At 51.5% G+C, this 71,196-nt stretch overlaps 4 protein-coding genes across 4 annotated transcripts; 1 reads left to right on the top strand and 3 right to left on the bottom strand.

The window, feature by feature from the left end:
- Positions 1 to 50,754: 50,754 nt before the first annotated feature.
- EI90DRAFT_3132808 (uncharacterized protein) lies at positions 50,755 to 51,132 on the bottom strand (the record flags this gene model as incomplete). Its single annotated transcript, XM_039064507.1, has 1 exon — positions 50,755 to 51,132. One exon carries the CDS (start codon positions 51,130 to 51,132, stop codon positions 50,755 to 50,757), a length of 378 nt encoding a protein of 125 aa, XP_038909946.1.
- Positions 51,133 to 53,133: 2,001 nt separating this feature from the next.
- On the bottom strand, positions 53,134 to 54,023 carry EI90DRAFT_3020856 (uncharacterized protein; the record flags this gene model as incomplete). The annotated part of the gene is made up of 4 exons (XM_039057557.1): positions 53,134 to 53,378; positions 53,435 to 53,535; positions 53,587 to 53,726; positions 53,787 to 54,023. 4 exons carry the CDS (start codon positions 54,021 to 54,023, stop codon positions 53,134 to 53,136), a joined length of 723 nt encoding a protein of 240 aa, XP_038909945.1.
- An 8,356-nt stretch (positions 54,024 to 62,379) lies between these two features.
- Positions 62,380 to 63,930, bottom strand: EI90DRAFT_2978661 (DnaJ domain-containing protein). The gene is made up of 5 exons (XM_039055947.1): positions 63,805 to 63,930; positions 63,520 to 63,743; positions 63,388 to 63,463; positions 62,931 to 63,333; positions 62,380 to 62,876 (listed from the first exon to the last, which is right to left on the bottom strand). The coding sequence occupies exons 1-5, from the start codon at positions 63,890 to 63,892 to the stop codon at positions 62,477 to 62,479; spliced, it is 1,191 nt and encodes a 396-aa protein (XP_038909944.1). The 5' UTR covers positions 63,893 to 63,930; the 3' UTR covers positions 62,380 to 62,476.
- Positions 63,931 to 63,959: 29 nt separating this feature from the next.
- Positions 63,960 to 65,268, top strand: EI90DRAFT_3282393 (uncharacterized protein; the record flags this gene model as incomplete). Its single annotated transcript, XM_039066901.1, has 6 exons — positions 63,960 to 64,098; positions 64,163 to 64,347; positions 64,399 to 64,490; positions 64,547 to 64,623; positions 64,674 to 64,853; positions 64,911 to 65,268. The coding sequence occupies 6 exons, from the start codon at positions 63,960 to 63,962 to the stop codon at positions 65,012 to 65,014; spliced, it is 777 nt and encodes a 258-aa protein (XP_038909943.1). The 3' UTR covers positions 65,015 to 65,268.
- Between the last annotated feature and the right edge of the window lie 5,928 nt (positions 65,269 to 71,196).

Genomic DNA, 71,196 nt, shown 5'->3' with positions numbered 1-71,196 from the left:
AAAGTCCAAACTCGGAAGTTAAACTCCGGAATATTGGCAAACGTAATTAAATGGAATGAGCTAACCAATACAATGGGTATAAGTGGAGGTGGGGTCAAAGTCCGAGGTCAGAGCTAAGACCGGAGGTTCCGGAGACAGAGATGCAAACGGGATTCCAGAGCGGAGGTCCGGAGTCGGGAGCATAGGTGTTGCATGCTCGTCTGGGAGGTGTCGAGGTTGAGGTCGGACCTGGAATGTTCCAGAGTCGGACCAAAGGTGGTGTCGGAGCCAGAGGTGGGATAACCTCTTGGGAGTTGGCAAGGAGAAGGTGACAGAAGGGAAGTAGGGCTCTGGAGTTCGTTTCAGGGTTCCGGGAGCCCGGAGTGGAGGTTGGGCTTGTATGGATATGACAGCCATCCAAGATTGGCTCAAGCCCTGTAAAGTCAAGGATGTCCATTCTATCAGTGTTTCGTCCACCAATACTTCAACATTGTGGCCCCCTTGATGTGCCTCATGCGTAAAGGGGCCCCCTGGCTCTTCTCTGACGACTGTCATTCTGCTTTCAACACTCTGAAAGAAGCCTTCACATCAGCCCCCATCCTGACACATTGGGTACCCAACGCTGCAAGTGGGAATCTGCTACTGTCTCCAGAAAACAGAAGGTAGCACTCCAACTCACTCCCCAAAGAGCCAGGGAAGAAAGAGAAAGGGGGCTTAAAGGGTGTTGCAGTAGAACAGGTCCATATATTCAATGGGGAGGGGGGGAATTTCGGGGAAAAAATATAACTCTGGAAACTCCTGCTTATCTTCTTTCCGTGGTGGATTTCCCTAAAGGTCACAATAGCCCTTTACCAATTGTGTGGCCACTCACAGCACCCAAGTACACAGACTTCAAAAGTAGTGGGAGGGGGGGAAATCACCTATTCCGTTTCAATCACTACATACATATACCCATACAGTAAACATACAATTTGTGAAAAGAGTCCAAAATATATGGGTTTCGCTGAGCTAAGCCTCCACCAACAATGGTGGTAAGGTTTGGCTGCCATTGGCTTAGAATAAAATTCCAAACAACAAAAGGAATTGGAAAGGAAAACACAAACTTCCTCATACCACTCCAAACACTGCATCAAACCTCTGTCCCTTTATCCCATCCGACTCGCCTTATCCATAGCTTTTAACGATACCGATTTTGTGAAATTTGGTGGAGATTTGACTGAGAATGGGAATTCTCAGATGCGGTATACCTATCTTGATTATCCGTGCACAGGGAAACTTGGTCCAAATAAAATGCCATAATTCCAAGACTCCTCCAATGACTTCTTCAGCATTTATATCATTTTGCTAGCCCATATTTTCATTGAGACTAGCTCGCATGTGAGCATCCAAACAGTTCATATTGTCCTGTGACTGTCATATCCATACATACCCAATCCCGAACTGACTCCCGGATCCTCATCCTCATCACCTCCGGAGTCCTACCCTACCTCTGTCTGTTCCGATATTCACTTTCGGACTGAACATCACTCCTCTTGCCACCCTCCTCCTCTTACTCCTCTTACTCCTCACAACACCTCCACCCTTCTGTCACTCTCCTACCCTACTTCCATCCACTCTGATACTCACCTTTGGACCTGACACCATTCCTTCTCACTCCTCTCATCACCCTCCTCCCTCCAACCCTCTTCTGCCAAACCTCTGCCAAGTTATGACCTTCTGCCGCTGTCCCATACCCTGTACTTGGACACCACTTGTACCTTCACTCCAAGATCCCATCATAGCTCCGACCTCAGACTTTGACTCCACCTCGGCTTAAGTCCATTGCTGTCAGGGACGGCTCCGAAAGTGGCGAGGTCCTGGCATGCAGGGCTCGGTGGGACGAATAGCAGCTGTGTGTAGTGGCGATCTCGTCATGGGGTGAGCATCCCCGACCACTTAGTCTGAAGTGGAAATGTGAGTTATCATTAAAAGGGAAGGCTACACTACTTGCCTGAAGTGGAAATGTGAGAAGAAGGCTACTTCTTCGGTTCCCACTCCAGCTGTTATTATATACATGCGGGATCGATCACGTGGGGTGTGCCACGTCACCCTCGCACACAGCCACAGCTCTCTGGGTGCCTCCGTGGGAGATCCCGAGAGGGCCTGCTGTGGGTGCAGGGCGAGTGCGGTGGTGGTGGCAGCGATATAGGGGTGGTAAGATACAGGAGGGGAAATGGGCATGTGCGCCGGTGATACATTGAGCAGCGGGAAAGGTGGTCCATGTAAGAGAAAGAAAGAAAGAAAGAAAGGAAGAGGGAGAGGAGGGGGAAGCGGTGTGGAGTGGGGAAGCGGAGTGGGGATTGGGCGGGGCATGTTGGGGCATGCCCTGACATCACCCCCTCCTTAAGCCGCTTCACCTCAAAGTGGCTGGGCGGTCTTCTCTTTCTCTCCCTGGGGCGTGGGGGTGCGTCTGATGGAAGTCTTCCACTAGGTTGGAGGCGTGGGTTAGGTGGTCGCATGCGAGCCACTGGTTCTCTGAGTATGGCCATCCGGTATACTTTACCAAGTACCAGAGTTTCCAGCGCCGCCATCTGGAGTCCAGATTTTTTCGACCTCATACTCTTCTTCCCCATCTATGAGGTCTGGGCCCGGGCGTGGGTCGGTGGGGCGTTCGGCAATGTCATCAGGGTGGTGTGGTCTGACGTTTGTCACGGACATGACTGGGTGGATCCCCTTCTGTCGTGCGGTGAGTCGGAGTTTGACAGCGGCAGGGGAGATGACTTTGGTGATCTCGAAGGGGCCAATCCACTTGTGGTCTAGCTTCTTGGTCGGACGGTCAGTCATGTAGTTCTGGGTGCTAAGCCAGACTTGGTGGCCTTCTTGGTATGTAGGGGCTGCCTCGTGATTGCGGTCATAGTAGCGGGCCATCTCGTCCACCGCGTGCTCCAGCGCTGCCTTCACCTCCTCTTGCATTTTCATCATTCTCGAGGAGATCACATCTGCGGCTTCCACCTTGGATGTGTGTGTGGGCTCTGTCCCCATCCTGGGGTGTTGCCCAGTGTCGAGCTCGAAGGGGGTTTGGCAGGTAGCGGAGTGGATGCGGTTGTTGTAGGCGAACTCCGCTAGTGGGAGCCAGTCCGCCCAGTTGTCTTGGCGGTGGTTGACAAACACTCAAAGGTAGGCTTCTATCTCTTGGTTTACCTGCTCGGTTTGTCCGTCTGTCTGTGGGTGGTAGGGTGTCGGGGGTGAGCTTGACTCCGAGGAGGTCTGCAAGTTCCTTCGAGAAGTGGGAGATGAAGGTGCTTCCTCTATCGCTGAGGATCTCTTCGGGTAGGCCATGGTGTTTCCAGATGTGTTCAAGGAAGAGCCGCACAATTCCTGCTGAATCCACCGTCGTCATCGTGGGGACTGCATGGATGCGCTTGGATAGGCAGTCTACTACGACGAGAATGGCGTTGTATCCCTTCAACTCAGGAAGCTCCCCTACCATGTCGATAGAGATCACTTGCCAGCGGCATGTGGGGACTTTGTTCGGGATGAGCTTTCCAACCTTGCGGGAGGGGAAGGACTTGATGCGGTTGCAGGTGTCGCACCCGTGCATGTACCGTCCTATGTACTCCACCATCCGGGGCCACCAGTAGTCACGGGAGACGAGTTCCAGGGTCTTCCATCGCCCTGGGTGCCCCATCACCTGTGTAGCTGCACCAGGTCATGGCGGAGCTGCGGGTCCTTGGGGACGTATATTCTTCCTCTGTATAGGACTAGCTCCCCCTGTTTCTCCCATTCATCTGACCTAACCGTCCCCTCTCTGAGTTCTCGCATCGCCTTCACCACGCTCTCATCCAGGTCCTTTGCCCTGCAGATCCTCTCGAGGATAGTCATCTCTTCTCCTTCTACAGAGATTGCCTCCATCGCGTGGGTTTCGAACCAAGTTGATTGGAGGAGTGTAAGCCCCTCGTTGTCATCCTTACCTCTCGGGTGGTCAGCACAGCGTGAGAGTGCATCCGGTTTCCCCATGAGCTTTCCTGGGTGGTGGATGAGGGTAAAGTGGAACTGAGAGAGGAAGAGCGACCACCGTGCTTGGCGCCGGTTCAGGCGCTGCGCAGTGCAGAAGTACCCTAGATTGCGGTGGTCGGTGTAGACATCAACCTTCTCCTCTGCTCCTTGCAGAAAATGCCGCCATTCCTCGAGGGCATGCACTATTGCGAGCATCTCCTTGTCATACACTTCATAGTTGCGTTCCATGTCTGTGAAGCTTTTTGACATGAAAGCTACCGGGTGGAACTCTCCATCTGCCTGGAGCTGAGAGAGGACAGTGCCGGTTGTGAAGGAAGCGTCGCACTCAAGCTTGAAGTGGCCCATGTCAGTGGGGAAGGTGAGGACGGGGGTGGAGGTGACAGCATCTTTGAGGGCGCGGAAGGCACAGTCCTCATCTGGTCCCCAGGCTGAAGTCTTTGTCTTGCAGGTTAATGCGTGGAGGGGGCGGGCTATCTCTGAGAAATCCTTGATGAACCGGCGGTAGAAGTTGACGAACCCCAGGAAGGACTGCACCTCTTTGACCTTAGTTGGGGTCGGCCAGTCGAGGACTCTGCAGATCTTCATGGGATCCATCGCGACGCTGCCCTCAGCGATGATGAGGCCGAGGTATTCGATTCAGGTCCGCTCGAACTTGCACTTCTCCGGCTTCAAGAAGAGCTTCCTTCTTCGCAGCGTTTCCAAAACCTCATGGACAACCTTCCGGTGTTCTTCCAGGGTAGCGGTGAAGATCAGGATGTCATCCGTGTAACAGATGATGACCTCCCGGTCGATGAAGTCTCGGAGTATGTCGTTCATCATGGTCTGGAACGTTGCTGGGGAGTTGCATAGGCCAAAGAACATGACGATAGGCTCAAACAGCCCTCAGTTGGTCGAGAATGCCGCTTTCCATCATCACCGTCCTTGATGCGGACGTTATTGAACCCCCAGCAGAGGTCTAGCACCGAGAAGTACTTGGCGTTTCGGGGGCATGTGAGGACATCCGAGATGAGGGGGAGGGGATATGAGTTCTTCACTGTGATCTCATTGAGCTTGCAATAGTCCTGGACCAGGCATAATGACCCGTCCTTCTTCTTGATGAACAAGACTGGCGCCCCCATCAGGGACTTGGATGGCCGTATGCATCTGTTCTGCAGGTTTTCGTGGAGGAACTCGTCTAGTTCCTTCTGTTCCGGCCTCGACAGGGGGAAGGTCCTCCCTCTTGGGAGTTTGGCCTCTGGTGCCAGGTCTATCGCATGGTCCCAGGGCTTCCGTGGGGGTAGCTGGTCGAAAGCCTCCTTCGAGAATACATCTCAGAAGTCCTGGTACTGCTCTGGCACCAGTGCCTCAAACTGTGCGGGTTCTGCCTCCGGCTCGCGGGCCTCCTGGGCCATCCGCTGCGATGGGGTCGTGGTCACCCTTAGCTCATGTCCCCACCCCGGGGGGATGATAGCGGCATAGATCCCATCCCCAGGCTCTATCACGGGGTCTGAGTCAGCTTGCGCTTGTATCAACCGACAGGATGTTGGGCAGCGGGACATGGTGACTTTCTGTCATGTCCAGTCCACTTCCGGGTTGTGGTGTAGCAGCCACGAGTGTCCTATAATGAGGGACTGCCTCCCAAGGTTTGCGACGGCAAAGCGGGCCCACTCGGTGTGTCGCCCGAATGTCAAGAGGGCCTCTAGCTCCTCAGTTATGGCTCCGTTCTCGTTTGGGGTTCCATCGACGTTGCAGACAGGGATGGGCTTGGGAAGTGGGGTCGTCTCGAGCCCGTGTTTTCTGACAAACTCGGGGCTCACAAAGTTCCCTGTAGCTCCGGAGTCTAGGAGCACCAACACGGAGATGCTGGCAAGGGATGTTAAGGTGGTCAGCTTCACGGTGAGGTTGAGGGATCTGGGGGGCTGTTTGGACAACACTTAGATGGTGGTGGCAGGACCGCTACCTCTGATGCCGTTTCTGGGGCTTCTCTGCCCTTGCTGGTTGAGGATGCGCTTTTCCTCTTCTTCTTGGCAATGACTTGTTGGAATTTAGATATCGGCGCTGGGTTAGGTGCCTCATGGTATCTACACAAGCTAGTACTATCGCCTGCAGGCGGCCGGGGCGTGTCCCTCACTGGTCGCCGTCCTGAAAATCCTCTTGGGTCTCCACCTCCTGCCTTTCTCCCTCTGTCTCTGGTTCGTCCACCAGCTGTCTCCTCAGCCCCTCCATGAGTGCCCTGAGGTCTTCAGGGTGCATCCGTCTGGCTCGGCAGGTTTTCAGTTGCGGGCAATCCCACGTGATGTGTCCTGGTGCATCGCAGTTGTAACACAGCCTGTTTTGCCTCTGGTCGATCCTCGAGCAGTCGAGATCCATGGGTTGTGGGCCTGCTCCTGCTGCTGGGTGGGGCGCGGGGGGCTGGGGTGGGGCAGCAGCAGGTAGGGGGCGTGGCTGCAGGAGAGTGGTAGGGAGTGGGGGTCTTGGGGGCAAGAGTGGGGGCCTGGCAGGGGCTAGGCAGGGTTGCGTCACCTGGAAACGCCGCCACTGGTTGTCAAGGAGGGTGGCCTCGTGTTTCCACTCAGCCCAGGTTGTTGGCATGGGGCAGAGGCGGTAAATGCTCTCGCAGAGCCAGGAGTTGATCGCCTGTTCGAAGGGATCCACTAGCCCCACATCCCCTAGCCATGAGGCGGGTCCAAGGATCTCAAACTCCTGGATGATCTTATCCACGGAGTCGCTGCCCTGCCACAGAGTGGCCAGCTTCTGTCTGGCCGTGGCTTCACGGTTCGGGTCCTGGAACATGGCGTCGAGTTCCATGTTGAACTCGTCCATGGTGAGCTGGGGGGAGCCCGTTGTCAGTAACGCGATGGTGCGCTGCATTGCCCATGCCCCCGCGATCCCTCCCTTCATATAGGACAGGACAAAGAGGATCTGGGAGAGGGCGTTGGGGAATTCCGCCGCTCGGACATGGAAATATATGCCGCATTTGGCCTTGAAGCGGTCAAGGTCTTTGGCTGCTCCAGAGAAGGCGGTGGGGGGAGCGACTTTAGGTGGTTTGGGTCTGGGGGTGGGTGCAGGTGTCGGTGCGGGGACCGGTGCCGGTGCAGGTGCAGCTGGGGGCTGGTTTTGAGCTTGGCTCTCTACGATGGTGTCAGGGCACGCCGCTGTTGCCGCTGCTGCCACCTCCTTTCCTTTTGTCTCACCCTCTCTTTCTCTCTTCTTCTCTTTTTTCTGTCTTTATACAGACGATCTCTCTCTTTCTCTCCTACACTTGTAGCATGGACGTGCCCGACGCTGAGCACCCCGTAGGGGCACCGCTGCGCCGGACGTGCAGCGCACTCCTACTTGTATTCCCCTCCAACACTCGGGATCGACCGTGGAGCCACCCGTGGTAACCCGGCTTCGTCCAAAGGTGATGTGGCACTCCCACGTGACCCATTCACACATGTATATAAACTAAGCCGAAGCAGGACCGAAGAAGTAACCTTCTTCTCATTTCCCGCTTCAGGCAAGTACCCTAGTTTAGTCTAGCTTCCCACCCTAATAACAATACATTTCCCGCTTCAGCCTAAGAAGCCACACAGGGATGTAAGCCCAAGTAAGGGCTATCCACTATACGGTCTCACCGCCCCACCGCTGTCCGGGCCGCTAGCGCCGAGCGTTACGCCGCTACCCCCGCCTTCCTCGAGCCGTCCCTGACAGATGGCCTGGAGCTCCTGGAATCGGGACAGCAGTTCATCATACTGCTCTTCGGTCACCATAGCGGGGGAGGCGGGGGAGATGAGGTTGAAGCCTTCTTCTGCTGTCAGGGATGGCTCCGAAAGCGGTGAGGTCCCAGCGTGCAGGGCTTGGTGGGACGAATAGCGGCTGTGCATAGCGGTGATCTCGTCATGGGGTGAGCGTCCCTGACCACTTAGTCTGAAGTGGAAATGTGAGTTATCATTAAAAGGGAAGGCTACTTCTTTGGTTCCCACTCCAGCTGTTATTATATACATGCAGGATTGATCATGTGGGGTGCGCCACATCACCCTCGCACACAGCCACAGCTCTCTGGGTGCCTCCGCGGGAGATTCCGAGAGGGCCCGCTGTGGGTGCAGGGCGAGTGTGGCGGCGGTGGCAGCGATATAGGGGTGGTAAGATACAGGAGGGGAAATGGGCATGTGCGCTGGTGATACATTGAGCAGTGGGAAAGGTGGTCCATGTAAGAGAAAGAAAGAAAGAAAGAAAGAAAGAGGGAGAGGAGGGGGAAGCGGAGTGGGGATCGGGTGGGGCGTGTTGGGGCATGCCCTGACACTCCTGAACACTACTTGGAGGTTCTTCATATTCCCCAAGCTTCCTCTTCACATGATTCCAGAGATGCTCAATTGGATTGAGGTCTGGAGACTGTGAGGGCCACTTCATGACCTCAATACAGTGGTTATTGAACCAGTTTTGGGCCTTTTTGCTGGTGTGTTTGGGGTCATTGTCCTGTTGGAAGAGGACATGGGCTGGGTTTTTGTGATAATATGATATGGTTTCCTGTAGTTCCTCATCCAGAATTTGGCAGTACAGGTCCCCATCCATCTTCCCATCAATCTTGCATGCCATTCCAACCCCATCCCAGGTCATACAACCCCATACCATGATGGAACCTCCACCAAACTTTTTTGTGCCTTGCACCAACCTGTCAGTGAGAGGCTCCCCCACCCGCTTCCACACCCATTTCCTCCCATCTGAGCCCAGACGATTCACCTTAGTCTCATCAGACCATACAACTCTCTTCCAGTCCTCTAGAGTCCACTCCTTGTGGCTGAGGGCAAAATCCATCCTGTCCCTCTTGTGACACCTGGTGAGCATAGGCCTTTTTTTCTTCACCACTGCTTTCCAACCAGCTTTTTTGAGCCCTTTACGTACAGTCTCAATGGAGAGGGATGTGTCATTGATGTTTCGGAGTATTCGGGTGAGTTGTCAGCCTTCCCAGAGTTGATGAGATGACAAGCATGGCAAATATCAGTGTCAGAAAGCTTGGATGGATGACCACCACTGGGCTTGGGAACATCAGAACGGTGTTTAGACCATAGGCGAGTGACAGTGGAGTAATGGTGGCCAGTAAGAACTGAGATTTGGCGAGCACTATGGCCAGAATCAATGAGGGAAAGGATTTGTTCAACTTTTGAAGTGGCTAAAGGGTGCATTTTGGATTTGGGGCCTTATCATGTGAAGTCCTTCAGTATTTATGCTTTATTAATGTCCTTTTGTTTACTAGTGTGTACAGTAAACAATATCACATGACATGTCACATGATATTCCTATTTTCTGTTCACCCTGGGGGTACTCCAATAAACCATTGCAATGACCTGGGTAGTTTGTAAATTACATAACATTACCAAAAATAACAATATTGCTTACGTAATTGGCAGATCTTTAGATGAGATACTTTCCCATGTTCTGAATATTTTTTTGAAAATTTCAAATACATTTTCATTGTGCTATAAGGTCATGAGTTGAAAAGTGAAAAACATTGCAACGGTTTATTGGAGAACTGTATATCCTGTATGATACAGTATAGTACTTTAGCTCTAATATTGATTTGTCCATGACTCCCCAAGTCCTGACCTCAGCAAGGCAACCCCAGTGAGTCTGAAATAAGGGTCAAGAGACAGCTAGGGGGCACAGTGCTCCTTTAGAGTCACTGAGGCCAAATGCCCTACCCTCAGGCCTTGTTCACAGCATCGTGGCCATTGTGACCTATATAGCGGCCCACAATGGCGACCCTTGGTGCCGACCCCGGACCTGTGTCTAACAGATAAACCAGAGATTGACTCTGGTGACTCTGAAGTGTCAAGCTTCAAAGTAGAGGACCCATACAAGGGTCCTCAATACTCACCCGATTCAGAGGGTGAGGAAGTTAATGTTGGGACCATCAGGATGGGCCCAATGTCAGTCGTTGACCATGACCACATAAATTATAAAATCAAACTGGCTGTAGCGTGCCAGTCAGAAAACATGGCAGACAAGAAAGTCACCGAAGCCTTGGTGGTGGAAGCACCAAGAAAAGATGCCTTGGGGAAATACACAAAAGTGCCCAAGGAAAACAAGGAGAAAGGGAAGAAGGACCAAAAGTCCATCGAAACCCAGACCCCCTTGTTTGATGCAAAATTTTGCATCTCAAAAGATGTGGAAAGTATCCTGCGAACAGACCACTCTCAACAAAGAGAATGTTGATGGCTCACATAAAAATAGCAGGCATAAAAGCCTACATGCTATTTGACAGTGGAGCCAAAACAGATGCAATATCACCGGACTTTGTCCATGCGGTCCACATCCCAATCCTCGAACCCAGTGTCAGGGCACACCCGCCTGACCCGGCCCCAGCTGACCCGGTTCCCTGCTACCCACTCTTTCCCTACTTCCTCTTCCCTTTTCTCTTCCTCTCTTTCTCCCTCCTTTCTCTTTTCTTTCTTTCCTTATTACATGGATGACTTCCCTCCTATCAGTGTACCATTGGCCTGGCTGTAGTACGACATGCCCGGACCCGCCGGGCAGCCTCCCACACACCGGGTGCTCCTGGGATCTCTTGCAGAGATACCCGGATGGACGTGGCTGTGTGCACAGATGATGTGGCCTTAACTACATGTATATAAACACAGCCTAAGTGGGAACTGAGAAGCAACCTTCTTCTCACACTTCCCACTTTAGCCTAAGTGGCCAGGGACCCTTGTCTGCTTTGGGCCCATCGTTACACATGCCTGCGCTACACCCTACTGGGCCCTCAGCCCCAGGTGATATACCTGGACGCTCGACCCCAGGTCGGTCCCTGACAGCAGAAGCAGGTTTCAACCCCATTTCCCCCCATCTCCCCTGCCATGGTGATGCAAGAACAGTATGATGACTTGCTGGCCCGATTCCAGGAACTACAGGCCATTGTGATAGCCCAAGCCCAAGGCCAGCCTGTGCACGCACCCAGACCACCCAAGGTTTCCCCCCCCCACCCCCTTCTCGGGAGTCAGTGAGGACCTCGACCACTTCAGGGCCAAATGCGGGATCTATCTCCACATCCGTGCGGCCGAATTCCCCAGCACCCTCTCCCAAGTCCTCTTCATGCTTTCCTACATGAAGGGAGGAACTGCAGGAGTGTGGGCAACGCAACGCACCATGGCGCTACTGACAATGGGCTCTCCCACACCCACCATGGATGAGTTCAATGTGGAACTTGATGCCATGTTCCAAGGCCCGAACTGGGTGGCCACAGCCCGGCAGAGGTTGGCTACCGTCCGACAGGGGAGTGATCCCGTGGACAAGCTCATCCAGGAGTTTGAGATATTGGGGCCCACTTCGCAGCTGGGCGACGTAGGGCTAGTCAACCGCTTCAAGTGGGCAATCAACTCCCGACTCCACGAGAGCATCTACCAGCTCCGCCCTATGCCCACCACCTGGTCCGAATGGAAACGCGAGGCCACCCTCCTTGACAGCCAGTGGCAGCGCTTCCAGAGGATGCAGCTGTGTATGCCCTCACCCAAACCCCCTCCCCCACTAGTCCCATCCATGACTCCCGTAACCCGCCCCAGACCAGAGACGAACCCGCACCCAGAGGCCACCCAGATCCGACGCTTGCACCCAGAAGACCTCCAAACGTTGATGAAGGGGCTGAGGGGCCAAGTGATGAAAGGATCAGAAGCAAGAGGGAAGGGGCTAGGCATGGACCAAAGAGGGTGCCCAGAGACCCAGCCGCCCATGAGGGATAGCTCACGCAGACGCCATGATGCACACGAGCCCCTACCAGCACCGAAACTCCACCAAGTCATTGCAAAGAAGAAGAGGAAAGGAGCACCCCCAGCCCGCAAGGACGAGAAAACTGCAGAGATGACCCCAGAGGTAGCAGTGTCTCCACCCGCTATCTATGTCCTCTCCAAACACTCTCCGAGATCCCTCAACCTTGCTGTGAAGCTGACCACCCTGACCTCCCTGGCCTCTGTATCCATGTCAGCACTCCTCGACTTGGGAGCCACCGGGAACTTCGTAAGCCCTGAGTTCGTCCGAAAGCACAGGCTTGAGACCACCCCGCTCCCCCAACCCATCCCCATCTGCAACGTCGATGGAACCCCAAACGAGAATGGGGCCATAACCGAGGAACTAGAGGCCCTCTTGACGTTCGGACGCCATACAGAGCGGGCCCGCTTTGCAGTTGCAAACCTCGGGTGGCAGTCCCTCATCATAGGGCACTCGTGGCTGCTACACCACAACCCGGAAGTGGACTGGGTACGGCAAAAGGTCGTCATGTCCCATTGCCCATCCTCCTGCCACCCACCACAAGCATGAAGTGACCACAACCCCACACTAGAGCCCGGAGATGGGATCTATGCCGCAATCATCCCCTCAGAATGGGGACATGAGCTGAGAGCAACCACCACACCCTCCCAGCAGATGGCCCAAGAAGCCCATGACCCGGAGGTGGAGCCTGTACCGTTCGAAGCATTGGTGCCAGAGCAGTACCAGGATTTCCGGGACATGTTCTCCAAAGAGGCCTTCGATCAACTGCCTCCCTGGAAACCCTGGGACCACGCCATCGACCTAGTGCCAGATGCCAAGCTCCCTAGAGGGAAGACCTTCCCACTCTCACAGCCGGAGCAGAAAGAGCTGGACGAGTTTCTGCGAGAGCACCTGCAGAACGGGTGCATCTGACCATCCAAGTCCCTGATGGGAGCCCCAGTCTTCTTTGTTAAGAAGAAGGATGGGTCACTATGCCTGGTTCAGGACTACCGGAAGCTGAACGAGATCACAGTAAAGAACTCGTACCCACTCCCACTCATTTCTGATGTCCTCGCCTGCCTCCGCAATGCCAAATACTTCTCAGCACTAGATCTGCGCTGGGGGTTCAACAATGTCCGAATCAAGGACAGTGACGAGTGGAAGGCCACGTTTGCAACCAACTGGGGGCTGTTTGAGCCCATGGTGATGTTCTTCGGGCTATGCAACTCGCCTGTGACCTTCCAAACCATGATGAACAATATCCTCCGGGATTTCATTGACCAGGAGGTTGTCATCTGTTACATGGATGACATCCTCATCTTCACAACTACCCTAGAGGAGCACCAGAGGGTCGTCCGAGAGGTCCTGGAGACGCTGCGAAGGAGGAAGCTCTTCCTGAAGCCAGAGAAGTGCAAGTTCGAGCGGATGCAGATCGAGTACCTCGGACTCGTCATCCCCAAAGGGAGTGTTGCGATGGACCCCGTGAAGGTCCGGGGAGTCCTTGACTGGCCCACTGTAACGGGTCTATCGCCTAGACTCGAGACAGAGAGAAGGGGTGTCATATCCATCCTCAGCCATCGACTTCCACTCCCTCCGATCCCTCCGGTCTACCTCCGCTCCTTCTTCACTAACCTCGGAGCTCCCATATTCTGCAATGCCCTTGGTACCCATCGATGGTCACCACCCCCTCCTTTCAATTTATTACCTACACCTCCCTAAGTATGGAGCCCCGAAGGCTTCCAGACAGCTCTGATGTCTGCTAGTGCACTCCTGCCTCCGCTGGGCAATGCACTCGCTTGCCCTGCAAAGCCCACCTTCGGGCCTATCCCTCCTTTCCGTTTCTGGGTTATTGCCTACCTTTCCATTAACCCCGTAACCTGACTCGTCAGTAATATTCAATCAGCCAATGTCTAACCCCATTAGCTCCGCTCCGCTCAGCTCCGCCATTTGCGGACCCGCCCTCATTGTAACTATATATATACTCAACTTGTACATAGGTTACACCTCAGTAATAAAATCGACTAGAGTTTACCCCCTTCAGTTCTGGTTTAGTAAGTTAGGGCATGGACATGTTACTTGGCACAGCGCTCCTGGCATAAGTTGCTGAGGCCGAAGCCCTCCACCATGGAGACACTCCCTCATCTCAACCTGGTCTCTGACAGTATTTTATTACTCCCTGACTAGTACACATCTTGTATGGCACCAAAAGCCCCTCGCACTCGTTCGCAACTATGCACATTAGTTCCCAACTCTGCCTCACCGTCCCCAGAACCCTCTCAGCCTGGTCCTAGTCGATTGGCGAGAAACCCAGTTGAGTTTCGTAGCTTTTCTAATCTAGAAACCCCTCTCCCATCGACTCCAATCATGCATCCCGTTAGGAATCGATCACCAGTTGCAGATTCCGATTTCGGAGACACCACGGAACAACCAGTAGACCCCATTCACTTCTTTGGACTCGGTTCCGAGGTCCCCAACTTCATCGACCCTCCTCCTGCTGATCCTCCCATCCCCACTGTCCCAACCACCGACAATGCCGAACCCATCCCCAACGTGGCTATTGCACAATTAGCCCAAGCCATTGCCAGCCTGGCTTGTCACACCAGATGTCCACCACCACCACCATCTTCCACTCTCCAGACCAAGGTCCGTGAGCCCGAACAATTTGATGGGAAAGATCCCCGAGAACTCCGAGTATTTCTGGTCCAATGTGAACTCAATTTCCAGGACCGTCCCCTCGCTTTTGCTAGCGACCACGCTAAGGTCATCTTCATGCAGTCCTACCTCAAGGGAATGGCCCTCAATTGGTTCGAGCTGGATCTATTATTCAACCAAAATTCTACGCTTCGTCCGTGATGGATGAATAACTATCAAGAGTTCGTCAATGAACTCCAAACCAACTTTGGTCCTCATGATCCTGTGGGCAATGCCGAAGTTCAACTAATGACCCTGCACATGAAGGACAGGCACCACATCAATAAGTACATTGTCGAGTTCAACCGACATGCCTCTCAACTTCATGGTTACAGAGAAGCCGCGCTTCGTTGTTTTTTCTATAATGGATTGCCGGAATGTATCAAGGACGATATTGCCAGAGTAGGTAAACCTTCTACTCTCTCGGAACTTCGCACCTTGTCGCAAACTTTAGATGCACGCTATTGGGAGCGTAAATCTGAAGTTACACATCACGCGAAACCCTCCTCTAACGTTTTTGACAAGTCCACCGCCACTTCTCGTTCCGACCCTGACCCTTCCTCCTCCTCTTTCAACTCCGCTTCCGGTAGCAAGCCTCCGAAGGACAATAAAAAGTCCGAGGCCAGCTCCGCTAAACCGGACCTTTTGTCTAAACTCGGAGACAATGGCAAGCTCATGCCACAAGAGCGTAAGCATCGTCTCGATGAGAAACTTGTATGTTCTGCAGTCAGTCTGGCCACATGGTCAAGGACTGTCCCAAGTCTTCTTCTCGCGCGTCTAAGGCCCGTTCGGCCCAGACCGAGGAGCAAGGATCTGCTTCCACAGAAGCAAAAAATTAGTCCGCACCCCCATGGACTCTGCACGGACCGGGGGTTGCGATTCTTCCCTCTGTGCGCTCAAAGAAGTGCATTTAAACACGTCTTCCATCTCCGACTTATCCTCCCTCCATATTCCCATTTCTTTTTCTCTTTCAAATGGTCTATTTTCTCCTCTCAATGTTGACCCTTCGGTTAATGTTCTACCTGTTGTAGATAGTGTTGCTGATGTGCCACTCTCTCCTCTGCCCCCTCTGGCTACTTCCGTAGATCAATCCACCTCTCTCTGTTTCTCTTCTTTCTCTTCTCCTGTTCCTTCTCCTCCATCCAATGATAGGACACACAATAAACTTTTCCACTCCTATGAGAACATACCTGCACTCATAGACTCTGGGTCTTCGGACTGCTTCATCGACGACACATTCGTAAAGAAGTTGGCCTTGAAGACATATCAGATTAAACCCCTACAACTACGCCTATTCAATGGTAGCACCAACTCAATCATAACCCGTGACGTTGATATTCCCCTCTGCTTCGCTTCTGGAAACATCACCCCCACGACTTTCTTTGTCACATCGCTGGATGGATCATGTTCCCTAGTCCTAGGACACAACTGGCTTACCTGCTACAATCTGTTGATTGACTGGGTCTCAAGCAGTATTACGTTCCGAACTTCCGAACCTACCAAGACAGTTACTCCAAGCTCTCCCCCATCGTCTCTGGCACCACTGCCATGGTCCGACATCCAACCATCTGATGTTCCGCCAGCACCTCAGTCACAGGCTCCCACTCCTCCGTTACCATCTATCGAGTTCGTCAGCCGTTCCGCATTCGCAAAGGCTTGTCGACTTGAAGGATCGGTATCCTTCAGCCTAACAATCCCTTCTGAGGAAAGCCGCTTGAGGGCTGCCTCATCCCACACCGATTCCGTTGACCTCTCGGGCATTCCGAAGGAGTATCACAAGTTCGTGGATGTGTTCAGTAAGAGCAAAGCCTCGATGCTGGCACCGCACTGTGAGCACAACCTGAAGATCGACCTCGAGGAAGGCACTTCACCACCCTTGGGTACTATGTACTCTCTCTCTACTTCGGAACTCGAGGCCCTCCGAGCGTTCTTAGATGAACACCTAGCCTCCGGGTTCATTCGTCCCACCACTTCCGCTCACACAGCACCAGTCCTCTTCGTCTGCAAGAAGGACGGATCCCTCCATCTCTGCGTTGACTTCCGATGGCTGAACAAGATCACCAAAAAGGATCGCTACCCACTCCCCCACATCTCCGACCTCCTTGACGCACCTGGACGTGCCACAGTCTACACCAGACTCGACCTCCGGCATGCTTACCACCTGGTTCGCATTGCAGCAGGCGATGAATGGAAGACTTCCTTCCGCACGTGCTATGGTTCCTATGAGTGGCTTGTCATGCCATTCGGTCTCACAAATGCACCCACGGCCTTCCAGCGATTCATCAACACAATCTTTGCTGACCTCTTGGACGTTTCTGTGGTAGTCTACCTAGACAACATCCTTACCTACTCGGAAGACATGGCTTCACATCAGGAGCATGTCCAAGAAGTTCTTAGGAGACTCCACAAACATGGCCTATATGCCAACCCGAAGAAATGCGAATTTCATATGGACACTACGGAATATCTCGGATACTGCCTCTCTCCCTCCGGACTCACCATGTCCATCGAGAAGGTCAAAGCCGTCCAAGATTGGCCTGAGCCCCATAAAGTCAAGGATGTCCAATCCTTCCTTGGCTTCGCTAACTTCTATTGGTGTTTCATCCACCAATACTCCGACATTGTGGTCCCCTTGACGTGCCTTATGCATAAAGGAGCCCCCTGGTTATTCTCTCACGACGCTCTGCTTTCAACACCTTGAAAGAAGCCTTCACTTCTGCTCCTATCCTGACACATTGGTTACCTGATGCCCCCCTCATTGTAGAAACCGACGCCTCTGATTACACGATCTCCGGAATCCTGTCCATCCGTTGTGATGACAGAGAGATTCGCCCTGTCGCTTTCCGCTCTAGAACACTCTTGGCACTGGAGCTCAACTACGACACCCACGATAAGGAACTGCTCGCCATCCATGATGCATTTGTCAGGGACTCGTCTGGGGTCGAGAGGGCCCGGGTGTAGTGTCCGGGGCTGAGAGCCTGGCAGGGGGTGGATCGGGCATGCATACTGACAGGCCTGATGCGGGACAGTGGTCCCTGGCCACTTAGACTGAAGTGGAAAGTTGAGAAGAAGGCTACTTCCATGCGGCTTCGATCACATGACAGGTGCCACATCACCCTCGCACACAGCCGTAACCACCCGGGTATCTCCGTGGGAGATCCCGAGGGCATCCGGTGCAGGCATGCGTACTGGGCACAGTGGGAAGTCACCCGAGGTGCCCAGGCTGGGTACATGGTGGGCGTGCTGCAGATGGGTCAATGGTACATTGATACAAAGAAAGTCATCCATGTAGAATAAAGAGAGAATAAAGAAGAAGTAAGATAGGGAGAAAGTGAGGAGGGAAGAATGAGGAGGGAGGAAGGGAAAGGGGGAGGAGGTAAGGAAGGGTGGACAGTGGGGTACCGGGTCAGGTTGGACCGGGTGGAGCCGGGTAGGGCGGGTGTGCCCTGACAGTGTTCCGATCGTGGTGTCACTACCTTGAAGGTTCAGGAACTCCAATTGATGTCGTTACCGACCACAAGAACCTCGAGTATTTTTCCACCACCAAACTCTTGACCCAGTGGCAAGCCTGCTGGTCAGAGTTCCTCTCCCAGTTCCACATGACTGTCCGATTCCGCCCCGGAAGACTCGGAGTAAAACCAGATGTGTTGACTAGACACTGGGATGTCTATCCCAAAGAAGGGGATATGGACTACACTTGCATCAACCCACAGAACTTCTGACCAGTCTTCACTTCGGAGCAGCTCACTGCATCCTTACGAGCCACATTCCTAGCTGCCACAGTAATCCGAGCAGCCATACTCGTCGACATGGACCACCGCAACCTGGGGTACTTCTGCACGGCCCAGAGGCTGAACCGACATCAAGCATGGTGGTGCCTCTTCCTCTCCTGCTTCTACTTCACCCTCGTTGTTATGGAAATGGGAATTTCCCATTATGGGTTCTGTATCACATGATTTGTATAGTAATAGAGTTTAACCAATCAATAATCAACCAAAAACCCGAGAGTAATGTCTCATAAAAACATCTATAACAACACCTGCCATATCTATTGTAAAATCATATGAGCTCAACTTCTACCCTTTTCCACTTTCCTGCACCAAGAACGGACGAAAATGGGCGCCTCTGGCCCCATTTTTGTAACACTCGTCCACCACCCAGGGAAACTCATGGGGAAACCGGACGCGCTCTCACGATGTGCTGACCACCCGAAGGGGAGGGGTGACAACGAGGGACTGACACTCCTCCAGCTGGGCTGGTTTGAGGCTCACGTGACAGAGGCAGTCTCAGTGGAGGGTGAGGAAGCAGATATTCTGGAGAGGATACAAGAAGCGAAGGATCATGATGAACAGGTGGTGAAGGCCATGAGGGAATTGGGAGAAGGGATGCTGAGGTCGGACGAGTGGGAAAAACAGGGAGAGTTGGTCCTCTACCAGGGTAGGGTGTATGTTCCGAAAGACCCACAACTCCACCACGATCTGGTACAGCTACACCATGATGCGCAGGTGACAGGGCACCCAGGGCGATGGAAAACCTTGGAGCTCGTCGCCCATGACTACTGGTGGCCCCGGATGGCAGAGTATGTCAGATGATACGTACATGGATGCGACACCTGTAACCGTGTCAAAACCTTCCCCACACGAAAGGTTGGGAAGATCACCCCAAATAAAGTCCCCACCCACCGCTGGCAGGTGATCTCAGTAGACATGGTGGGAGAGCTCCCAGAGTCAAAGGGATATAATGCCATCCTAGTTGTAGTGGACCGCCTGTCCAAACGTATCCACGCAATCCCTACTATGACGTCTGTAGATTTGGCTGGTATCGCCCGGCTCTTCCTGGAGCATGTCTGGAAGCACCACGGGCTCCCCAAAGAGATCCTCAGTGATAGGAGCGAGGGTACTCCGAAAGGAGACAAAGGGAGCTGAAAGGAGGGGCAACACCGAGGGTCAAGGGTTTGACTCAATGGTGTTTCTCAAAGGAGGAATGAAGGGCCAAGACCCAAGGAGGAAGGAAGGAGGATGGGAGTGGGGAATGGCCAGCTGACTGAATAGAAAGGAAGCAGCAGCCCAAATAGGAATGAGGGAGTATAGCGGAATTGAATGGAGCAATGCAATAGTTGCAAGGTCCGACATAAGTCCGGAAAGTCCGAACTCGGAAGTTAAACTCCGGAATATTGGCAAACATAATTAAATGGAATGAGCTAACCAATACAATGGGTATAAGTGGAGGTGGGGTCAAAGTCTGAGGTCGGAGCTAAGACCGGAGGTTCCGGAGATGGAGACGCAAACAGGATTCCGGAGCGGAGGTCCGGAGTCGGGAGCATAGGTTTTGCATACTCATCTAGAAGGTGTCGAGGTTGGGGTCGGACCCGGAATGTTCCGGAGTCGAACCAAAGGTGGTGTCCGAGCCGGAGGTGGGATAACCTCTTGGGAGTCGGCAAGGAGAGTGACGGAAGGGAAGTAGGACTCCAGAAGTCAGGTTTGGAGTTCCGGGAGCCCGGAGCGGAGGTCAGGATTGTATGGATATGACAGTTTGCCTACAACAACCGCATCCACTCCTCCACCCATCGAACCCCCTTCGAGCTTGACACCGGGCAGCACCCCAGGATGGGGACGGAACCCACACATACATCCGAGGTAGAAGCCTGTCAGGGACAGCTCCGAAAGCAGTGAGGTCCCAGCATGTGGGACTTGGCGGGACAGAGAGCGGCTATGCGTAGCGGCACCCACCTGACCCAGTTCCACCCAGGCTGTCAGAGACCAGGTCAAGATGAAGGAATGTCTCCATGGTGGAGGGCTTTGGCCTCATGTCAGGGCATGCCCCGACATGCCCTGCCCGATCCCCGCTCTGCTTCCCCACTCTGCACCACCTCTCCCTCCTCTCCCTCTTCCTTTCTCCTGTTCTCCTTTCCTCCTTTCTTTCTTTCTCTCTTTCTCTTACAAGGACCACCTTTTCCCGCTGCTCAATGTATCACTGGCGCACACGCCCATCTCCCCTCCTGTATCTTACATCCCTATACCGCTGCCACCACCGCCGCACTCACCCTGCACCCACAGCGGGCCCTCTCAGGATCTTCCATGGAAGTACCCGGAGAGCCGTGGCTGTGTGCAAGGGTGACATGGCGCACCCCACGTGATCATTCCCGCATGTATATAATAACAGCTGGAGTGGGAACCGAAGAAGTAGCCTTCTTCTCACATTTCCACTTCAGACTAAGTGGTCGGGGACGCTCACCCTGCGACGGGACTGCCGCTACACATAGCTGCTATCCGTCCTGCCAAGTCCCGCATGCCGGGACCTCGCCGCTTTCGGAGCTGTCCCTGACACCTCAGCGACTTATGCCAGGAGCACTGTGCCAAGTACAGTAACATTTCCGTGCCCTAACTTACTAACTGGCAACCAGAACTGAAAGGGGGTAAACTCTAGTCGATTTGATTACTGAGGTGTAACCTATGTACAAGTTGAGTATATATAGTTGCAATGAGGGTGTCATGACCCGACATATCCGACACTTCCCTCTACGCGTCCTAGTGTCACTTGGCCCGTCCCTCCCGCTATCATCATCATCCGTCCACCCATCCGTCCACCCGTCACCCTCATCCGCACTTCCTCCCTCGCGCGCGTACCTTCCAACCTAGGTTGCCCGCTTCATTGTTGTCCACCCCCAGCCGGACGGCTTGCTAGACGGCCGGATGGCCTTTTCTCTTTTGTCCGCTTGCGGACTATTGTTCCTCCATTGTTCCTTGCTTTCCTTTTGTTGACCAAGTTTGCCGATATTGATTATTTGTTCCTTTCTTCATTCATTAATATCGCGCTTGATCCGCCACTCCTTCCGGGCCGCTCTCATTTAGTTACTTGTGTTTATAACGCGTGTAGGTTACACCGGATGTACCTCAGTTCGTATATCGACTTGGATTCCCCCTCTAAACTCTTATCCTCATCGTAAGGCTTCTGTCTGAAATTGGGACACCAACGTAAGAATGAAGCGCAGCGCTCCACCCAAGTCGCTGAAGCTAAAGTCCCGCCCCTCCGACCTTACGAGCCCGGACAACCTCGCACGCCTCGCGGGTCACCTGGATACGCTTCTGACACGTTCCTCACAGAGGGCGGGCCTGCAAATGGCGGAGCCAAGTGGAGCAGAGCTAATGGGGTTTGACATTAGCTGATTGAATATTACCGACAAGTTGGGTTATGGGGTTAATGGAATGGTAGGTGATAACCCAGAAACGGAAAGGAGGGATAGGCCCGAAGGTGGGCTTGCAGGGCAAGCGAGTGTATTGCCCAGCGGAGGCAGGAGTGCGCTAGCGGACGTCGGAGCTGTCCGGAAGCCTTCAGGGCTCCATACTTAGGGAGGCATAGGTAATAAATTGAAAAGAGGGGGTGGTGACCATCAAGGGATACCGAGGTGATTGCGGAACATGGGAGCTCCGAGGTTAGTGAAGAAGGAGTGGAGGTAGTCCGGAGAGATTGGAGGTAGTGGAAGTCAATGGCCATGGATGGATATGACACAGGCCCACCTGGGCCCACCTCACCCACTCCCCCACTACCCATCCTTCTCCTTCCTCCTTCCTCCCTCTTCCCCTCCCTCTCTTTCCTCCCTTTTCTCTCTTTCCTCTTTCTCCTTTATTTCATTCTCCCTTTCTGTTTATTCTTTCTATTTACACGGACCACCTTCCCTTGTATCATTGTACTGTTAACCCATCCGGCTCAGACACCCTGGACAACTTCCTGCTACGCCTAGCACACGTGCCTGCAGCAGATGCCCTTGGGATCCCCCGTGGGGTCACCTGGATGGCTGCAGCTCTCTCCATAGATGACGTGGAACCCATCATGTGACCCAAGCCACATGTACATAAATGCACCTGAAGTGGGAACTGAAGAAGTAACTTTCTTCTCACGTTTTCCACTTCAGGTAAGTAGTGTAGTTCTTCCTTTTAATGACAATTCATGTATTCCACTTCAGTCTAAGTGGCCAGGGACTACAGTCCCAGATTGGGCCCATCAGCATGCATGCCCGCTTCACTCCCCAAGAGGGTCCCTCTGCCAGGTGTTCCATCCAGGCCCCCTCCACCCCGGACGCATCCCTGACACCCATGGGGACACCTGGATGACTGTGGCTGTATGCGGGGTGACATGGCAAACCTCATGTGACCCAAGCCACATGTACATAAAGGTACCTGGGGTGGGAACCGAAGAAGTAACCTTCTTCTCACAGTTCCCACTTCAGGTAAGTAGCATAGCTTCCCTTTTTAATAACAACTCACAGTTCCCACTTCAGTCTGAGTGGCCAGGGACCATTGTCCCAGACCGGGCCTGTCAGTATGCATGCCCACTCTACACCCCACAATGGCCTCAGTGCCAGGCATTACACCCAGGCCCCCTCGACTCCAGATGCATCCCTGACATCCGCCCCCTGCCAGGCTCTTAGCCCTGGACACTACACCCAGGCTCCCTCGACCCTGGACAAGTCCCTGACAATCTCTTGTGGAGATACCCGGATGGACATGGCTGTGTGTGTAGATGATGTGGCCTTAACCACATGTATATAAATACAGCCTGAGTGGGAACTGAGAAGCAACCTTCTTCTCACACTTTTCACTTTGGCCTGGGTGGCCAGGGACATCTGTCTGCATCGGGCCCATTGTTACATGTGCCCACATCACACCCTACTGGGCCCTCAGCCCTGAGCGACACACCCAGACACTCTCGACCCCAGGTCAGTCCCTGACAGGGAGGTCTCTCCATGAACAGCCCCAAGTTTGAAATACTCAGGGAGTGGTGGAGAGAGAGAAATTCGAAATCGTAATGGCACCAGCACCATTAGAAATGCCTCCCTTGAGGGAGGTGAACCATTGAATCCCATTAAAGGATCCAAACAAGAAATTTTGGGAAAACACCCTGGGATGTCCTGCAGCACTGCAAGAAGCACTAGCGACCAAAATAGATTGCTACATGAAAGCAGGATGGTGGTATCCTGCAAGCAGCGAGTGAGCATGCCTGCTACTGTGCATCCACAAAGCAGATGGATCTTTGTGCATGGTAATCAACACAAGAAATTGTAATTCAAACACAATTCTGGATGTCACACCAATGCCAGACATGTGACTGATCCAAGATTGATATGTCGGACACATATGAACAAATACATGTGGATCCAGATGATGTCCACAAGACAACATTCTCTACACCCCACAGGACATACAACTCAAACACGATGCAGCAAGGAGACTGCAACGCTCCCTGTACTTTCCAGCATGTGTTGACATGGGAACTACAAGGAGAAGGAGGCAGATGCATGTGACCGGATGCGGGATGAAGGAGAAGTCCCTGTGGTGGAGGGCTTTGGCCTCAGCAACTTAGACCAGGAGTGCTGTGCCTAGTTACATGTCCATGCCCTAATTTACTAACTGGCAACAAGAACTTGAAAGAGGGAAACTCTAGTCGATTTTATTACTAGGGTGTAACCTATCTACAAGTTATGTATATATAGTTACAAGTGGGCGGGCCCATGAATAGTGGGACTGAGTGGAGCAGAGCTAACGGAGTTACATGTTAGCCAACTAAATATTACCAACAAGTCAGGTTATGGGGTTAGTGGAATGGCAGGCTATAACCCAGAAACGGAAAGGAGGGATAGGCCCAAAGGTAGGCTTGCAGGGCAAGTGTCATATCCATACAATCCCGACCTCTGCTCCGGGCTCCCGGAACTCCGAAACTGACTCCGGAGCCCTACTTCCCTTCCTTCACCTTCTCCTTGCTGACTCCCAAGAGCTCCGGCTCCGACACCACCTTTGGTCCGACTCTGGAACATTCCGGGTCCGACCTCAACCTCGACACCTCCCAGATGAGCATGCAACACCTATGCTCCTGACTCCGGACCTCCGCTCCAGAACCCTGTTCATGTCTCCATTTCCGGAACCTCTGGTCTTAGCTCCGACCTCGGACTTTGACCCCACCTCCACTTATACCCATTGTATTGGTTAGCTCATTCCATTTAATTACGTTTGCCAATATTCCGGAGTTTAACTTCCGAGTTCAGACTTTCCAGACTTACTTCGGACCTTGCAACTATTGCATTGCTCCATTATACTCCCTCATTCCTATTTGGGCTGCTGCTACCTTTTTATTCAGTCAGCTGGCCATTCCCCACTCCCATCCTCCCTCCTTCCTCCTTGGGCCTTGGCCCTTCACTCCTCCTTTGGGAAACACCATTGAGTCAAACCCTTGACCCTCGGTGTTGTTCCTCCTTCCAGCTCCCTTTGTCTGCTTTCGGAGTACCCTTGCTCCTTTTGATTCCGGACCCTTCCTTATATACAATGTACATAGTAACTTGTAACCTCAGTCCGAAATCGACTTGACTTCCCCCAAGAGACTTCCCCTCTGCTAGATCCGAAATTAGGGACCCCTAGGACAACCAGCAATGGCACAGCACTCCACATGAGTTGCTGAGGCCAAGGTCCTTCCACACTAAGTCTCTGATTCCATTCCAGAGTCATCCAAATCCACCCAATCTAACAGCAAGCAAGTGAATTGCCCAGTGGAGGTGGGAGTGCGCTAGCAGACGTTGGAGCTGTCTGGAGGCCTTTGGGACTCCGTACTTAGGGAGGCATAGGTAATATATTGGATTGAAGGGGTGGTGACCATCAAGGGAGTCGGAGGTGATTGCGAAATATGGAGGCTCCAAGGTTAGTGAAGAAGGAGTGGAGGTAATCTGGAAGGACCAGAGGTAGTGGAGGATGATGGCCATGGATGGATATGACAATGCCTACACATCTGGTTCGACAACATCTTCACCAGCACAAGCTCGGTGGAGAACCACAATAAAGCATTATTGTGGTTGTTTACTTGCCTCAAGGGGGTGAAGTTCTGTATGACCCGGAAGAAATTCCAGCCATTTGCTCCAATCCTAGACGTTCTAGGAAGCCACGTGGGTGAACAAGGCATCCACGCTCAAGTGGACAAAATGGAGAAAATCCACAACTGGTGAGAGCCAGTAGACCACACAGGAGTCCTACAATTCCTGGGAATGGTAGAATATCTATCAATATTCATGCTGAATATCAGTGGCTACACAGGGCCACTGCAAACAATCTGCTCCAACAAGCAGATATTCAGGTGGACACCACTCCACCAGAAATGCTCTGACAAGATCAAATGTCTCACATGCAGGGCTCCGATTCTGAAGCCCATCCAGTGGAATCCACCAGAAAACCTCTCAGAAGAAGAGAGGAGTAAACTCCACATGTTGTGAGGATGGGGAGAATTTCTCCCTTCTCGAACTGTTCTTGTAGCTGGAAGATGATTGCAAGATCTTGTTTGTACCTTAACAGGATGTTAGAATGGGCGGATGTCAGAGATCGGATTATTGTCGGAGACTGGGATATTGTCGGAGTCGGAGATTGTGGCAGAGGTCTGTTGGAGCGCGCGCACGGATATGCGGGCGGAAATATGCGGCGCGTCCGGAAGCGCTGTCCAAGGTTAGCAGAGTGGGATCGCGGCCTCAGCGACTCAGGTGGAGCGCTGTGCCCTGAGCTTGACGTTTGGGGGAGATCCCGTATTTACAAACTGACACTTACAGCGGACTTCAAACAAGACTTGCGGGCGGAGCGGACCTGTAGGAGGAGCATGGACTCCGCGAGCACGGACTCAGAGGGGGGGAAGCCCCCTTTGCAGAAGGAGAGACTCAGACCAGACAGGGGGGTACTCTAGTTGATTTCAGACTGAGGTCCCCAAAAGTATTTACAAGGTATATAAATAGGCAAGAGGGAATATAGAAAGGCCGGTCAGTCCGGCGTGGTCCGGCGCGGAGATAAGCGGGGATTGTCAAACTAAATAAGGACAAGAGCCCGGGAACTGGAAAGGAGGAACAGATCACTAAACAATAAGTGGCAAGGGTTATTGATGAATAACTGAATGAGATCAATAACCTAGTGCCAATAAAGAGGGGATCAAATGCCGATATTGGCAGGGAAGCAAACAATAAATGGCACTCAGCAAGGAATGAATGATAAGCTGCCAAGTGACAAATGGCCAGAGGAAAAGCGGAGGTCAGCGCGCAGTGCCGATACAAGTCCGCAAATAAGCGGGGTCGGTGCGGTGCTGACACAAGTCCGCGAACAGAAGTTGATCTGCCAGCACTGTCACACAAGGACAGCATGAAGGCCAACAGAGGTACAGAGGGGAGTGTGAGTGTTGACCTGACCAGAGGTGTCAAGGGCAACCAGAAGTGGCCAGAAGGTGCAGAGATGGGCAGAGGGTGCGGAGTGGGCAGAGGGTGCGGAGTGGATGGAAGCGGGGCATGGCTGTGACCACATAGCGGGAAGCGATGAGTGTGGTTCAGATGGAGACAAGGCAGGCGTGACTGAATGCCGGGAGCGCCAAGGGCTCAGGAACTGGAGGTAAGGTCGGAATACCGGCAGGGTCTAGGTTCTGATTCTTGGCCAAGTCTCACGCAGTAAGGCAGGGGCCAGACATGGGGTTGGGGGCTGGTTAGGATGGAGTTCGGGTCGGCGGATTCACCTATCGGCATTGGTTCGCCGCTGACGGAGCCCCGGGATTTGTCGGTCATGACAGTGGATTCGGATGACTCCGGAATGGAATCGGAGACTTAGCGTGGAAGGACCTCGGCCTCAGCGACTCAGGCGGAGCGCTGTGCCATTGCTGGTTGTCCTAGGGGTCCCTAATTTCGGATCTAGCAGAGGGAAAGTCTCTTGGGGGAATTCATGTCGATTTCGGACTGAGGTTACAAGTTACTATGTACATTGTATATAAGGAGGGGTCCGGAATCAAAAGGAGCGAGGGTACTCCGAAAGGAGACAAAGGGAGCTGGAAAGAGGAACAACACCGAGGGTCAAGGGTTTGACTCAATGGTGTTTCCCAAAGGAGGAGTGAAGGGCCAAGGCCCAAGGAGGAAGGAAGGAGGTTGGGAGTGGGGAATGGCTAGCTGACTGAATAGAAAGGAAGCAGCAGCCCAAATAGGAATGAGGGAGAATAGCGGAATTGAATAGGACAATGCAATAGTTGCAAGGTCCGAGGTAAGTCCGGAAAGTCCGAACTCGGAAGTTAAACTCCGGAATATTGGCAAACGTAATTAAATGGAATGAGCTAACCAATACAATGGGTATAAGCGGAGGTGGGGTCAAAGTCCGAGGTCGGAGCTAAGACCGGAGGTTCCGGAGACAGGGACGTGAACGGGATTCCGGAGCGGAGGTCCGGAGTCAGGAGCATAGGTTTTGCGTACTCGTCTGGAAGGTGTCAAGGTTGGGGTCGGACCCGGAATGTTCCGGAGTCGGACCGAAGGTGGTGTCCAAGCCGGAGGTGGGATAACCTCTTGGGAGTCGGCAAGGAGAAGGTGACGGGAGGGAAGTAGGGCTCCGGAAGTCGGAGTTCGGAGTTCCGGGAGCCCGGAGTGGAGGTCGGGATTGTATGGATATGACACAGGATGTGTAATTGATGGGAGTTCCCAGTTGTGTATGAGAGTAGACAATCGAATCCGCATCAATCATGGTTCATAATGGAATGAGGTATTAAGAGTTTGATTACAAGTAGTCAGGGACACCAGGACAGATAGGTTGGCCACAGGTACTGTACTTGGTGCTCCTCAGGGGAGTGTACTGTGCACATGGTCGTGACTTAGTATGTTGTGTGAAGGTCCCACATCATTGCTATCAGTACTTGGCATTTGTAGTATGAACGTACTGGTAGCAGGTGTTAGACACTGGTCCGGGGTCGGCACCGAAGGTCACTGATGCAGGCCGCTATTGGCCGCGATGCCTGCGATGCCTCGAACAAGGCCCAAGGGTAGGGCATTTGGCCTCAGCGACTCTAAAGGAGCGCTGTGCCCCCTAGCTGTCTCTTGGCCCTCATTTCAGACTTACTGGGGTTACCTTGTTGGGGTCAGGACTTGAGTGGTCATGGTCAAATCGATATTAGAGCTAAGGTACAATAAAGTATCATACAGGATATATATAGGGAGAGAGAATGAATGGAAGCGGACCCGGGCCGAAGGCCGAAGGGTCCGGAAGCAAAAGGAAACAAGGAGTGGGGTTGGCTGCACAGTGGCTGGCAATGGCCGAGGGTCAAAACAAACAATAACAGATAAATAAAGGAAGGAGCATAGGGCCGTGATAGCGGCAATGGTATCGTAGCGGCACTGGACTCGGAGTTGGGCCGGAGTCGGGCGCGGGAATGGTAGCAGCCCTGTAGGGGCCAAGTGGGCAGGGTAGAGGAGTTGCACTGGGCATGGTGCTGGAGGCAGACTCAGGGTGGGAAGGTTGGTGTGGCTGTGGGGGAGTCAGCCAGGTGCAGGGGAGCCTAGGGGCAAGCGGGGGAGTGAACAGGGAGTCCTTAGGGAGGATAGGGCTGAGGTCAGGGCTCACGCTCACGCTCGCGTAGCGGGAATGGGCTCGGCCAGCATCGGGACAGGCCGGAATGCACGGCCATGACAGCAGGTTATAATCATGAGAGCCCAGTAAGGAATAGCTAGTGGAGCCTTCAATGACTTGGCGTTCCCTTTGGGAACATACTGTTGGTGGTGAGGTATGATGACTGACAGGGGAGGGACCAGATGGTTGATGGGCAGCTACTTGGCACTCATGCAACAAGCATGCCGGCATCACAGGAATATGAGTCTCAGAGCAGTCGCGATCCCAAATACCATCATCCATCGAATGTTGGAGGGAGAGCTAGACGATGTTGTCCTGTAGGATGCAGGTTCCAGTGAATGATATACAAGTTGTGAGGCTTTGACTCACGACTTCGAGTCCACATGGCGAGAACCACCAGATGACTTGACGTAACCAGGCATATGGGACATATTGAAGGTTGTACACACACACACACGTGTTCAACTGAGTCACAGAAGGGGTTGTTACAAGAGACAATGCACAAGGTAGTTTGTAGCAAGTCGTGGTAGTTAGTGGGAACCGCCTCCAGCGGTTTCCATACATGATGTGTGACTATCTACAAATGGAATAGTTGTGGGAAATCCTGCAAAATGCAAACAACCTTGGCCAGCACCAAAACCCCGATGGGGAAAGCTTTGCACAAGGGGGGGGGATGGAATAGAATGGGAGAGGATAGCAGGGTATTGGGAAAGAGAGCGAGAGAGAGTGGTAGAAAGGGAGATCTTTGACAACATGATGGATATGGTCGTTGGAGACTCTATATCCATAACACCACATCTGGGTCATAACAGACGCATGCCCAGCAAGTATGGGTGCACTAATTGGACAAGGTGAAAAGTGGCAGACCTGCCACCCTGTTACGGGGATGGGAGAAATTCCCCATTCCTCGATCCGTTCTTATAGTGGGAAGACGAGAGTCATGTCTAGTTTGTACCATAACTGGAAGTGTAATCGATGAGTGATCCCAGTCTGACCTGGGAGTGGACGATCGAATTCCCATCGATCGCGATGGGTGATGTAGTGAGCTATTAAGGGATTGATGATTGATAGTCGGAGATATCAGGACAGATGGGTCAGCCACGGATACTTGGCGCTCCTCAATGGAGCGTACTGTGTGCGAGGTCGCGACTGGTGAGATGGGTGAGAGCTTCGCGTAGTTGCCATCGGGTACTTGGTGTTCGCAGTGCGAACGTACCGGTAGCGGGTTGATATCGTAGGCGTGCAATGAGGGCTGACTATTAGGGCCTTCGGTGACTTGGCGTTCCCAAAGGGAACGTACCGTTGGCGGGGACATATGATGACTGGCAAAGGAAGAAACAGACGGTGGATGGGCGGCTACTTGGCGTTCGCGTAGCGAACGTGCCGGCATCGCGGGTAAGTGGGCCTCATAGTGTTCACGATCACCATGATCGTGATGGGACGTCGTATGTTGAGTACTGGGGGGAGAGCGGAGTGATGAAGACCCGTAGGGTACAGGTTCAATAGGACGATACACACGTCGAGAGTCTTCGACTCTCGACTTCGAGTTCTTGCGGTGAGGGCCGTTAGAGGACTCGATATAACCAGACTTATAAGACATATTGAGAGTTGTACAGTCACACAGGTTCAGTTGAGTCACAGGGAGGGTTGTTACAGAAGACAGTACACGAGACAGTTGTAGAGCAGTTGTTAGTTAGCGGGAACCGCCTTCGGCGGTTTCCGTACAAGACACATGACTATCTACAAATGGTAAGGTCGCGGGAAATCCCGCGAAACACAAATAACCTCGGCCAGCACCAAAACCCCAGTTGGGGAAAGCTTTGCACGAGGGGGGGGAAAGGGGTAGAACGGATAAGGAGGATGGGGTATCGGGATAGAGGATGGAAGGGAGAAAGAGGGGAGGAACGATAATGAGGAGAAGTCTTTGACCATGTGACGGATATGGTCGTTGGAGACTCCGTATCCGTAACACACCCTGCCGCATTCATGTCCAAGAAGTTTACCAATACACAACATAGGTACTTCACCTACGAACTTGAGGCACTCATGAGACAGCAAGACGATCTCATGGGAGGCTGTGAATTCACAGTAATCACAGATCACAAAGCCTTGGAATATTTCAAAGTGAACAACCACAACTCAGGTAGACAACTGAGATGGCAAGCCTTCTTTGCAAGCTTCAATTCCAAAATAAAATACATGGAAGGCCACAAGAACAAAGCAGCAGATGCACTTTCATGGTACTACAACTCGTCAATGGATGAGGATCTGCATTTCGACAACTATGTGTCAGTGGATATCCATCTGGATAAAAATGCAGAAGACATCATCCCCAACAGAGTTGAGGAATATGAAGAACTGCTGCTAAGCAGTACTCTGAGTGAAAACTCAGAGAAAAAGAGACTTGCAGCAATTGCACGAGAAATACCCTAGAGGAAGCTCGAGGGGAGAGCACCCAAAACCTGGAAGAAATTATAATTCCAGAAGAGAACCTTTGAAAACAATTTGAAGGAAAAGACCTCATTGAGGCAATAAAATCTGGCTACATGCAAAGCCAGATCCACTGGGAAATCCTAGAGAATCCTGGAAATTTCAAAAACTTGTCCACAAAAGATGGGCTGATAACCCGACTTGGAGAAGGAGGGACGACCCAAATAGTAGTCCCAAAAGGGAACTACAAAAGGAAGTCCATTCAAGGAATAATCCTCGAAAACATTCACAAAACACTTGGATACCTAGGGTCTGTCAGGGCAACCACACCTGACCATACAACCCCAGAACCACCTTCCCTGACCTCCCCCCACTTCCCTGACCCTCCCATCTTCACACACCTCTCACAACTACAGCCTGCATGTGAACCCATGGGAAAAATCATGTGGGTCAAGGCAAGCAACTTGCCTTAACCCATGTGACACCTTTTCCACATCATGGGAACATGCTCAGCTTCTACCCATAGTCACATTATGAACCATACAGTACAGTTTGAGGAGCTTGGGATAGGATCCAGTGCCTGGCTGCCTGGGACACCACAAGTGTCCAGCTCTGAGGTAGGGCCGCCCCTGGACAGAGGCTGGGCCCTGACAGGGTCTGTCACATCCATACAACTCTGGACCTCTGCTCCTGTTCTGGACCTCCATCTCCTCCTCCAGAACTCCACATCCTCCACCTCCTCCTCCCCCTGTTGGTTGTTGAGAGCCCACTCTACCTCTGGCTCCAACACAATGTCCAACACTACCTCTGGTCCGACTCCGGTTTACTCCGGGTCCAATCCCAACCTCATACCTTCCAGACCAGAGTTTGAGATGCTCCATACCTCTGGCTCCGGACTCCTGTACCGGAACCCCATCACGCCTCCACCTCCAGAACTCCGGTCACATCTCCACCTCTGGACTTTGGCCTCCTCCTCCATCTTATCTCCTTGTATTGCTTATTACATTTCATTTATTACATCTTGCCAATATTCCAGACTTTGACTTCTGACTCCGGACCCTGCAGTGTCTACTGTATGGTGTCATTTAATCCTCTTGTTGCCTCTTCCTTATTTAGACAGCTGCTTCCTTTCCATATTAGTCAGCTGTCATTCCCCACAACCCACTCCACTCCTTCCCCACTTGGCCTTGCCCTTTTGGGAAGCACCATAGAATTCTAACCCTTGACCCTTGGGGTTGTTCCCTCATCCAGTCCCCCTTTGTCCTCCTTCCAGTTCCCTTTGTTCTCTGACTCCACTCCTGTATCATTATGTACTTAGTTTCCTGTACCCCCAGTCTGAGATCAACAACAATGACGACTGGATTGTCCCCCAAAGAGACTCCCCCTGCTAACCTGAAGTTAAGGACCACCTTAGACAACAAGCAGTGGCACAGTGCTCCACTTGAGTCGCTGAGGCCAAGGTCCCTCCACTCCTGAGTCCCTTCTCTGCTTCCAGACAACTCCATGCACTCATCTAACAGGGTCCAAGAAAACAGTGGAAACCCTCCATCGATATTTCTGGTGGAAATCGATGAGGAAGGACACTCACAAGTTCTGCAGGTCTTGTGGAACTTGTCAGACAACAAAGAAAAGCACCAGGAGAAATCCTGGACTGCTTCACCCACTCCTGACCCTGGAAACACCATGGTCATCAATAGCCATGGACTTCACAGGTCCATTCCCAACAAGCTTGGGATACAATTACCTCTGGGTAATCATCTGCAGGTTGACGTCCAACGTCCACCTGATCCGATAAAAACAACAATAAACACATTAGAACTAGCGTTCATATTCCTTGTAAGACTTCATGGTCTACCACACTCAATCATATCAGATTGAGACTCAAAATTCAGGTCAAAATTTTGGCACGAACTACACCAAATACTTGGTGTGCAGTTGAAATTCACAACTGCATTCTATCCACAAGGTGACAGCCAAGCAGAGAGAATGATACAAAAAGTAGTACAAATACTACATGTGATGGTCAGACCAGATCAACATGACTGGGCTGCGAAGCTGTCGATGGCATAATTCGCAATCAATGTGAGTTCAAATGCATCAACAGGATTTGCCCTGTTCGAATTAATCTATGGCCATATGCCAAACATGTGCCTAACAACACCACCCTCAGACTACCCGGGAGTGAACAACTTCACCCAAAAGGCAAAGGAAAACCTAATGGCTACGTCCTCAAGTTGCCACCACAACTTGAACAATGTGGAGTCCACCCAAGATTCCATATATAAGCCAAACAACGATGAAATCTTCCCAAATAGGGAAGTAAACATATTTTACGATTTCAGGGAAGACCCTGATCATGAAGCAGTAGTTTGCGAAATCTTAAACCACACATGGGTTCATAATGAACTCTGGTTTAAGGTCAAATGGGAGCTAGGGAACACCACATGGGAACCCCTAGAAAATTGTAATGACCTTGTCCACCTGGACAAGTACATCACACTACAAAATGTGAGGGAACTGGAAAATCTCCCCATCAAAGAAGATAGGGAACTCTCAGCATCACTACACCCCCAAAAACGGAGGTGGAAAAAGTGAAGCTGAAGGGCGATTGCCCACAGCCAAGAGTGTGGGAAGATTCTGGGTGAGCAACTCACCCAGACAGCCACACCATGTGAACCCCAGGCTCACATGTAAAACCATACACACTTGTGGCAAATCCCATGCATGCAAGAGCCTAAACCCCTCCCACCACCACAAGAAACAACACAATGAAATGTTGTTCTCTGGGGGAGGCAACCCTCGATTCAATCCGAACAAGCTGCCGGACATTGAGATACAACAACCTGGGGAGAAAGCTCCTCAGAACAACAACAACCCCAGGCACAGATAAGTGCCATGGACTATATGATGCATGTGGCACAAATGAGTGCTGCAAACCAACAACCTTCCACAATGCCAATAGGCACTGCATACCCCCAGCCTCCCCAAAGGGGCTTTCAACCATATGCAGTGCAAACTGCACCAATGGCACAACAAGTGCCATTCCAGGGGCAGCAATTGCTGCTGCAGCCCCAGGCATACTCCCCAGGGAACTTCCCTGGATCGGCCAGGTCCGACAACACCCCAGCCAAATATAGGCTGGGAATCAGCTATTGCATCAGCGGTAGCTGCCCAGATGGGTCAACTCCATCAGGAGTTGAAAGAGATGAAGTCCCTCATAGGAGGGAGATGAGGGAGCAACAGCGGCTCCTCGTCCAGGCCGTCCAAATGGGCACGGTCTGACAACTTGAGGGTGTCAGATGACACCTGCAATAATTGTGCCCATTGGAGGCATGAATACAATAGAGCACACAGAGATGCCAAAGGCATCTTTGCCTCTCTGAGAGAGAAGTTGATCTCCAGAAGAGGGAGATCGAATTATTAAAACATGAGCTCAAAGAGGCATGTGTGCTGGCAGATCTCACTGCCAAACCCATTATGATGGGGGCCTCCCAGGTCAGGGGGAGGGGATACGGTGCTGGGGCATCGACTATCCTGCCACCCCATGGGCAAGCAACCCTGTCCGGGTTGCATAAGGGCCCACCCTCAGAAGGGCAAACCCATGTTGAGGGGAAGAGGGAGAGCAGAGGGCAACCGACGGCAGACCCCAAAGCAGGGACCACTGCCAGAGGCAGCAGGCCACTGAGTACCTCAGCACACTATGCGCAAGCTACCCTGCAGGAAAGTGTCCACATGTTATACAAGACTGCTGAACTCAATGAGTTTGGCAAAGTCGAAGCTCCTGTCAACATAACAATTGACCCCAACTTCCCCATGAGGAAAACAGCGGGGTCAGAAGTGGCACATGATGCCACATACGCTTGGTGGACAAGCATGAGTGGAAAAGCATTCATACAATGGTATGAACAGGCTGAGGCTGCCTTTAAAAGCGGCAAGGTACACAAAATCCTTCACAAAAAAGTGAAGGAAACCAAGAAATATTTCTTGGAACTCCCAAGTATTGCAAAACTCACAGAGGATTACAATTCCCTGGGGAACACAGGACAAATCTCCTGAGAAAGAGTAGGCAAAGCTGCCTACATGAAGTCCCAGTTCAAGCCACTCAGGACTCCTGAGGAACATGCTGCAAAAGCTTCCAAGTACTGAGAGAGAGATGCAGCTTGACACCGTAGCTCAGTGTCAGGACACAGCAAGGAGGGAGCAGCGTGCCTGGACCTTTCCCTGGAAGGGAGGCCGGAGGTAGAGGATGGGTGGAAGGACCGTGGCCTCAACAACTTGGAGGGGAGTGCTGTGCCTACATTTGGTAACGCTTTAGAGTCTGGTCCTTAACTTTGGAACGAGGGGTGCGAACTCTGGGGGGATAGTTGTTATTGTCGATTTTGCACTGAGGTGCCATCAACTACAGTACATGACTTATATACATAATACAAGACAAATTAGAACAAAGGGAAAACCCAAGAGGGACTTACCCACTTGCCAGGTTGGCAAGCTTGTGAGAGAATCGCCTTATTGAGCATTGTGGAGTGGGTAGGTGAAGGGTGGAATTAGTGACAGCTATTGGAAAGTGGGAAAACCTTTGCAAGGTTTGCAGAGGTCCTAGGAGGTCCGTAGTAATATTGGGTAGGTAGAAATATTAATAAATGTCTAAGATGAGGATAAGAGGTACTGGAGAGGGTACCAGAGATCGGAGGCAGAGGTGGACCAGAGGTATACCGGAGGGTATGGCAGAGGTGAGGGAGAGGATGAACCAGAGGTGAACCAGAACGGTGGCAGAGTAGGTTGGAGGGTAGGCAGAGTTGGTATGGATATGACACTCAGGCTACATCATCACATCCAACACAGCAATCGGATGTCCAGATGAACAACCCAGAGGAAAACCCTCCTCCAGGGCAATAACTCTACCCTCAAGGAAAGGGAAAGTGACATGGTAATATGCCATTGAGGCGCCCATGAAAACACCTCAAGGCCCTGCACACAATATTGTATGCGAGGAACCACAAGTAACAATTGCGGAAATTTCTACTCCATCTAACCCACATCCACCACTGCTTGTGTGTAAACACCATTTACACACGAATCCTCACAGAACAAGTGAGGAGGAATACCAAAGATATATAATCTTTGGGTTGAAATTTATTTTCAAAAAATTCTTCTTTTCTTTTTTTTATCACCTTTCCCCTTCGCAATACCCATGTATTGCCATTCACTTCAATGTGACAGCCCCACACTCATTCACTCCTTCAAATTCTCTCACCGACATGTACAAATTGTCCACCTTGAAGTGGCAATAACAAAACACTCATTGATAATTTCAAACTCAATGTAACTTCTTCCTTTTTTTTCTCTTTCTTTCTCTTCTTCCTCATTACCCATGTATGCATCACACATGCAATGCAAGGGGGGAGAATGTTGGGGCAATAGCCCCGAACCCCAAGCCATATGTAATTACGATGCACATACAGTCACATGGGTAAGTGGGAACTTCCATTAACTGCTTACACACACTGTAAAATACACATCATTTTGCCCTATTTTGCTGCATTTGCCACAAATTGAGACTGACTTTTGGTCAGTTTTTCTTGAATATTTCGAGGATGTATCCTCTTTCCATCTGGGTTTGGGCTCCTCAGCCCTTTTCCCTGATGGGAGGGTTCTACTGTGGCTTGTGGTTGCCATGGTAGTTGTTTGGGTGTAATATCCCAATTTGTATGCTGAAGACATCTTCAGCCCATCAATTATCTCATCCATGCAAGATATTGCTCTTATCATCTCCTTGTTTTAGGAGAAATCCACTCTGATCTGTTGATGAGCAACACTTGATCTCGGAGCTGGACTATGAGTAGGACTCAGTCTCAGCCAATATGCGTGAAGAACTGAGGGGAAAGGAAATGAATTCAAATGAATGAATATATCCATGGCCTGGCACAGATTAGTCCGAAATAATATAAAAGAGGTCTTGTGACTAAGTAGTCACATGGTGGATTCTGGGTGAGTTGCTCTCCCAGAATGTTCCCACATGTCAGAAACTGTGTTCGAGGTGATCGCAGGAAGCAGAGCGGAGTACGGCGGCGTGAGTGGTCACTTAGCTAATGAACTACTCCGTTGCAAGGCGTCGTGGGGTTGGGACTTCGGCTTCAATGACTTGGCCAGAGCGTTGCGCCACGCGTTCTAGGCTGTCCCGTATTTCACGTTAGCGGGAAAGACCTTGCGGCGACGTTGACTTAAGTGGGGATGAAGTTGAGAGACGAACTTAGGATGAAAGTACTTGGGGGGGGGATTCAAGTCGATATTCGAACTGAGGTACATCAACAGTAAACTACAAGTATAAATAAGAAAGGAGAACAGAGAAGGGACCGGTCGGTCCGGCGCGGGACGGGAGCGAGATGATAAGTACGACAGAACTAAAGAGCGATGAGGACCAGGGTAATGGAACAGAAGAAATGAATGGAACAGAGGACGGCGAAGTTGGGAGGCAGAATGGATAGGCCGACAATCTAGGCGCGCGGATCAGAATGTCAATATATGTATAAATCAAATATCAATAAAGGAATAATCAATCGTCAATAAAGGAATGTCAATAAGGAGCAGATCAACGGCGACCATAACAACCGCTAGTTAGTTAAGCGAGTGAATAGAATAAAATGGTACCGGCCGAATGCTTGAGGAACCCAAGTGGTGGCGGGAGAACGAAGGAGGCGCTGCTACGGGGCCGTAGAACAGGAACCACTATCGGCGCCGCTAAGTGATGGGCAATGGCGAGATTAATGGGCGCGAGTAATGGCGCACGAGTGGGGGTGCAGAAAGTGGTAGAGGGGCGGGGACTTTGCGGGGCCGTGACAGTATCCCCCTCTTAGGCCTGAACCCCTGAAGGCCTAAGTGAGAGTTTTCCGGCAACTTCCGGGGATTTCGTTTCCGCTGGCTAGAATCAAAATTTTCGTTCATCACTCTCGTTCTTGCTTCTCAATACCTCCCACAATGTCCTTGGCGCGCGCTACCAACATTCCCGACCTGTCTCTCTGGGTGGACGCGGCGCTAGAAGAGCGCATGTCGGACTCTGAGGAGCTGGCGATGGCCAAAGCTCGTGAACGACGCCTGCGTCGATTGCAGGCCCAGAAGGAGGAAGAGGATCGACAGGTGAGGGAGGAGGAGGAGCGTAAGGCGCGTGAGGCGGAAGAACGAGAAAGGAGGAAGGTTGAGAGGGAGAAAAGGGAGCAACGGGCCAGAGCCCAAAAGGAGTTGGCGCGAGCTTGACAAGAGAAGAGGCGCACAGAGGAATCAGGCGAGGGCTCGGCGCCTAACAAGGTAAGTAGGCCCATTTTCTTGAACTCATCTCTAATTGAACAATACTGATGGTTACTTTCGTCAGCGCCAAGTCGTTGAGGTCGAGTTGCCCAGTCGAGAGGAGACCTCTTGTTTGCGGTGTGTCAGACTTAAGGTCCGCTGCATGCGTGGTCCTGGCAAGGCCTGCCAGGAATGCTCCCGGGTGAGGCAGAGGTGTGACCTGGTCGAGCATGGTGCAGAAGCGATGCCTAAGCGCCGCTGGGCTGGGTCGTCAGACCTTATACAAGAGCTTGGGGGGCTGAGGAAGGATGTCAGGGCCGTCAGGGTCGCGATCGAGCGAGTTGGTGAGCGGATTGGTGATATCCTGGAAAGGATCGCGGAACGGGTTGGTGAGGAGCCGCATGGCAACGTGAAGAGGAGGGGTGTGGTCGAGAGTGAGGTGGACAGTGGAGAGAATTCGAGTGAGGAGGACGAGGATAAGGACGAGCAGAGGACAGAGGAAGAGTCGGAGGGAGCAGTGGGTGATGACGGCGGTGATAATGGCGCTGGAGACGAGGCCATGGACGTGGAGGCTTCCATCGTTGGTTCGCCCTCGTTGTAATCTAGATCCTTCTTCCCACTTTTTTTTTTTTGTTAATTAATTTCTCGTCCACTTCAAACTAAGTGTGATCAGGGCCCGGCTTGCCTGGGTAGCGTGAGTGGAAATCAGTAACCAACTCTGAGGCATGTCCCAGCTCAGTAGCCAGTAACCAGGAAGTCTCGTCATCTGTCCCTTCATAACCTAGCCAACGTACCAGATAGAGTAGCTTACAGTTGCGGCGGCGCCAGTCAACCTTGGAGTCTAAAATCTCAGAGATCTCATACTCGGGTTCTCCATCGACCTCGATCAGCGGCGGCGGGGTTTGTACGCGGTTGGGAATTGTGTTTGGGGTAGACGATTCGAGCTGAGAGACATGGAAGACAGGGTGGACAGATTTCAGGGTATCAGGAAGTCGGAGGGTGCGGGAGTGTGTACCAGGTTGCGCGATGATCTCGAAGGGCCCAAGGTTCTTTTCCGAAAGCTTTTTCGAAGGTCGAGTAGAGCGGAAGTACTTAGCTTTGACATAAACTGAACTACCGACTTCAAATAGCGGGGCGGCCATTCGGCGAGCATCGGCGGGACCTTGGTAACGTTCTTGAGCCTGACGCATTTCTTCACGAAGAAACTGATGCAGGGAATCAAGATCCACGGAGTATTCCTGGGCACGGGCAGAGGAGAGGTCTCGTTCGGGATGGACAGAGATGGTTGGGTGATAACCCTTGTTGGCGAAGAACAGCGAGACGCCGGTAGTAGCACTCGGCACGTTATTGTAGGCGAACTCGGTGAGAGGGAGCAACTCAGACCAGTTGTCCTGTTGATAGTTACAATAAACGCGTAAGTACTGCTCCAGTGTCTGATTCATGCGTTCCGTCTGGCCATCGCCTTTGGGGTGATAGCCAGAGGTGAAATGGAGTCGCATGTCAAGGGCCTTACCCAAAGAACGAAAGAAGTGAGAGACGAACTCGGACCCTCTATCAGAAGTGACGTGCGCCGGAACCCCATGTTTAGAGAAGACGTGAAGGAGGAACAACTTAGCTAGTTCAGGTGCCGTGATAGTATCGTGGGTCGGGATAAAGATGCATTGTTTAGAGAGATGATCCACGACTACTAGTATGGCGGTGAAACCAGCGGAAGACGGAAGTTGTTCGATGAAGTCCATGGAGATAGAGTTCCAGGGGCGTTCGGGGATGGGGAGTTGCTTTAGCAGACCGTAGGGCTTGTGGCGCGGAGCCTTGGCACGGGCGCAGGCGGTACAGGAAGAGACGTAATCTTTGACAAACGAGTGAATGCCTGGCCAAGTGTACTCTCGACGGATTAGGTCGAGGGTGCGGCTTTGCCCAAAGTGTCCAGACAGGGGATGATCATGCTTATACCTCAGAATCCGCAGGCAGAGATTGTTAGCGTCTGGCACATAGATACGGTTGTCTAACCTAAGCAAACCATTATTATCTAGTGACCAGCGTGAATCTGCGGGAATCAGGGAAGTGAGGTGTTGGGCAACGGCGGGGTCGGTGGGCAGGGCGGCGATGATGTCCTGATGGATGGCCTTGACGTCGACCAGTGTGCCTGCGCAGAGAACAGGAGTGGCAAGGCAAGTGGCTCGAAGGGACAACGCGAGCTGTTCCTGGGTGAAGACTGGGCGGAAATTTTGCGGGTTGACACGGGCATAGTCCCTATCCCCCTCTTTGGGATAGACGTCCCAGTGTCTAGTCAACGCATCAGGCTTGGCACCGAGTCTACCAGGACGAAAACAGACAATCATGTTGAATTGGGAAAGGAACTCAGACCAGCGGGCTTGCCGGCGAGGGAGGAGTTTTGTGGTGGAGAAGTATTCCAGGTTTTTGTGATCCGTGACGACGTCGATGGGGTTGGCGGAACCTTCAAGATAGTGATGCCAGGAACGGAAGGCTTCATAAATGGCTAGGAGCTCCTTGTCGTGTGTGTCGTAGTTGAGTTCCAGTGCCATCAACGTCCACGAGCGGAAAGCGACAGGACGTATCTCTTCACAGTACAACGAATAGAAATTATACCTGATATCGCATAGTCCGAAGCGTCAGTTTCAATGATTAGCGGGGCGTTGGGGACCCAATGCGTCAAGATAGGAGCGGAGGTGAAAGCGTCCTTGAGGCGTTGGAAGGCAGAGCAACAGTCGTCAGAGAATACCCAGGGTACTCCCTTACGAGTGAGGCAGGTGAGAGGAATCACAATGTCGGAATACTTGTGAATGAAGCGGCGATAGAAGTTAGTGAATCCCAGGAAGGATTGGATATCCTTTACTTTACACGGCTCGGGCCAGTCCTGGATGGCTTTAACCTTCTCTGAGGACATGGACAATCCATTTGGTGAGAGAATGTACCCGAGGTACTCCGTCATGTCAGTATGGAACTCACACTTCTGCGGATTGGCAAACAAGCCGTGAATGCGGAGCCTACGCAGGACCTTGCGAACATGTTCCTCATGTGAGGCCATGTCAGCGGAGTAGATAAGAATGTCGTCAAGGTAGACTACCACACACACATCGAGAAGATCAGCGAAGACGGAATTCACGAACCGCTGAAACGCCGCAGGGGCGTTTGACAGACCAAAGGGCATTACAAGCCACTCATAGGAACCGTAGCGCATGCGGAAAGAGGTCTTCCACTCGTCCCCAGCGGCGATGCATACCAGGTGGTAGGCGTGCCGGAGATCGAGCTTCGTGTAGACTTGGGCACGGCTTGGGGCATCTAGGAGGTCAGAAATTCGTGGGAGTGGATAGCAGTCTTTCTTCGTGATCTTGTTGAGGCCTCTAAAGTTGACGCAAAGACGGAGGGAACCATCCTTCTTGCGGACAAAGAGCACGGGGGCAGCGTGGGCGGAGGATGACGGGCAGATGAATCCCGATGCCAAGTGCTCATCGAGGAAAGTGCGTAGGGCCTCAAGTTCAGAAGGAGAGAGAGAGTACAAAGTACCCAGTGGTGGATGCGTACCTTCCTCTAGCTCGATCTTTAGGTCGAACTCACGGTGCGGCGCAAGTGTATTGGCTTTCTTCTTGCTGAAGACGTCCGCAAACTCGTGGTACGCCGTTGGTACGGCTGAGAGGTCGATAGGCTCGGAAGGGACAGATGGATTAGTAGCTGCAGCAAGCAGCTCACTGAATAGAACAGAAGTGCTCACAGCAAACGCTACTGAGCCTTCAAGTCGACAGGCCTTGGTGAAAACCTCGGCGCTGACAAGCTCGATAGGCAGCGCATGGCTAACGGATGGTTGCGGTGTGTCGACAGACGGAATGCTTACTGATGGATCGGGATCCAGAGGTTCAGCAGAAGCGCTTATAGGTTCTAGGTGGGATTGTGTCGGCGCTTGGAAGGTCATACTACTCGATACCCAGTCAATCGACGGATTGTTGCGGGTGAGCCAGTTATGCCCAAGTACCAGAACACACGTGCCATCTAGCGGAGTGACGTAGAAAGTTGACAGGATGACGACACCGGACGGAAAGCGGAGCGGAAGGTTGATGGCCTGCATAATAAGGTTATTAGTAGTGCCATCAAACAGGCGGAGTTGAAGCGGGTCAACAGAGTAGGTTTCAAGACGGTTCTGATTAACAAAACTACTATCTACGAAACAATCGGATGAGCCGGAGTCCACTAAGGCGAGATAAATCCCTCCAGGTAGAGCGGCGGCGACATAGGCGGATTCCGATGACGAAGAAGAAGAAGAAACAGTGGAAGGAGGAAAGATTTTTGAGCCGGGGACATTCCCCCTTGAATCAGGAAACAAATGAGAACCAGGGGCATACCCCTTTGAAGGCAAAACAAGTGGAGAGCCAGGGGCATTCCCCTTTGAAGATGGAAGTCGACCATAATCAGACACAAAAGAAATAGGAACGGAAAGAGAGTTGGAGGAAAGAGCGGACGCGTTAAGGCGAACCACTCGAAGCGCACTTTCACGATTGTTACGACCATTCGAGAGTGCTGGACTCGAAAGATCGACAACTAGTTTTTTGCCTCGTCAGAGGCGTCGAGTTCAGCGTTGGGCACCTTGGCGATCGCCTGACGGGCCTTAGTCACGTTGGAAGACGATTTTCGACAGTCCCTTGCCATGTGTTGTCGACTCGGCGTTGACGCTCTTCAGGAGTGAGCTTACCGTCTTTTCCGAGTTTTGTCGAAAGGTCGGAGGTGAAGGAAGTAGGCTTAGCGCCGGACGGCTTGTCCTTAGGTGCCTTACTACCAGAGGCGGAAGCGGAGGAAGGAAGAGATGACGAGGTCAAAGAGTTCTTGTTGCCATCAGACTTGGCGGGCTTAGAGGATGACGGAGCGGAGGGAGAGGCAGCGTTGTTGCGGGAAGGTCGTATGCTGTCTTGGCGGTGTTCCCAGTAACGGGTGTCAAGTTCTTGCGCAAGATCACGAAGATCCCACAACAAATCAGGCCTACCAGATCGATAGATCTCATCTTTAAGGCAATCAGGCAACCCATCATAAAAAAGAGATTGAAGCGTGCCTTCACCGTATCCACGTAACTGTGAAGCGTAATTGTTATGGAAATGGGAATTTCCCATTTTAGACTCTTATGGGCTCTGTGCACTGCCATATCAATTAGTTCTATCCAATCAAAAAACAACCAAAAACCTGCTGTGCTAACATCTGTTACAACTAATGTTAAACTGCCTGTGATAACATCTGTATAACCATATGAACCCCATTTCCCAACCTTTCCCTCTTCCTGTGCTAAGGACGGACGAAAATGGGCGCCTCCGGCCCCATTTTTGTAACAGTAATGGTTGAACTCGACGATGTATTTACTAATCCTTTGGTTGTCCTTCATGACCAAGTTTTTTAATTGATGCTCCGCGTCACGGGCAGGATTGTGTGAACCGAAGTTTTTGTGGAGTTCCTCAATGAAGCATTCCCAGTCGTCTTCCCAGGGAGGTGCTCGTCCACCAGGCGCACGTAAGAGATCGGGTTTGAACCAGTTGAGCGTGGAGCCCGTTAGGAACGACTGAGCATAGATAACCTTCTTAAGGTCGGAGCTAAACGCCTGAGGACGATCCCGGAAATTTAGTTGACACTGAACTAGGAACGTATGGAGCTTTTTTTTGGTCCAACCCATCAAACTGGTCAGGCTCGTGCACCTTCGTGCGGTAATTGTCGATCGAGGCAGGTGGTGGAGGTGGAGGTGGCAGAGGTGGCGGAGGTGGCGGCTGACGAGGGACGTTGGATTGGGCGAGAGCCGCAATGGCTCGAGTTAACTGAATCAGGATGCTTGCCTCGTCTTGCACGTTAGCAGGATCATCAGGGTCAGGGTTGTTACCAACAGGACCATCAGGGGGTGGAACAACTGGGTCAACTGGTGGTGGCAGCCTTGACGAAGATGGCAGAGGACGAGGTGCGGAAGGATTGGGAACTGCGGTGGCGTCGACATTGCCTTCCACTTCAGCCTCAGATCGGGACCTTGTAAAAACAGGCATCGACGATCGTTGGCCTCCGCGGTCAGCTGTGAAGCTAGCAAAGGGTGTGTCGATGTCGAGGTCGTAGTCGTCAGGAATCCCGAGACCAGATTGGTGCTGTTGTGTGGAGGTGGATGGCTCACGGGTCTGCGAACGAGTTACGTAGTGTCTAGAAGCCATTTGAACGTGCAGTGAGTTCCAATATACTGTCAGAAACTGTGTTTGAGGTGATCGCGGGAAGCGGAGCGGAGTACGGCAGCGTGAGTGGTCACTTAGCTAATGAACTACTCCGTTGCAAGGCATCGTGGGGTTGGGACTTCGGCTTCAACGACTTGGCCAGAGTGTTGCGCCACACGTTCTAGGCTGTCCCGTATTTCACATTAGCGGGAAAGACCTTGCGGCGACGTTGACTTAAGCGGGGATGAAGTTGAGAGACAAACTTAGGATGAAAGTACTTGGGGGGGGGAATTCAAGTCGATATTCGAACTGAGGTACATCGACAGTAAACTACAAGTATAAATAAGAAAGGAGAACAGAGAAGGGACCGGTCGGTCCGGTGCGGGACGGGAGCGAGATGATAAGTACGACAGAACTAAAGAGCGATGAGGACCAGGGTAATGGAACAGAAGAAATGAATGGAACAGAGGACGGCGAAGTTGGGAGGCAGAATGGATAGGCCGACAATCTAGGCACGTGGATCAGAATGTCAATATACGTATAAATCAAATATCAATAAAGGAATAATCAATCGTCAATAAAGGAATGTCAATAAGGAGCGGATCAACGGCGACCATAACAACTGCTAGTTAGTTAAGTGAGTGAATAGAATAAAACGGTACCGGCCGAATGCTTGAGGAACCCAAGTGGTGGCGGGAGAACGAAGGAGGCGCTGCTACAGGGCTGTAGAACGGGAACCACTATCGGTGCCACTAAGTGATGGGCAATGGTGAGATTAATGGGCGCGAGTAACGGCGCACAAGTGGGGGTGCAGAAAGTGGTAGAGGGGCGGGGACTTTGCAGGGCCGTGACACCATGCTAACACAGGAATGTGGCTGTTCAGGTTAGCTCCATTGGAGTACCCTCATAGCACACGGTTCCTCCAACATGATCCTGTCATGAGCAATCATTTCCCTCTTCCATTCGAGGGGAATGTTGTTCAGGAACCTGGCATTGAATGACACCTGATCAGGTGGCACCATCTGGGATGCTGCTTTGGACAGTTCTAAGTAGAACTGTTTTAAACCTTTCTCTGCTTTGTATTTGTCATATCCATACAATCCTGACCTCCACTCCGGGCTCCCAGGACTCCGAAACTGACTCCGGAGCCCTACTTCCCTTCCGTCACCTTCTCCTTGCCGACTCCCAAGAGGTTATCCCACCTCCAGCTCCGACACCACCTTCGGTCCGACTCCGGAACATTCCGGGTCCGACCTGAACCTTGACACCTTCCAGACAAGCATGCAACACCTACACTCCAGACTCCAGACCTCCACTCCGGAATCCCATTAATGTCTCCATCTCCGGAACCTCCAGTCTTAGCTCTGACCTCGGACTTTGACCCCACCTCTGCTTATACCCATTGTATTGGTTAGCTCATTCCATTTAATTATGTTTGCCAATATTCCGGAGTTTAACTTCCGAGTTCGGACTTTCCAGACTTACTTCAGGCCTTGCAACTATTGCATTGCTCCATTCAATTCCGCTATACTCCCTCATTCCTATTTGGGCTGCTGCTTCCTTTCTATTCAGTCAGCTAGCCATTCCCCACTCCCATCCTTCTTCCTTCCTCCTTGGGCCTTGGGCCTTCACTGTTATAAAAATGGGGCCTAATTGGCCCATTTCTATAGCATTCAGGTGCAGGAGAGGGCCATGACATTGAAATGGTGTTACAGTTAATATGGCAGAGGTTGTAACAATGAGGTTTACAGGACATTGACATTGTGTGTTTTTGGTGATAGTTGTTGGTTAAGTTGTTATTATTTACATATCACGTGACTTTGTACTGTACAGAGCCCATAAGAGGCTAGAAATGGGAAATTCCCATTTCCATAACATTCACTCCTCCATTGGGAAACACCATTGAGTCAAACCCTTGACCCTCGGTGTTGTTCCTCCTTCCAGCTCCCTTGCTTTCAGAGACCCTTGCTCCTTTTGATTCCGGACCCCTCCTTATATACAATGTACATAGTAACTTGTAACCTCAGTCCAAAATCAACTTGATTTCCCCCCAAGAGACTTCCCTTTGCTAGATCCGAAATTAGGGACCCCCAGGACAACCAGCAATGGCACAGCACTCCACCTGAGTCACTGAGGCTGAGGTCCTTCCATGCTAAATCTCCAATTCCATTCCGGAGTTGTCCAAATCTGCTCAATCTAACAGTATTTAACATTGCGGTATTTCTTTGTCACGTTCAACGTGGCAGAGGCTTTGATGAAAGTTCTCATCAGTATGTTGGGAACTTCGAGGAACATGCCCTCATCTCCTCTGAGGAGAGTTTCATCTCGGAGTCTTATTCTGAGGCTGAACACAGGTCCCCCTAATCCACAAATCAAGCAGTCCAAATGGACTTCATCGAATTGGGGGCCTTTGCATCCTTGCGAGCCAAGGAATCCCAGTAGTTCTGTGAACCACTGCCAGAACGACTCCATGTCGTTCTCCCCTGACCATTTCTTGGCTGATTGTTCAGCACTTATGCATTTATCATGCAAGTCGATCACCTCCTCTGGAGGTGAGAGACCTTCCCCAACTTGGGTGAGATCAATGTGATGTGGAGTTCTAGGGGTATTGGGCCCCACACTTACTCCATGTAAGTTTTTAAAACCCTCAGGGACCAGCCCTGAAGTGGTTGTTTTTTCTGGATCATGTTGATCCTTGTTGTCATCTGACAATGGCTGTTGTTTTGAATCTCCCATAATGGGAGATTGCAGTTTCTTTATAAACTGCTCATTCTTCTTTATCATTGCTGCAGAAGCAACCTTGTCCTTGTGGGCATGTTTTGGCACCATTGGTGCTACTGAGTCAGATTGTTAAGATGTTGTAATAAAGTTGTGTGGGCTGTGTTTTGTAAAACACACCTCATACACTTAAAAAAGTGAGGTCTCAGTGGGGTTGCTCAGCACACAAGGCTGTAAGTGATATGATGGTATGTATTACATGTCAGGGCACACACCCTGACTAGCCCGCACCTGCACCTGCACCCACATGTGCGCTTCTGCCCCATGCACCACATGCTCCATGTTACAGGAATGGGTTCTGGGGAACCCAACCTGAGCCGTTCAGCTCACTAATGGAGGTGGCTGCATAGCCATTGGAGGGAGAGCAGAATAGGATGAGGGTATGGGAGTACAACCTGTGTGTCGGCCAACAGTAACTTGGCGCTCCTGGGAGCATACCAGTAGCGAGTATGATGTGGGCTCCTTGAGGGAGCCACCTGGCTGTCTGCTAACAGGGACTTGGCGCTCCTGGGAGCGTGCCGGTAGTGGGTGTGCTGGGAGTGTCTGGCTAGCAGTGACTTGGTGCTCAATGGAGCGTACCGGTAGTGAGGGATACTGGGACTCCCAAAGGGAGTCACCCAGTTGGTGGCTATCGGTGACTTGGCACTCATGGGAGCGTACTGGTAGCGGGAGTTGTTGGGGAAAGCGGGCTGGTGGACCAGTGCACAGTAGTGGGTGACCGTGGGAAGTGGGACCCGTGGGTGCGTGGCCAGGCATCCTGGAGCTGCCTGGACCGTATCCTTCTCCTGAGGAGGTGGGATAGGCTACAGTTCCTGATAGGGAACTTCTGGTTGGATGGGAGTAACCACTCGACCACCCAGTGGACTGGTGGGAGCAGACAGCAGGAGGTTGGGCATGGGAATGCCCTCCTCGTTGCGGTTTTGTCATGGAGAGGAGGAATAGGGAGGTGGACATGGTTCCAGGGTTACAGGTTGAGTTTACAGTGGTGACACAATGGTGAGGATGTTACAATCGTGGTACAAGGTTTGTGGGTTATGTATTTGATAATGAGAAAACATCTCGGCAATTACCATACATGTCATATGACTTGTATCTATCTAATACAAATGTTATAATGGCCAAAGGAAGTCCCTTGGAAATCAACAAATCCCCCAGCCAGCACCAAAACCCAGTGGGAAAGCTTGGCATGGGGTTTGGCAGAGAATGAAGTGAGAGGTAAGAAATATCTTACCTGTGTGCCTGGTCTATAGGAGTCTAGGCCCATTTCCATAGCAAAGGGCCTCAAGGTCTGGTTGCCTGTCACGGACCATAAGATTCTCCATTTCCATAACACTCCGGGCCCAGTTGCTATCCTTCATGTGACTTCCAGGTATCCCCGGAAGTTTTCACCATATTGGGCCACTGTGGGAAAGTGAGAAGTTAACCTTCTTCTCACTTTCTTACCCACAGTAGGCAAGTGTACATTAGGGGTGTTCACAGTAGCGAAAAGTACAAGAAAAGACGCCCACAAGAGTTGCCAAAAGTTGGACTTTCCTAGCGACTTTTGAGCTTGACTTTTGACCTCTTTTGATCCACTTTTGAGGTCATTCACAGTTGCATGCAAAAAAAGTGTGTCAAAACAGCCTCTCCAGTCACAAAGGATTTGAATGGATTACATAATGTTCACTCTGCATGCCTATTCTTAGTGAACGTGAGCACTTAATCTGTGCTGCTCTCAAGCATGCATCCAGCCTCCAAGCCCAGTACTGACATCAACGATGCAGTTTTCTCCACAACCTTCACTCTATCGATGAGCTGAGTGATCTATCCATTTCCAATTTTGACACTAATGACGACTCCGAGTCCGAAACCTCATCTGACACTGATAGCACAAGTACAAGTTCCAGCAGCAGCAGCAGTAGCACCTCATCCTCCGAGTCCACTGGTAGCACTATAGAATCGCTATCTCATTCATCTATCCTTTCATCCCACTCAACCTATGAAGACCTTGTTGAAACCTACACAAGGCTCCGTCACTCCCATGTTCAAGCCATCCGACGTGTCTGGCAGTTTCTTTACAATGTTGTTACCACTAGAGTCCTCTTCCTGCATTCAGTTCCCAAGTGCAGCCAGCTTTCCTTTGTACTTCAGTGTTACAAAGAGGATGATGCATGGCGCTTCCGCCACAACCTACATGTTTCACCTCATTCCTTTGATGTTCTTCTATCTCTTATCCAAGAACATCCAATATTTTACAACAGCTCTAATGTGGAACAAGCCCCCATATCACACCAGCTCACGATAACTCTTTACCGCTTTGGTAAATTTGGGAACAGTGTATCAGTTGAAGCTGTTGCGCAATGGGCAGGCTGCAGTTCTGGAGCAGTCATTAATTCTACAAGACGGATAATTGCGGCATTCCTCCCTCTTCATGACCAAGCAATCCACTGGCCAAGTGCATCGGAGAAGTGGGAAGCTTCTGATTGGGTGGAACGAGTCTCATGCCCCGCTTGGAGACCAGGATTTTGTATGGTGGATGGCACACTAATACCACTCCATGCAAAGCCAGGACATTATGAACAATTCTTTGACCGCAAATCCAATTACTCCCTTAGCCTAACGGTATGCCATTCCATTTTCATGAAGCTTTGACTCATCTGCTTTTAGTTAGTGACACTTCCAAATCTACACATAATTGACTATGTTCTTGGCCCACCAGGGAGTGTCCATGACTCCACGGCCTTTAAAGAGTCGTGTGCTTATAAGGAATCTGACCAATTGTTCCGAGATGGTGAGTGGCTATGGGGGGACTCTGCTTATGGTTTGACACCATGGTGCATGGTACCATACAAGAAGCCACAATCTCTTATACCAGCTAACCGACAGTTCAACTACCATCTTTCTGCTGTAAGTCTAAATATTCAACTGATCCTCCCCTAGTGACTGATAATTGTCAATTCAGGTCCGTATCCGGTCAGAGCATGCAGTAGGTTTCCTTAAAGGCCGATTCCAATCTTTTCAGGGGCTCTGTCAACAAATCAATAGTGTGTGCGACTACAAACTTGCTCTTGAATGGGTCCGTGCCTGCCTTATCATTCACTCATTGGTAGCACATGAAGAGAACTTTGAGTCTGATGAGGATTTCTTGTGGTGGGTTGAAGATGGGTTGCATGGTCTTGATGAGAGGGAAGATGATGAAGAAGTTGAAGGGTTTATTTGGGTGCCAACAGAACTGCAGATAGCAGGAGAAACAGAAGGTCAGCGGAAGCGCCGACATGTTCAAGAGGCTTTATTTTATCAGGTGTATGGACAACACTGAAAGCCATAGTACTAAATAGAAAAAAAAGAGTGTGCAACTAGAATTGATTAGGTGCCAAGTCAAGTCCAAGGAGGTTTTCGCCAAGGTCTATTTGTGGTGTGGCAAGTAACGTTGGGGGTGTGAGTGGAAATCCAGTTGGCATGAAAGGGTTCCGCTGTGCCTCTTGCAACTCCAACTGCTGCTGTGCCTGGTGCACATCCAATTGCTGCTGTTGCTGCAGCTCTAGTTGGCAGATTTGTAACTTGAGCATTCTGCATTCATGCTTATTTGCCTCACGCTGTCTATGTGTAGCAATGCATGTCATGTATTCTGCATGCTGCTGGTTTGACTCTCGCTCTGTGAGTTCAGACTCAAATTTGCTTGCTTCATGGAAATCAGCGAGTGAGTCTCGCTTTACCTTGATACCCCATGCCATGGTATGGGCTGAAGATGTGCCTGGTGTCATAGATCTTGAGGTTGGTGTAATAGGAGCGGGGAGCTGCAAGTGCTGGGGTGCAAACTGTTAGAACTGGGCGAGGGCGGACGATTCCAGAGGGGAACCGGAGACTTAGCAAGGAGGGGCCTTGGCCTCAGCGACTCAAGTGGAGCACTGTGCCATTGCTGTTTGTCCATTTGGTCCTTAATTTCACAGTAGGTGAGCAGGAAGTCTCTAGGGGGCATTTCAGGTCGATTTTAGACTAAGTGTCAGGAACGTGCCAGATGCGTATCCGGGTGACCCACAAGGCACGCGAAGTCATCCAGACTCGTAAGGTCGGAGGGGCGGGACTTTAGCTTCAGCGACTCAGGTGGAGCGCTGTGCTTCGTTCTTACGTTGGTGTCCCAATTTCAGACAGGAGCCTTACAATGAAGAGAGGAGTCTAGAGGGGGAATCCAAGTCGATATACGAACTGAGGTACATCTGGTGTAACCTACACATGTTATAAACACAAGTAACTAAATGAGACCGGCCCGGAAGGAGTGGCGGATCAAGTGCGATATTAATGATAATGAATGAAGAAAGGAACAAATAGTTAATATCGGCAAACTTGGTCAACAAAAGGCAAGCAAGGAACAAAAGGAAGAACAATAATCTGCAAGCGGACAAAAGAGAAAGGACCATCTGGCCATCTAGCAAGCCGTCTGGCTGGTGAGCGGACAACAACAAGCGGGCAACCTAGGTTGGAAGGTACGCACGCAGGGGAGGAAGTGCGGATGAGGGTGACAGGTGGACAGATGGATGGACGGATGATGATGATAGCGGGCAGGATGGGACAAGTGCACTAGGACGTGTTGACGGGAGTGACGGATATGTCGGGTCGTGACACTAAGGGCTAAAATGAGTATGTACAAGTGCCAATATATATAATGGAGGGGGCGAAAGCACAAGGAAACAAAGGGGATCCGAATCAGAACAAAGGCGTCCGAATGGGAACAAAGGGATGACAGAAGTGGAGCGGTACCGAAGGTCATAAGGCAGAACCTGTGATAGGTCCAAAAGGAGGTAAGGAGGGTGAGGCCCAGAGGGGCAGGAGGATGAGGAGAAGTGGGGATGATGACTAACTGGCTAGAATGGGAAGAAGCAGCAGTCCAAATAGGGATGAGGGGAAAACGTGAGAGATACATTACAAGTGGTGAAAGTGCTGAAGATGGTCCGTGAAGCTCGGAGGTTGTGGAGCTTACAGAGGTTATGGAGGCGGGGTTGAAAGTCCAAGGAATATTGGCAATGGTGTTTACGTAGTATGAGGTCACCAATGCAATGGACTAAGACTGAGGTGGAGTCAAAGTCCGAGGTAGGAACTATGACGGAGGCTCGGAGCAAAGGTACGAGCAGTGCCCAAGTACGAAGTACGGGACAGCGGTGGAAGGTCGTAACTTGGTGGGAGGTCAGCGGAAGAGCACCAGAGGAAAGAGAGAGGAGAAAGGGAAGAGGGAAGGAGTGGTGGAAAGGAGAGTTGTCAGGTCTGAAGGTGAGTATCGGAGCGGATGGGAGAAGCGGAGGAGGATGATGGAAGGGTGGAGGTGTTGTGAGGAAGGAGCAGAGGAGTAGGAGGAGGAGTAGGAGGAGGAGTAGTAGTAGGAGGGTGGTGAGAGGGGTGGTGTTCGGTCCGAGGTGAGTATCAGAGCAGATGGAGATAGGGGAGGAGAGGGACGGAGGAGTGGTGGTGGCATGGGAGGTGGGAGGAGGTGTGGTGCCAGGACTGAAGGTGAATATTGGAATGGACAGCGGTAGGGTAGGACTCCGGAGGTGGTGAAGAAGGAGTTCTGGGAGTCGGGTCGGGATTGGGTATGCACGGATATGACACAAACCTTGGGTCAACCTTAGGTTTGGTGTCAACACTCTGCAGCTGCTCATCAAGTAAGGTAGTATGGGGTGATGGAAGTGGGGAAGGGGAAGATGAAATCGGGAGTAGCGACACACTATTTTAATATCTTGGAGTCAGTAACTACTAACCGGTTTCATCCTTCCTTTACATACCAAGTCCATGCCATCTTCCAACACCTCAGCCAGAGTTGCATCCTGAGACTCCAGTACATTTGTATCCATAGTAGGCGAGGCTGAAGAAAGGTTTTCGGACCCTTGGGCTTGTCCCACAGTTGAATTTGAGATCAAGTCAATGGAATGTTTTGGAAGTGTGGACCAAATTCCATCCAAATCATCAAACCAAGGAACTTCGAGTATATCTCCGCTAATATTTAGGAATATTAGTGCATGAACATATGAGGAAATTTCTACATACCCATTTTATTTGCGTGGATTTCTTCAATTTCCTCATCTGTCTTAACACCCTGACCTGTTTCCTTCAGGAACTTAAGGTACTTGTTGTACTGTGTTTCAAGCCTGTCGGATGAAGGTTGATGATTGAATTTGTGTGCTCAAAATACAACGCACCAACTGATCCGCCCTTGAATTGCAGTGGTATAGTGGGCTAAGTCCTTGATGTAAAAAGCATGTTCAGGCTCGTCATCCCGATCCCAAATAGACTTGGCAATGATAGCCCAGTAGTCCTTCTTCTTCTCACCAGTAGAAACCTAAAAAAAACGAATCAAGTAAAAGTATGGACACCAAACTGGAACATAAATCAGTCAGACCCTTGACCGGCTCTCTGCCTTCGCTGTCTGGGAAGAATCTCCACATAGTTTGAGATGCACAGACGGGTTTTCAAGCAAGTAGGATACCAGCCGATCCATCCATGCAGGGTTGGCAAGCCACTGGATGCGGCGTGTGGTGGGGGTACTGATCTCCTCAGTTTTTGGACCAGTAGACTGGTTAGCACGCTTATTTGGTGTGGGTACCACTGTTGAAGGAGCTGCATGCTTGCGTTGCATTGCAGCTACCCAATCAGGTGAGGAAGAAACTGTACAGTATAGGATAGTAGTACATGTGACTCAGCACGGGGCTTAAGGCCGAGTTTTGGAACCTGTTTTTAAACCAGTTTTGGCGCTCTTGCAGCCCCAGAGCCCCAAGACAAAAGTGAGTCTTGTGACTGACTTGTCACAAGTTGGTGAGTCTTGCAGCTGACTTGTGACTTCGTCTTTTGATTAACTTTTGGCTGACTTGTGGTACTGTGAACGCCCCTATTACTTGCCTTTATCTTATATCACTTTCTTACCCACAGTAGTCATGCCCTGAGATGGGCTGTGTTTACAGGCTGGACTGTGGACTGTAGAGAGGGGTCATGGGGACCCAGGGTTCGTCCCCTGACACTACAGTGTGTGTAAGCAGTTGACAGAGGTTCCCACTTACCCACGTGACTTTATGTACATCGTAATTACATATGGCTCAGGGTTCAGGGCTATTGCCCTGACATACCTGAATCCCTACATTTTGGGCTGGGATTCTAAGATTGATGAGCTTCGCATTTACATACTGAGGGAGTCGACACTGACCTTGAACTCTCATAGGTTTCTCTCCTCACATCTTTACCTGGTGATCAAACACATCAATGCCACTTCAAGCAGATTGCTCAGTGGCAATGTTTGCTTTCTCTTAAATAATGCACAGTCTCACCACAAGGCATTGACCATGTGTAAAGAGCTAATTTTTGGACCCCTCTCCCCTCAGTTCTCTTCTGAGGCAAGAGTATATGCACTTGTCATTGTCTTGACCTATGTACTTAAACACGAGATATATTTTTTATTCTTTGTATTCCATCCTATGTTTGGATTTACACTAGACTGTAGCTATTATGCCATAGAATGTCAAACTGCACTGTTCACGTAACACAATAACATCAAAGCATGAAAAAAAAACAGCCCCAGCACAACCTCAATGCTTCATCAAACACAGGTATATTGTTTAAATGTGTCATATCCCGGATCTTCCACCTCCTTCCATCCTATCACTACATGACTCCTATGACCTCCACCAGTCCTCCCAATCTCTCTCTGCTGCCTCTGGTCGACGCCAACGACCCAAGGACTACCTCCTCCTCTGACTCTCTCCTGCTCTGCTACTCATCTATGTCTGCATCACCTCCAGACCTCCACCACCATACCTCCACCTCCTCAGACACCTTGTTCAAAGGAGTTGGGCTTGCTCGTTGTTGATAAATCTCAACTTGCCTATTCACCCTCCTTCCAACCTCCAGTCTCTGCATGTAAGGGGTTGGTGTAGGTTCCAACCCCAGTTCTCCTCAATCCTCAGGTCATCAATAAAGTTGAGCTTTAATTATCAACAATGGAGAGGAAAAGGAGTTCTGTTCCTTTTCCCAAATTCCCACGTTATTGTATATACATTGTTTATACATGTTTAAATCGAGACAAATATACAATAAGATAATGAATAAAGGGTGGGGTTACCACTCCTTACACTGCACCTCCGGTACCTCCTTATTCCTATTACCTCCAGTCTTGATAATCTTATTGTTTTATCATTTGATATTTTCTACAACCCCAATCTTCCAGACTACAACTTCCGGGCTCCGGACTTTCCTGGATGCCTTTTCTCTGTAGTTCCCTGCTTGTTCATAGACGTTTCTAGGCCTTTCCATTCAGTTGGCTTGTAATTCTCTCACTCCACAAACCTCAGATGTAATTCAGGCTTTTCGCCTATTCCTTATTTGTCTTGAGGATTCTTTCCATTTACTTCCCCTTCCTGTTGGTAACCCTTGTTTACCTTTGGATCTGTCAGCGGCGAACCAATGCCGATAGGCAAATCTGCCGACCTGAAACCCATCCTAACCAGCCCCCAACCCCATGTCTGGCCCCCTGCCTTACTGCATGAGACTTGGCTAATAATCAGAACCTAGACCCTGCCAGTATTCCAACCTTACCTCCAGTTCCTGAGCCCTTGGTGCTCCCGGCATTCAGTCATGCCTGCCTTGTCTCCATCTGAACCACACTCATCGCTTCCCGCTATGTGGTCACAGCCATGCCCCGCTTCCGTGCATTCCGCACCCTCTGCCCACTCTGCACCCTCTACCCATCTCTGCACCCTCTGGCCACTTCTGGTTGCCCTTGACACCTCTGGTCAGGTCAACACTCCCACTCCCCTCTGTACCTCTGTTGGCCTTCATGCTGTCCTTGTGTGACAGTGCTGGCAGATCAACCTCTGTTTGCGGACTTGTGTCGGCACCGCACCGACCCCGCTTATTTGCGGACTTGTATCGGCGCCGCGCACTGACCTCCGCTTTTGTCCTCTGGCCATTTTTGTTACTCAGCAACATAACATTCATTCCTTGCCGAGTGCCTATTATGTTCACCCCAATATTGGCATTTGATCCGTGTGCTATTGCACTTTCCTATTCATTCATTTAATCTGTCAATATTGGTACTTGATCCACTTTGACTTTATTCATTCGTTGCCTCCCATTTCCCAGGTTCTTGTCCTTGGTTTAGTTTGACAAGTCCCCGCTCATTTCCGCATATTTCCGCACCGGACCGACCGGTCCCTCTTTTGATTTCTCTTATCTACTTATACCTTGTAAATACTTTCGGGGACCTCAGTCTGAAATCAACTAGAGTACCCCCCCTGTCTGGTCTGAGTCCCTCCTTCTGCAAAGGGGGCTTCCCCCCTCTGAGTCCGTGCTCACAGAGTCCGCGCTCCTCCTACAGGTCCGCTCCGCCCGCAAGTCTTGTTTGAAGTCCGCTGTAAGTGTCAGTTTGTGAATATGGGATCTCCCCCAAATGTCAAGCTCAGGGCACAGCGCTCCACCTGAGTCGCTGAGGCCACGATCCCACTCTGCTAACCTTGAACAGCACTTCCGGACACGCCGCATATTTCCGCCCGCATATCCGCGCGCTCCAACAGACCTCTGCATCACTGTTACGGGGATGGGGGAAATTCCCCATTCCTTGATCCGTTCTTATAGTGGGATGAGTGAGGTCATATCTGGTCTGTACCATAACAGGATATGTAATCGATGAGTGATCCCAGTCTTGCCTGGGGGTGGACGATCGAATTCCCATCGATCGTGATTGGTGATGTAGTGAGCTATTAAGGGATTGATGGTAGGTAGTCGGAGATGCCAGGACGGACGTGTTAGAATGAGGCGGAAACGGACGACTCCGGAGTGGAATCGGAGACTTAGCGTGGAGGGACCTTGGCCTCAGCGACTCAAGCGGAGCGCTGTGCCATTGCTGTTTGTCCATTTGGTCCTTAATTTCACAGTAGGTGAGCAGGAAGTCTCTTGGGGGCATTTCAGGTCGATTTCGGACTAAAACCAAAACGAGTATGTACAAGCGCCGATATATATAATGGAAGGGGCAAAAGCACAAAGAGAACAAAGGGTGACCGAATTGGAACGAAGACGTCCGAACGGGAACAAAGGGTAGAGGGGGCGGAGCGGTACCGAAGGTCATAGGGCAAGACCTGTGATACGTCCGAAAGGAGGTAGAGAGGGCGAGGCCCAGAGGGGCAGGAGGATGAGGGGAAGTGGGGATGATGACTAACTGGCTAGAATAGAAAGAAGCAGTAGTCCAAATAGGGATGAAGGGAAAATGCGAGAAATACATTACAGGCGGCGAGAGTGCCGAAGGCGGTCTGCGAAGCTTGGGGGTTGCGGAGCTTACGGAGGTTACGGAGGTGGGGTTGGAAGTCCGAGGAATATTGGCAATGGTGTTTACATAGTATGAGGTCACCAATGCAATGGACTAAGACCGAGGTGGAGTCAAAGTCCGAGGTAGGGACTATGATGGAGGCTCGGAGTAAGGTACGAATGGTGTCCGAGTGTGAAGTACGGAGCAGTGGTGGATGGTCGTAACTTGGCGGAAGGGTAATGGGAGGAGGAGAGAGGGGACAGGTAAGGAAGAGGGAGTGGCGGAAAGGAGAGTAGTCAGGTCCGAAGGTGAGTATCGGAACGGACGGAGAAAGGGTCGGAGAGGTAAGAGGAGGGGTGTGTTGCCAAGACCGAAGGTGAGTATCGGAACGGCAGCGGTAGGTTATGACTCCGGAGGTGAAGAGGGTGGAGGTCCGGAAGTCAGGTCGGGGTCAGGTATGCACGGATATGACAGGACGGGTCAGCCACGGGTACTTGGCGCTCCTCAATGGAGCGTACCGTGTGCGAGGTCGCAACTTGTGAGATGGGTGAGAACTTCATATAGTTGCCATCGGGTACTTGGCGTTCGCAGTGCGAACGTACCGGTAGCGGGTTGATGTCATAATCGTGCAATGAGGATTGACTAGTAGGGCCTTTGGTGACTTGGCGTTCCCAAAGGGAACGTACCGTTGGCGGGGAAACATGATGACTGGCGAAGGAAGGAACAGACGGTGGATGGGTGGTGACTTGGCGTTTGCGTAGCGAACGTGCCGGCATCACGGGAAGGCGGGCTTCAAAGTATTCATGATCTCCATGATCGTGAGGTGACGTCGTAGGTTGAGTACTGGGGGGAGAGCGGAGTGATGAAGACCCATAGGGTACAGATTCAATAGGACGATACACATGTCGAGAGTCTTCGACTCTCGACCTTGAGTTCTCGCGGCAAGGGCCGTTAGAGGACTCAATATAACCAGACTTATAAGACATATTGAGAGTTGTACAGTCACATGGGTTCAGTTGAGTCACAGGGAGGGTTGTTACAGAAGACGGTACACAAGACAGTTGTAGAGCAGTTGTTAGTTAGCGGGAACCGCCTTCAGCGGTTTCCGTACAAGATGCGTGACTATCTACAAATGGTAAGGTCACGGGAAATCCCGCGAAACACAAACAACCTCGGCCAGCACCAAAACCCCAATGGGGAAAGCTTTGCACAAGGGGGGGGAAAGGGGTAGAACGGGTAAGGAGGATAGGGTATCGGGATAGAGGACGGAAGGGAGAAAGAGGGGAGGAGCGATAGAGAGGGGAAGTCTTTGACCATGCGACGGATATGGTCGTTGGAGACTCTGTATCCGTAACAATCACCTCCGACCTCAACTCAGACAGAACCCAATCTGTCTTCTATTCGCCCTCTGACAGTCTGCCAGACTCTAACAATATCCCAGTCTCTGACAGTATTCCCAGATCTCTGACAACACCTGCACATGCTCATGACCTGCTGTGCCTAACTTGCCCAACACATAACTCTGTCAATTCTCCACCAATTGGGACATTCTTGGTATCGATGGGATCGTAAGAATTAGCACTACTGTGGTATAATGACCATTAGTTCAATCCCACAGCCTCCGGGAGTTGCCGGAGGTGTTGAACCAATTCAATCATGTTCATTTTCAATTCAATCCAAAATCTTCATGTGACATGTGATGAACTTATGGTCATTATAGGACAGTATTTTAGATACCAAATTTGTACAGGTTGTTGTGTAAATGGAACTGGGTTTTCTGAATGTGTGAATGGGTATCTGAGCTGGTTCTCCATGTGGGCAATTATCCCACCTACAGCATGCACAGTGGGAGAGGCTAGATTGGATTAGGTGTATTCTGAGTTTGTGTCATGACCCAGCAATTCCCACGATCAGGTGCTCACTCCCCACCCCTTCTCCCACCTCCACTCCAACCCTGTCCACTCCACTCCCTGCCCAATGCTGCCTGGACGAGCCCATCACCCTTCCCCATCATTGTTATGTTTTTCATGGCCCACAATGGGCCTACATTCATTCCCTATTTACTCTTGTTTTCTTGATGGCTATGCACAGCCATCCTTCTCCCATGTTCTTTGTTTGTTTTTTTAAAGCCACCTGCAATCTCTGTGAAATCTGGCAACTAATCCCCATTCATTCTGTTACACTACTGGTTGTACACTACCTCGTACCTTAGTCCAAAAATCAACTAGGGTTACCCCCTGTGTGTCTTGTCTGACTCAGTCACACTCCCTGTACCCTGAAATATCAGGGCTGCATCAAGAATGAGGCGCAATGCTCACAGACGAGTCGTTGAAGCTGAAACCCCACTTCACCACAATTGTCAACCCTGCCCTTAACAGGCTGTTACACCGAGACAGCCAACCTTAATGGTCACTGATGGTGAACCACAGTAACATTCCCCACGCCCTGACAGTTTGTTGGCATTGCAGTTGAAAACTGGGGTTGCAGTTGTGTTCAGTGATGTTAGAGGAGCATGGAGTTGTCTGGAAGCGGAGAAGGGACTCAGGAGTGGAGGGACCTTGGCCTCAGTGACTCAAGTGGAGCGCTGTGCTGTTGCTTGTTGTCTAAGGTGGTCCTTAACTTCAGGTTAGCAGGGAGAGTCTCTTTGGGGGACAATCCAGTTGTCATTGTCATTGATTTCAGACTGGGGGTACAGGAAACTAAGTACAGAGTGCATATATAATAATACAGGAGTGGAGTTAGAGGACCCAAAGGGAACAAAGGGAACTGGAAGGAGACAAAGGGGGACTGGAAGAGGGAACAACCCCAAGGGTCAAGGGTTGGAACTCTATGGTGCTTCCCAAAAGGGCAAGGCCAAGAGGGGAAGGAGTGGAGGGGGTTGTGGGGAATGACAGCTGACTAATATGGAAAGGAAGCAGCTGCCTAAATAAGGAAGAGGCAACAAGAGGATTAAATGACACCATACCGTAGAGACTGCAGGGTCCAGAGTAAGTTCTGGAGGTCCGGAGTCAGAAGTCAAAGTCCGGAATATTGGCTAGACGTAATAAATGAAATGCAATAAGGAATACAAGGAGATAAGACGGAGGAGGAGGTCAAAGTCCGGAGGCAGAGATGTGACCGGAGTTCTGGAGGTGGAGGTGTGATGGTGTTCCGGTACAGGAGTCCAGAGCCGGAGGTAAGGAGCATCGCAAACTCTGGTCTGGAAGGTATGAGGTTGGGATCGGACCTGGAGTAAACCAGAGTCGGATTGGAGGTAGTGTTAGATGTTGTGTTGGAGCCAGAGGTAGAGTGGGCTCTTAACAACCAACAGGGGAGGTGGTGGTGGAGGATGTGGAGTTCTGGAGGAGGAGATGGAGGTCCAGAAACAGGAGTGGAGGTCCGGAGTTGTATGGATATGACACCAGCTCCCTTTGTCCCCCTTCAGTCTACCCTTGCTGCTTTTGACTCCAGACCCCTCCTATATATACAATGTACTTAGTAACTTGTAACCTCAGTCTGAAATCGACTTGATTCCCCCCTAGAGACTTTACCCCTTGCTTGATCCAAACCCAGGACAACCAGCAATGGCACAGTGCTCCACTTGAGTTGCTGAGTGTAAGGGAGATAGGCCACATACTTGTGGCTGTCAGGGCATGCCGCTCCCTCCCTTTGTTCCTCTTGTACATTTAATGGACTGGGTGTGTGAGGCAACAACTGACTGTTGTGAGTGATCTCGTGAACTCAACACTTATAACATGTTTACACTGAGGCTGTCAGAGACCAGGTTGAGACAAGGGAATGTCTCCATGGCAGAGGGCTTCAGCCTCAGTGACTTATGCCAGGAGCGCTGTGCCAAGTAACACATCCGTGCCCTAACTTACTAAACTGGCAACCAGAACTGAAGGGGGTAAACTCTAGTCGATTTTATTACTGAGGTGTAACCTATGTACAAGTTGAGTATATATATAGTTGCAACGAGGGCGGGTCTGCAATTGGCGGAGTGGAGCTAACGGGGTTAGACATTAGCCGATTGAATATTACCGACGAGTCGGGTTACAGGGTTAACGGAAAGGAGGGATAGGCCCAAAGGTGGGCTTTGCAGGGCAAGCGAGTGTATTGCCCAGCGGAGGCGGGGGTGCGCTAGCGGACGTCAGAGCTGTCCAGAAGCCTTCAGGGCTCCATACTTAGGGAGGCGTAGGTAATAAATTGAAAGGAGGGGGTGGTGACCATCGAGGGGTACCGAGGGGATTGCAGAATACGGGAGCTCTGAGGTTAGTGAAGAAGGAGCAGAGGTAGACCGGAGGGATCGGAGGGATCGGAAGTTGATGGCTGGGGATGGATATGACAGAGGCCAAGGTCCCTCCTTGCTAAGTCTCCAATTCCATTCTGGAACCATCCAAACCTGCAGTATCTAACAGTAATGAGGTGACACAGCTGAAACTAATGAGCAACAAATAATTGGGAATAAAAGAGAGACAAGGTTAATAATGAATGAAACAGAGGTGGACAGAGGTGAATAGAGGTTGGTGGATACACAGACATGACACACCCAGCATGATGGTGCTTCAAAGTGAGAGCTTGATTACAAAGTGGATGAATCAAGAAACCTTTATTCAAGTCAATCAGTTGGTTTGCTCACTTCAGTCAAATCCATTTGAAGTGCCCAATTTCAATCAAGGGAATTTGCTGATGAAGGCATGCATGTAGCAGCATCAAAAATAGGTGTGATAAAAGAAATGGAAATGTAATTGATTTATTGTACTATCTTCACAATGCAATTCCAAGAATCAATTTTTGTAGTGAAAAGATGAAGGTGTGTTTTGTCAGTCTTGGGAAGTGGGTGGAGCATTCATGATATTTGCAGCTGCTCTCTCCACACGTCTTGCTTTCTTTGCTGCATTTGCAGCCGCTTGCTTCGCCTTTTTAGCCTCGGCTCTAGCCACGGCCTCCGCGGCCTCCACCTCCGCTTTTGCACTCGCTTGCGCCTCAGCCTCAGCCTCTCTCCTCAGACGCTCCTCATCTTCCTTCCTTGCCAATGGATTGATATTGCCTTTGCTCTTCTTGCGATCGCGTGCCTCCTTTTCCTCTAGCTTGATTCGTTTGATCCGGGGGTCAAGAGTTAGAGCTAAATCAACCAAAGAACGCAATCGCGTATTGTCTTCTTTTTTGCGGCGAGCCCGCTCGGTCCTGTTCTTCTTCTCGGTGTATCTTTTATCATCACGACTTTGACACGTCACTCAGCAACAATAGGATGAAATGAAAGAGATCCAAACCCACCTGTCACTTCCTTCATTAACTTCCTTATCCAGATACTCGAAGCTCCGCCAAGAGTCAAAGTTGTACCAGAAGTTGTAGAATCCCTCGACCTGAGCCTTGGAATCATCCAGGGTGCCAAGCAATGGGACGGGTGTTTGCTTTGAGAAGTGTGCTTCTCGTTCGAAGGTGGGCCTAAAAGCCTTGAAGAAACCTTCGGGAGTTTTGGAGAGTTTGGAAAGTTCGTTGTGGTCCACGTCTTCTTCCAATTGGAGATAGTATGGATCTACCGAGTCAAATTGGCGCCGTTTTTCGGGGTTGCTGAGAATCTCCATGGCCTTTTGTATGCATTTGAAGAATTGGTCATTATCTGAGTCACCCTCCCCCGCTTTCTTGTCTGGATGATGCTTCAGCACTTTCTTGCGATCTATAGAGAATAACAATCAAGACGGATAATGGTGAGTTGGTGGATAGTGCGCACGAGCTATCTTAATCTGATCTGGAGTCGCTGCATATCGGAACTTGGAAAGACCAAGAACGGCGTAATGGTCTTGACGCTGGATCAGAACGCCGTGAGTCCAAGCGCTACATCGAGATGCAATAATTGAGACACCTTCCACTCCTTGGCATCAAGAGCAAGTAAGTCTCGGGACTCGGGCTCGTCTCCCACGCCGAGGTCATCTTCAATTTCTAGCCCGTTGGCTTTCGAGCTCTCATTCTTGAGTCTTTCCGCCTCCTGCTCATCCAAATCTTGGTCAAGTGTGCGCCGGTGCACGGTTCTCCGAGCATGCGCATAATACCCATGGCCAACTGGCAAAAGCACCCGAGGCTTAGGCACTTCAATACGGAATGAGAATATCAGAACCAACACGGTGCAGCAAATGAATAAGTAGAATACCGGAGATGGTTCTGGAGGTCGACGGCACAGGCGACCAGCCAGCAGGAGATAAAGGAACTTCCATAGGTGAAGTGAGAACTGCTGCCATTCTTGTTTGAAATTTTGCCCAGACGGCTGGCAATCACGTGCTGGTTTGAAGGTTGAGCTTACCTCTCATGAGCGGCGATCTTAGCAGGCAGAAGGCACCCTCAAATAGGCACCCCAACTCGTTGGCGACAGGGCCGTTTCCAGAGCTGCGACCATTGTCTCCTGTTGACTGGGAAGTCCCTCGCAAAGTGCTCCACAGCACTCCTGGTATGTTGGATTGCCCACATCTCCACCTGCCTTCGTCAAGGGTTGCGTCAGCTGATCCTTCCAGGCTTCGTGACCCTCGCTATTTATTTTTGTCGACCCAGGAGTTTGAATGGCATCATTGCTACTCTGTGGACTGCATTGGTCATTGTCGTGTCAGCGGATTTTTGGAGATTTTATTCGGAAGATTTTGCAAAGGTCTATGTGCGATTTCTTGGCTCGTTGATGCGAGAGTCTGAAAAGGCTGGCATGGTTTAGGCTTTTCAATACAACATCTTCCCTAATTCGTTTTTTTTTTGCTAGGCGAAGCTAAATGGAGTTGTATGGTACTTGATCGGAGTAATTGCTGTCCTCAGTGCCTATCCGCGAGATGTGGCTGTTGTTTCGATTCTTATGTCAGTGACGTTTGCCTGAAGCCAATGTGGAACTGCGCTCTGACAGATTGCGATAGATTATCGTGGGCGGATACTGCTGCCTCAACCATTGGCCGTCTGTATGGCCCAAAGACATCCAAACTGCCCCGAGGGTGTTTGGATTCATCCCCCTTATTCCGCGGAAAACTGTGGCGGGATCGTCAGCCGCGCTAGCGGTCGGTTTTTTTGTTTCGGTGGTGTTCTGGGGCACATGTACTTATGGGATGGGACGTGGAGTTGAGGAGAGCTGGTGGCAATGGGGTCAAACTCATAATGGCGGATGGGGAGGCTTGATAATGCTGGGGTTTGGTGTTGGTTTAATATCAAGTCTGGTAGAAGCCCTGAGTGTGTTTCGGACTTCATTCCCTGCCCCAAGCATTGACTCATTTCCATTACACACAGACCTGGGCTCATTAGATGATAACTTAACTCTTCCGATCCTCGGTGGTGCCGCCATCTGGGTTTGGCTGATGCTGCTTAGACATTGTACCGTAGCAATCTTCTGATCCCCTTTCGTAACTTGCAATATCCAACCCTCAGGGGGAAACATCCTCAGACGAAGAATTCACCCTTTTAGTGCTCACTCCCTCTAAGAGTTCGCCGAGGGCCTGTTCTCTCAAAGTTCATTTATATGTGGCGGTCGGCAATCGCACGATGCACTCACCTACTGTCTATTGCAAGCAACGCTGGCAACGGCGGGACATTTTACTCTGTACACAACATATATAGAACTCAAATGATTACAAAGCAGTGTTCTTGGTGACCCATACCAGTGCACCTTGGGTTTTTTTCGTTTTGAATATGCTTCTTTGTTGAGATAAGTATGGTGAGAAATCACAGTGAAAAACATGAAAGATGGCATTAATTTCAGAAACAAAACCTACGGATACCTAGATACATTCAATTCATCTGTAAAGTCAAGACAGAGAAATTTGGGCAGCGGGATTTGTGGTTATCGAGTGCATGTGGCAGTTGCCGAGCCCCGAATTCGCGCGCAAAGCAAGGGGGTGCCAGCAATTCCCGGTTGAAAGGTATGCGCGGGGGGGGGGGGTTCATGGACAGCATGAAGACGTAACTTCTTGTACTTATGCAACGGCGGTATATCGTATACTAGTTCAAGGAAACAAACACTACTTTTGGGCCCTGGGCTGGTGGTCAGGACATTTCCAGTTTTCCTCAGCTCAATTGTTGTAAACGGCGTTCCGGATAAGGCAACCCGGTTCCCAGCGGCTCACTCGTAGCACAGATGTAAGATAGAAGCGGGAATATAACTAGTGATTTGGGGATGATGTCCGTGCGTATATATATACAAAGGAATGAATAAGGGGGAAAATCTGTTGATGAGCGACACTTGACCTCGGAGCTGGACTATAAGTGGGAAGCTCAGTCTCAGCTAATATGCGTGAAGAACTGAATTGTATTACCTATAAGCGGGAAGCTGAAGGTAATGTATTGTTATTTAATGGAGGTACGAGATTAAATTAGACTTGTGTGTGGTTGGTCTAAAAACGCACTCTCTGTTTTTCTTTCGCATCTGGCACAATCCCCAGTGATGCTTCATTTTATGTGCCGTACCCGCTGTTGGCCTTACGCATACTGTGCCTTCTGAGGTTGCAGTCATGCCGATTCAGCTTAATTGCTGCTGCATTCCTGGATCAATTTCTTTGGACAAATTCTGTACGTGTTGTTCGTCCGCTTATGCTACTGGGCTCTAGCCCACTTTACCTCGACCTCTGCTGAAGATGTTTCTATTTCTTAAGTCTTATTTGTCAGGGCACACCTGCCTGACCCGGCCCCACCTAACCCGGTGCCCCACCATCCACTCCTCCCGACCTCCCCCCTCTTCCCCTTTTCTCCCTTCCCTTTCTTCTTCTCCTTCTTTTCTATTCTCTCTCCTCTTTATTCCTTTCTTATCACATGGACGACTTCCTTTGTATCAATGTACCATTGACCTGGCTGCAGTGTAACGCGCCCGAACCCGGACACACCGGATGACCCCCCGCATACCGGACACTCCTAGGACCTCTTACGGAGGTACCCGGACGGAGGTGGCTGTGTGCTTGGATGACGTGGCGCTTCCCACGTGGCCTTCAACCACATGTATATAAACACAGCCTAAGTGGGAACTGAGAAGCAACCTTCTTCTCACATTTCCCACTTTAGGCAAGTAGCTTACACTTCCCTTGATAATAACAATAACACATTTCCCACTTTAGTCTCAGTGGCCAGGGACCCTTGTCTGCTTTGGGCCCGTTGTTATGCGCGCCCGCATCATACCTACTGGACCCTCAGCCTCGGGCAATACACCTGGGCGCTCTCGACCCCGGGTCGGTCCCTGACAGCAGAAGAAGGTTTCAACCCCATCTCCCCCCACCTCCCCCACCATGGTGACACAAGAACAGTATGACGACCTGCTGGCCCGGTTCCAGGAACTACAGGCCACTGTGGTAGCCCAAGCCCAGGGCCTGCCTGCGCACGCACCCAGACCACCCAAAGTCGCCCCCCCCACCCCCTTCTCAGGAGTCAGAGAGGACCTTGACCGCTTTAAGGCCGAATGCGGGATCTACCTCTACGTCCGCGCAGCCAAATTCCCCAGCACCCTCTCCCAAGTCCTCTTCATGCTTTCTTACATGAAGGGAGGGACTGCAGGAGCATGGGCAACGCAACGCACCATGGCGCTACTGAGGACAGGCTCCCCTACACCCACCATGGATGAGTTCAATGCAGAACTTGACACCATGTTCCAAGACCCAAACCGGGCGGCTACAGCCCGGCAGAGGCTGGCTACTGTCCGACAGGGAAGTGACCCCGTGGACAGACTCATCCAGGAGTTTGAGATACTAGGGCCCACTTCGCAGCTAGGCAACGTAGGGCTAGTCGACCGCTTCGAGCGGGCAATCAACTCCCGGCTCCATGAGAGCATCTACCAGCTCTGCCCTATGCCCATCACCTGGGCCGAATGGAAGCGTGAAGCCACGCTCCTTGACAGCCAGTGGCGGCACTTCCAGAGGACGCAGCCATGCACGCCCCCACCCGGGCCCCCTCCACCTGCCCCACCCGCGACCCCTGTAACCCGTCCCAGACAAGAGATGAACCCGCACCCCGAGACCTGCCAGACCCGATGCCTGCACCCGGAAGACCTTCAAACGCTGATGAAGGGGCTGAAGGGCCAAGCGACGAAAGGACCGAAGGCAGGAGGGAAAAGACTAGACCCGGACCCAAGAGGACGCCCGGAGACCCAGCCTGTGGGGAGCACACGCCAGCCACCCACAAGGGATAGCTCACGCAGACGCCACGATGCCCAGGAGCCGTCACCAGCACCAAAGCTCCATCGAGTCATCACAAAGAAAAGGAGAAAAGGAGCACCCCAAGCCCACAAGGATGAGGAAACCACAGAGACGGCCCCAGAGGTAGCAGTGTCCCCACCTGCTATCTACGTCCTCTCCAAACGGTCCCCGAGATCCCTCAACCTTGCCGTGAGGCTGACCTCCCTAACCTCCCTTGCCTCCGTGTCTGTATCAGCGCTCCTAGACTCAGGAGCCACCGGAAACTTCGTGAGCCCTGAGTTCGTCCGGAGACACAAGCTAGAGACCACCCCGCTCCCCACACCCATCCCTGTCCGTAACGTCGATGGAACCCCAAACGAGAATGGGGCCATAACCGAAGAATTAGAGGCCCTCTTGACATTCGGACGCCATACAGAGCGGGCCCGCTTTGCAGTCGCGAACCTCGGGCGACAGTCCCTCATCATAGGACACTCATGGCTGCTGCACCACAACCCGGAGGTGGACTGGGTACGGCAAAAGGTCGTCATGTCCTGCTGCCCATCCTCCTGCCGGCCACCACGAGCGCAAGGTGACCAAGACCCCACGCTAGAGCCTGGAGACGGGATCTATGCCGCGATCATTCCTCCAGAGTGGGGACATGAGCTAAGAGCGACTACCACACCCTCCCAGCGGATGGCCCAAGAAGCCCAAGACCCGGAGGCGGAACCCGTATCGTTCGAGGCACTGGTGCCAGAGCAATACCAGGATTTCCGGGATGTGTTCTTGAAAGAGGCCTTCGATCAACTACCCCCCTGGAAACCCTGGGACCATGCCATTGATCTAGTGCCGGATGCCAAGCTCCCCAGAGGGAAGACCTTCCCACTCTCTCGGCCAGAGCAGAAGGAGCTGGACGAGTTTCTGCGAGAGAACCTGCAGAACAGACGCATCCGACCGTCCAAGTCCCTGATGGGGGCCCCAGTCTTCTTTGTTAAGAAGAAGGATGGGTCACCACGGCTAGTTCAGGACTACCGGAAACTGAATGAGATCACGGTAAAGAACTCATACCCGCTCCCGCTCATCTCTGATGTCCTGGCCCGCCTCCGCAATGCCAAGTACTTCTCAGCGCTAGACTTGCGCTGGGGGTTCAACAACGTCCGAATCAAGGACGGTGACAAGTGGAAGGCCGCATTTGCAACCAACCAAGGGCTGTTCGAGCCCTTGGTAATGTTCTTTGGGCTATGCAACTCACCTGCGACCTTCCAAACCATGATGAATGACATCCTCCGGGATTTCATTGACCGAGAGGTTGTCATCTGTTACATGGATGACATCCTCATTTTCACCACTACCCTAGAGGAGCACCGGAGGGTCGTCTGGGAAGTCCTGGAAACGTTGCGAAAAAGGAGGCTCTTCCTGAAGCCAGAGAAGTGCAAGTTCGAGCAGACGCAGATCAAGTATCTGGGACTTATCATCTCCGAGGGAAGTGTCGCGATGGACCCTGTGAAGATTGGAGGAGTCCTTGACTGGCCCACCCCAACCAAGGTAAAGGAAGTGCAGTCCTTCCTAGGGTTTGTGAATTTCTATCGCCGGTTCATCAGAGACTTCTCTGAGAAAGCCCGCCTGCTTCATGCATTGACCCGGAAGACCAAAGTCTGGAACTGGGGCCCGGATGAGGACCACGCCTTCCACGCCCTTAAGGAGGCCGTCACCACTGCCCCCGTCCTCTCCTTCCCCACCGATTCCGGCCACTTCAGGCTCGAGTGCAACGCCTCCAACTTCGCAACCGGTGCAGTCCTCTCTCAGCTTCAGTCGGATGGGGAGTTCCACCCGGTAGCGTTCATGTCCAAAAGCTTTACGGACGTGGAGCGCAACTACGAGGTATATGATAAGGAGATGCTCGCGATCGTCCGAGCCCTTGAAGAGTGGCGGCACTTCCTGGAGGGTGCCAAGGAGAGGGTTGAGGTCTACACGGATCACCGCAACCTGGGGTACTTCCGCACGGCCCAGAGGCTGAACCGACGCCAAGCACGGTGGTCCCTCTTCCTCTCCCGCTTCTATTTCACCCTCGTCCACCGCCCAGGGAAGCTTATGGGGAAGCCAGATGCACTCTCACGATGCGCTGACCACCCGAAGGGGAAGGATGACAACGAGGGGCTGACACTCCTCCAACCCACCTGGTTTGAAGCCCGGGCAACAGAAGTGATCTCGGTAGAGGGAGAGGAGGCGGGGATCCTAGAGAGGATACATGGAGTGAAGGAGCATGATGAGAGGGTGGTGAAAGCCATGCGGGAACTGGGAGAAGGGACCCTGAGGTCGGATGAATGGGAGAAGCAAGGAGAGTTAATCCTATACCGAGGAAAGGTGTACGTACTGAGAGACCAGCAACTCCGCCATGACCTGGTACGGTTGCACCACGACGCATGGGCAACGGGGCATCCGGGGCGATGGAAAACCCTAGAACTCGTTTCCCGTGACTACTGGTGGCCCCGGATGGCAGAGTACGTCGGGTGGTACATACGCGGGTGCGATACCTGCAACCGAGTCAAACCTTTCCCCTCACGAAAGGTTGGGAAGCTCACCCCAAACAAAGTCCCCACCCACCGCTGGCAGATAATCTCAGTGGACATGGTAGGAGAGCTCCCAGAGTTGAAGGGGTACAACGCCATCCTGGTCATGGTGGACCGCTTGTCCAAACGCATCCATGCGATCCCCACCGTAACGACAATAGACTCAGCGGGCATAGCGCAGCTCTTCCTAGAACACATCTGGAAGCATCATGGGCTCCCAGAGGAGATCCTCAGTGACAGAGGGAGTGCCTTTGTCTCCCACTTCTCGAGAGAGCTTGCAGACCTCCTCGGAGTCAAACTCACCCCTTCAACACCCTACCACCCCCAGACGGATGGACAAACTGAGCGGGTCAACCAAGAAATCGAAGCCTACCTCCGAGTGTTTGTCAACCACCGCCAGGACAACTGGGCAGACTGGCTCCCGCTAGCAGAGTTCGCCTACAACAATCGCATCCACTCATCCACCCACCGGACCCCCTTCGAACTCGACACCGGGCAACACCCCAGGATGGGGACAGAACCCACCCGTACGTCCGAAGTGGAGGCTGCTGATGCCTTTTCATCAAGGATGATGAAAATGCAGGAGGAGGCGAAGGTGGTGCTAGAACATGCAGCAGACGAGATGGCCCGCTATTACGATCGGGGCCGTGAAGCAGCCCCCAAGTACCAAGAGGGTGACCAAGTCTGGCTCAATGCCCAGAACTACACAACCGACTGCCCCACCAAGAAACTAGACCACAAATGGCTCGGCCCCTTCAAGATAGTCAAAGTCGTCTCCCCTGCCGCTGTCAAACTCCAACTCACCGCATGACAGAAAGGGATCCACCCGGTTGTATCTGTAACAAACATCAGGCC

The sequence above is a fragment of the Cantharellus anzutake genome (assembly GCF_015039405.1).
Source record: "Cantharellus anzutake strain C23 chromosome Unknown EI90scaffold_93, whole genome shotgun sequence".
Taxonomy (NCBI): domain Eukaryota; kingdom Fungi; phylum Basidiomycota; class Agaricomycetes; order Cantharellales; family Hydnaceae; genus Cantharellus; species Cantharellus anzutake.
The sequence above is the reverse complement of the archived record's forward strand: the minus strand, read 5'-3'. Positions and strand labels throughout refer to the sequence as shown.

Coding starts and splice junctions, on each gene's coding strand:
- EI90DRAFT_2978661 (XM_039055947.1), bottom strand. CDS start 63,892: ATGGCAGCAGTTCTCACTTCACCTATGGAAGTTCCTTTATCTCCTGCT. Junction 63,744..63,804: donor GACCTCCAGAACCATCTCCG/GTATTCTACTTA, acceptor TCCGTATTGAAG/TGCCTAAGCCTCGGGTGCTT. Junction 62,877..62,930: donor GTTAATGAAGGAAGTGACAG/GTGGGTTTGGAT, acceptor GACGTGTCAAAG/TCGTGATGATAAAAGATACA.